This window comes from Gallinula chloropus (assembly GCF_964237585.1).
Source record: "Gallinula chloropus genome assembly, chromosome: 1".
In the NCBI taxonomy this organism is placed as follows: Eukaryota; Metazoa; Chordata; class Aves; order Gruiformes; family Rallidae; genus Gallinula; species Gallinula chloropus.
The window spans coordinates 90,956,459-91,021,441 of NC_140085.1; the positions used below are offsets into that span (position 1 = coordinate 90,956,459).

Here is a 64,983-nt window from a genome sequence, read left to right on the forward strand (position 1 = left end):
CTTGTTTTGCTCTTGCCAGAAGGAAACGTAGTGTTTCAATGTAAGTCCCTGTGTCTCTAATGCCCTTAAAAATAAAAGGAGACGTGGAAGATTTGCTTACACAGCTGATGTTATCCGCAGTCCCAGGTTCCTGATGTGACAGTAGCTGATTCCCGGGTGGTCAGTGACCAGGGGGTACCCCAATACCTGTACCCCAGAGCAGCTCTGAAGCCTGCATGGCAGGTAAGCAGTATGTTCTCTTGAAAAGCATGGGTGTGCCAGCTAGTAAAAGTCAGACACCTGTGCTGGCCTTGCAAGGGAGTAACTTGGCTTACCTTTGAGTGCGCCCCAGAAGCATCCCCAGTGCTGTGAGGCAGGAACATAAGGGATAAAACCACGAGCTGGCTATATAAGCCGAGAACACACACACACACATGTAAAAGGATGGAGCCCTCCCCTGGGCCAGGATCTGCTTTTCCTTGTGGTAGGAAGCAGAATGCCTCTGAGCACAAATAAGGAATAAGGAGGCATCCTCCTTCTTTGATGTCCCCACTCCTGCAGGTCTAGGAAAATAAAGTGGGTCCTCTACTACCAGACTAGCGTGCCTGCAGTCTTCAAAGTTCAGTGCATCTTCTTACAGAGGTGGATTTATTTATTATTAAAAAAAAAAAAAGAGTCCAACAGAAGTCCCAACCTATGTTCTAGATGTGCAAACGTGTGGGAGCTGAAGGTTAGGAAGTGTGAAGGAATGAAAAGAGCCATTTGGTGAAGGGCAACGTGTTCTCACTGCACTTGCGGCCCAAACCCTCCATTTCTGCAAAGGCTGTGATCAGACCAGGGCCTGATCCTTACTTCAGCATATACTTTGCCCTGTTGCTCCTCCCTGTAAACCCTGGCCTGATAGAAATTCTCTCACACCATAGTTAGCTCTGGTAAAAGAGGTAAAATTTTATTCCAGCACCATCAGATTCAGAGCGTTAGAAGAAAAGCCCCCCTCCCCCCCACACCCCAAAAGACTATTCTGCCCCCCCATATCTGAAATGGCAGGTGGGATGAGTCTGTCCACATAAAAAGTCTGGCCAGAGGATGAAGTGTGGGTTGTACGGGGCTGCTCCCCAGCACCTGGCTGCTTCTTGGTCACACAGACACACCATCTTTTCACATCGGTCCGTCAGGTTATCTGCAAAAGGAAAGGTGAGCGGAAGATGAGAGACTCTGTGTCAGGCAACAGGCAAGAACCAGTTGGAAAAGGAATAACACCCTGATAAAGCATTTCTGAGGGAACAGAGGCTGCGGGAGTGGGAAGAGAGAAGAGCCAACCTGAGTTGTTGTGTGTGGAGCTGCCCTTCCCCTGTTCTTTGTCTGTCAACAGGCCTGACCTGTGACCAAAAGCATCATTTTTCACCATGAGGGTGACAGAGCCCTGGGACAGGCGACCCAGGGGGGCTGTGGAGTCTCCTTCTCTGGAGATATTCAAGACCCGTCTGGATGCCTGTGTAACCTGTCCTAGGGAACCTGCTTTGGCAGGGGGGTTGGACCCAATGATCTCTGGAGGTCCCTTCCAACCCCTGTGATTCTGTGAAAGTCACAGAGCGCACCCCGCTTCAGCCACTGAACTAACCCGGGGTTGGTTCAGTGGCTGAAGCTAAAAATGAAAATTATTTTAGCTTAGCCTGAGACAAAAATACTCCATCATTCCTCAGTCAGTCAACTTCCCTTGTAACTCCTCCCTCTGCAGATCAGGCTGATTTTAAAATTAAAAAATAATAATAGAATTTGGCTTTGAAATCAGGAGTCTCCCAGAGGGACCTTTGGAAACCTGAGGGGATAGAAGCACCCACTGGGCATCCTTCATTCACGCTCCACAAGCTGCTCTTACATATCTCTGATCACAGCAGAGGAGACAAGAGGCCCCACAGCAGGGTCACCTACCTGATTTTTATGAGCCAGCAGCTAACAAAGCTGATCAAAATCATACATATGGAACTATTTGTAATGCAATTATCCGACTACATGACTAGGTAAGGACAATAAGGTACATCAAAGCAACTAGCTCAGGTAGCTACATCAGTGGATAGGCACTGGAAGAGGTTGCCCAGGGTGGAGCTGACCCTCGGGGTGTTTAAGGAAAGGTTGGAGGGGTACTTAAGGACATGGTTTAGTAAGTAATCTAGGTGGTTGGGGGACAGTTGGACTAGATAATCTTGGAGGTCTTTTCCAACCTTAATGATTCTGTGATTGCAAATGACTGATTTGCAGTACTGGAGGTACAGCCTCACCAGTGCTGAGTACCGGGGAAGGATCGCTTCCCTACTCCTGCTGGCCACGCTGGTCTCTCTCCTCCAGACAGCTCTTGAGCCACTCCTCTCCAAGCCTGTAGTGTTGCACAGGGTTGTTGTGACCCAAGTGCAGGATGCAGCACTCGACCTCAGCCCATCCAGCCAGCCTGTCCAGGTCCCTCTGTAGAGCCTGTCTACCCTCTAGCAGATCAACACTCCCACTAAACTTGGTATCATCCACAAATTTACTGAGGACACACTTGGCTCCCTCGTCCATGTCATTGATAAAGACATTAAACAGAGCTGGCGCCAGGACTGAGCCCTGGGCAGCACCACTGGTGACAGGCCTCCAACTGGATTTAACTCTGTTTACCACAACCCTTTGTGCCTGACTGTCCAGCCAGTGTTTCACACAGTGAAGCACGTGCTCATCCAATCCATAAGCCACCAGCTTCTCTAGGAGAATGCTGTGGGAAACAGTGTCAAAGGCCTTACTGGGGTCCAAGTAGACAATGTCCACAGCCTTTCCCTCATCCACTAGGTGGGTCACCTGATCTTAGAAGGACATCAGGTTTGTTAAGCAGGACCTGCCCTTCCTGAAACCCCTGCTGACTGGGCATCTTCATGGCCCTCATCTGGACTGAGAAATTACTGATAGCATTAAAATGTATTCAGCTCTGTGTATTTGGATGCAAGCCTGTGAGAACTCTACTCCTGGCAAACGAAAGCTGTGTTCCAGGGGACGTATGCTTCCTGTTTCCTGATATTGCTCCTGTCTTTATGCACTGACAGAAGTAATCTACACACAATAGATTGTCACATATTTCGTGAACCATCTCTGCCTTTCTGAGTGTGCAGCCCACTGTGCCCGAGTATGGGGAGGCTCTGGGAAAGGCACCTGTGGTGAGGAAAGATTTCCAGGGTAAAATGAACTTCCCTGAAAAGAAATCTGTGTTTGTGCTTGGTGCCAGGCAGCAGGCATTTATCTCCTCTTGCACAGAAAGGGAAAACACTTCTGCTTCTAATTTTTTGGGACATCACTACCCTAGGCCCAGCAAACACGCCTGGAAATTTAATGCTTCCCCCCTTTTGTTTGAATGGGACCAGACATTGTACCTTCACACCTCAGTAGGACCTGCTGTGCCGTAGCCCTGGGGTAGGAAATTTGCCTTCAGAAAGCATTTCTGCTGTTCCTCCCCATGGGGGATGTCAAGGGAAGTAAAGCCTGCTGAGGGCTTGTGGAGAACAGTTGGTGGATGCTTCTCAGGCCTTACCTGGACACAAGGTAAGGATTTAATGGCAGTTATTTAACTAATATTTGTTAGCTAGGCTGGAGCAGCTGCAGCCCAGCATGCTGTTACAGGACACACTCTGCACAGTGAGGATTCTTCCTTCACAGCAAAAAGAAAATGGGATGTTCCCCCCCCCCCCTTATTAAAATACCTGTCGGAAAGTACCGGCCAGCAGTGGAAATGCAGGTAGGTGGGAGGCAGAGCCATTGTATGTGAAATCAGTTCATTCCTTAGCCCGAGCTCTGTATGTCACAGGTTTTCTGGCACTTGGAAGAGAGCAACTGCAGATGCGCTGTGCCATGTCCTGTATCTGCTGGCAGATTCTCAGCCTCTGGAGAAGCTGAAGGTTGCACCAGTTGAATATGGTCTTCTGACAAGATAGCAACTACCTTTTAATGTTCAGGCAAGTAGCTTTGCTGGGATGGGGACAAGTTTGATTCTCACACGTTTCTTTTCAAACTTTCAAAGTGTTCTACGGTGGATTTTACCATCAGGGACTTTTGGGAGACTTAGAAATAGAAGCGACAAATTCTGAGACTCCAGTCATCTGGCGTATGTCAAAACAAACTGGTGCCAGGCACTGACGGGCTGTGACTGTGCAAATCCAAGACCTTCCTGACTGGGTACCAGCTGTAGAGCTGAGCACAGCCTACGCTCCCCGTACGCCTTCGGCACTCGGGAGCATGTGACTCTGCAGGCTTCAGAATCCCTGCTGAAGCCTTGAAGCTTTGGGCTGCTGCCCCACACGTGCAGAGATGCAGGACGGCTCCCTGTCTGACCTTTCCTGCAGCCATGCACAATGAGGTGGCTCTTCTCTAGCAGCACCTGCCGGTAAGTAAAAGGGTGAACAGTCCCGCTGGAGGGATGGTGGCAGCTGCCATGGGAAGACCACCCCTGCAGACCCTTGTGCAGCCATGGGAAGGCGACAGTGAGGAGCAGGCAATGCAGACGGACAAAGAGCCTCCAGAGAGACACCTGCATCCCTGCTGTACTGAGACGGCTTGTGGGCTCCATGGACCCCACTCTCACTCTTCAGCCTGGGGAGGACTCAGGTTACCCGGTGGTGCCGGAGCTCCAGCCTTCCTCCCAGTTCCAGCTGGGGACTCTTGGAAAGCCTTGTGATCCAGGCAAGGGGCGGGAAGAGAGCTCAGAAGAGGACAGACATTGCCCGAAGCAGCTTTAAAGCCATCTCAGTATACACAGACCTACTTCTGGGGCCTACAACACATTTAGGTCAGCCTATGCCCCTGCAGAGGAGGGGAGAAGATGAACCCAAAGCAAGTGGGCATTTTCTTACCGCACCGCACGGCGTTCTGCTCACATGCCCACTGGTACCGCTGTGCCTTGGGGCTGCAGCCCTCCTTCTCTGCCTTGTCATAGCAGCAGTCGTGCCTGTGGCAGCACCTGGGAGAGAATAAAACACAAGAGTTTGGTCTCAGGCATCCTGTGTGTTTTGCTCAGGGGTGTCTGTACGTACTCCAGGAGTGCTCCATTCGCACACTGCTTATGACAGCAGTGTCTGCCCAGCCAGCCAATAAACCATTTGCTGATGAAACCAGCATCCTGGCATCTCTTTAAAAGCTCTCCCAGGAGCTCATTACTGCCATATTTTCTCCCATGACCATTGTGCTGCTTCCTCCTCCAAGCTTGTGCCCTCAGAAAGACAGGTGTGGTCAATACATGGTTACCCTGCTCACTGAAACAGAGCTGAAGAGTTACTATGAGGTGCATGACCGTGGCTCAACGGTTTGGGCTTAGACCCATCTCATAATTTGGAGTCAAGATAGTTTTTGGCTTCCTCAGCATCACCATCTCTCCAGTTCACTTGGACCTGCCATGTGCCCTTTGACCCATCCAGTTTCTGAGAGGTGGCTACAACCCCATTAGCCTTAGTGGTGGAAATCATATCAGTTAACTTCAGATCCCTCAATGCAAACGTCTCCATATAAGGCATTGAACCAAGCTGCCTTTATGCATGTCTGGGACACAGTTAATTTTGTCACACTACAGAGATCTAAAATAGGTGAAAAACTGCATTTGAAAGTGCAATTGCTTTTCATTGTCTATAGAGGGGGCTGAGGGCGACTAGTTCAGCTGATATCTGTCCTAACAGACTAGTTGATGAGATAATTCCCACTATCGATTATTTCAGAATTTATAGAAAACTTGACCCCACTTGAATTTTATTCTGCTTGTTTAGTGGCTCAAAATGCACCTAGAAAACATTCAGCACTCAGAGAGGTTCTCTGCCAAATAACAAAGGTTGTTTAGGCAAGGATGCTTAGGCCAGAGAGGAGTGAGCTCCTGCATGTCCAGAAGCTGTCTCTGCAGGATTGTTGGGACTCTACAGAGAAACCACTCTACTAATTGGAAAGCATCGAGGCAGGCTGATCTTAGGGGTAAATGAAGAGCAGACAGCTTTTAGAGAAGTTCTTGAGTCCTACTACACATGAATGTCTTCAAGACTTGGATGAGCTGGCCAAAATGGAGCATGGCTGCACTGGTTGCCCAAATCCAGATGAAACCTTGACCATTACCTTCAAGGCCTGAGGGCAGGTTACCTGAAAAATCAATGAATGTCCGTGACTCATTCCGGGAACCACTGTTACATCCCTCTGGAAAAGTGGGAAAACCCTGCAAGAAGGATAAAGGTCCCTTGTGTAGGAAGTGGGGTGTCTCTGGAGACCCGCTGGGAGCTGCCAGTACCTTACCCAGGAGCTCAGGAACATCATGAACTTTGTCACCCTCTGCTGCAGGAGGATTTTGCTCTTCTGGAAACTGTTTTGTGGGTGTGTTGGGCTGTGTGAGATGATAAAGCCCAGGGACAATGAAAACAACCAGGTTTCTGACCAAATGACTGGAACTAGATCGGGTGAATCGTGTTAAAGAGGCAACAGCATCAGGTCACTCAGGCCAAATTCAGCCTTCACGTAATGCCTGTGCTTACACACAGGCTGAATTTAGCCCAGTGGGCTCTCCCTACTGACTGAATTCCTGGTTTAGTAATTCAAGTAGCAATTTCATTCCACAGATGAGTCTGCAAACTACATGCTTTTATTTCCCCCCCTCCCCATCTTGCAGAGATGAAACCTGTGTGATGATTACGACCGGACTACTGACTGCGTTGTGAAACCTAGAAATGCAAGTCAGAGGTAGCAGACTAGTATCTCCCTCCATGCCAGCTCCTCAGAGGACTTCAGCATGGGAATAAGCCCTGTGGGATATACATATGTGGAGTTTACATATGTAGAAGTTTTCCCATGAGGAGTCACAGCAAGTGCTGTAATTGAGAAGACCTTAGTCAGCTCATGGAACCTGTTCTGTTGGAGGTGACAGCAATAACAGGCTGTGGGTCAGATCTTCCTTGGTCCAGTAACACCTCAAAGAGGTTAGAAGTGAAAGGCCAAAGGAGGGAGGAATCCACAGACCTGTGGAAAGTGTGAAAGTCTCAGCTCTCTCCAATCTATGGTATGACTATGACACTGAGCAACAACAGTGGCACGTGTCACCTGGAGGAAGTCCTGTAGCCCAGGCCACCCTGGCTAACATAACTGAAGCTGAAGAACAGCCTCATCCATCCTCAAGGAGGTAGATGGCAGAGTGAGCACACCATGGGTGTCTCCTGTATAGGACACAGAGCACAAGAGGCCACGGTGGAGAGCCGGGAATCAGGCTGAGCTGAGTCAGAGTGCCAGCTGTAGAGAGCACAGGGTTTGTGAGGTCTGAAGAGTGAATCAGGAGTCAAATTGGTAATGTTGGTGTCAGTGACAGAGGACTGTGGGGAGGAGGAACACCACAAAGGTAGATGGGCAAAGGGAGGAGTTAGGAACTGTGGCAGTGAAATAGATCTTTGTGGAGAGCTGGATGAACTGAGAAAGAGGTAGGAGAATAGTGAGAGAGTATCTTGGAAGGGGCAAAAGTTAGCCTGTGAATTAGGCAAGAACAAACAAAAGCACAAGAGGGGTACGTTAGCTGGCTGTGGGAACTTGCTGCTCCTTAACTGGCTTGGCAACATCCGGGGGGATTGTGTAAATTCTGCAGGACCACAGGATTTGAGGCACAATTCTGCTTCCACTCACACCATCTCCTCCTGATGATACCCATTGTTGCAGCAGGGTGACATGTAGCTTCCACCAACACAGAGTAAGAAGACTTTGGCTCTTATTTTGCAATCAGCTCTTTCAGATGCTCTAAAAGAAGTGCCAGGGAATGAAGAGTGAGGAAACACATCCTTACCCTTTGCCACCTTCAGTGGTCACATCCTGTCTGGAAACTCTGCTTCCTGCACTTTGGGTCAGAGCATGGTGTTAGGCTTGTAAGAACCTGCTAACACCAGCTTAGACCAACACAGAGTCAGACAGCACTGTAGTCAACAGGTGTGGAAAACAAATACAACCATGTCATCCAGGTAGTAAGTTACCTATTCCTCACATCTGGGCTGCCAGATAGTCCTGATGGCGACAGACAGCTCTGGCTGGCCCCAGGGATCATCTGGCCAGACCCCCACTGATGAGCAAATGCCATTAAGGCAAGAATTTGTCACATTGAGTTTGTCACCCTAACAGCACAGCCACCACCCTGTGTCCTTTTGTTTTGCTTTAGCTCAGCAACTGAGGGGGAATCTTACTCTGCCAGGATTTAGGTGAGCCTTTTGTAGGCCACCCTGCCTTTCATGGCATCCTGTGTTTTCAGGGAGAAACTGAGGACCTTCAGGTTCCTGCTTTACAAAAATGGGTGCCACAGCAATCTGGGGGGGGGAAGGAGAAACAAGTATATTTAACTTTATGTGGAAGAGATGCTGTTATGTCTTGGGAGTGATGGGACTGTGAGAGTGGAAGAGAAGGGACAAGGTAATTGCTGACAATACCACATCAAAGTCAGTGTGTGAAATAAACCTTATAAAAGGATTACCCACTCCACTCCACAGCTCTATTTTTTCCTTTTCCCACAAAAGAGAGGTGCTTAGAAGCACTCTAGCCCTGTCTAGACAGATTGGTTGGATTACTCACGAGAAAATTACTCCTTTTGTAGGGGTCTCAGTGACAAACCTAGAAGTGGGGGGGCAGGGGGAGGTGTGTGAGTCATTTCAGACAGTGTTTGTCCCTGTCGTTTTGCTGCTCCACTTCTTTCTGGTTTTAGAATGGCAAATGTGGAAACTAATGTGATCTCTGTGACGGGCACGGGGCACTCGACCCCGCTGAATTTTGCAGTCATTCTCCATAAACAGCTATCAGAAGATTCCTCTAGTTAACACAAAATGGAAAATCATAGGGTTGAATCTAGCAGGGGCTTTACCAATCCCCCCACCCCCAGAGAAGAAACTACCTAAATGCTGCTTTTATTTGTGTGGGGTTCATTTTGTTGGGGTGGGGTTTTTCCCAGCCAAGCATTGCAGCTAAGAAGTAATAAACTCGAGCTTCCTTTTTACAAACTATCTGGTATTTTGAGGCATTTCCAGTTGCACAGTCTCATTTTCTGTTGTTGGGATAAAATCCACATCCCATGGGGCTTGTTCAGCCTGGGGAAGAGAAGGCTGCGGGGGGACCTCACTGCAGCCTTCCAGTACCTGAAGGGAGCAGAGAAACAGGAGGGGATTCAACTTTTTAAAATGGTAGGCACTTGCAGGACAAGGGGGAATGGATTAAAACTAAAGGAAGGAAGGTTTAGATTAGATATTAGGGGGAAGTTTTTTTACAGAGAGAGTGGTGAGGTGCTGGAACAGGCTGCCCAGAGAGGTGGTGGATGCCCCATCCCTGGAGGTGTTCAGGGCCAGGCTGGATGGGTCCCTGGGCAACCTTGTATAGATCCAGGCTGGAGGTTGGTGGCCCTGCCTGTGGCAGGGGAGTTGGAGCTCTATGATTCTTGGGGTCCCTTCCAACCCAGACCATTCTAGGATTCTATGATTCTATGAAAGCAAACAGCAGCAGGAACACCAGCTGACAGGCACACAGCCATATTGTACTCTCTGTTTTTCGTGAGTGCTCACCTCATGCATCTCCCAGAGTCACCTAAACACAGGGGTCACCCACATTTTCCAGCCTGTGGAAAACAGCTTTGAGGTGATCCCTTTGGTAAAAGAAGTGTTCCAAACCAGTGAAGTCACGTTTTCCTCTCAAGACCTGATTCTGAGAGCTGGTAAAGGGCAGACCAAAACAATGAACATGTTTACAGACACGGCTGTAGGTGGTGACAAGCAGGTCAGGAGATACCACTGAGAATTTTAACAGGAATCTCAGAGACCTGAAAGCTGTGACTCTTTGTAGGTGGTTATTGGTTATTTGTAAGTCCTGTACTGACCCCTTCACAGGTGGAATGTTTCCTAGGTACAAACCAGGGACACAAAGAGAAAGGCTTTGAGAATGAAACGTCCCACACCATTAATGAAGACTTCTGCACCAGTTTTAGGGGACACTTGCTCTTTCATGCCCATGGAGGAGTTGGCCTTTAACCTTGGCATCTTTTCTTCCCTATTACCCTTCTTTTGCTCGGCTGATTCAGCCAGAGTTTGGTTTTGTAGCAATGCAAAGCATCTTGGGTGTCTCTGTTTCCTTCCCAGTGAGCTGCACCCTGCCTTCACTCCCACTAAAAGCCTGCTTATTGGTAGTGCCTGGCCTGTTGACTGTAGATAAACAGGCTTGTGTGCTCTGTCTTTGAGGTTTAAAACCAGAGAAGACTGCAAATAAAAGGCTCAGCACACAAGAGTCCCTCACGCCCAAGATCTGCATGTATGCTAATTGCAAAGTAGAAGAAAGAAACCTTTGATTGCAAACCCTCACAGGCTAATTGCTTTTGGCCTGGGGAATAACAATCCCAGCGTCTTCCCCACTAACAAAGAAAAAGGGGAAATAACACCATGCTCTCTCCTATTGTTTTTCTTCCTTGATCCAGAGTGAACTAATAGGCAACAAAGACAACAGGTTTAATTACTCCTTGCAATGATCTGGATTTTCTCCAGAGCATAAATAGTGATATTCCCATTGCTACCATGTTCAGGACCTGGGTGAAACAGCTCTCCAAATACCTTGGTCACTCCCCTTTTTTCCTGGCAGGTCTCGCTCTCTATGAACAAACAGGCAGCTGTTTCATGAAACCATGCCCAGGTCCCTCCTTTGCCCTCCACCACACGTAGTACTAGGTCCCAAGAGCTCTACTTCCATCATGAAGGTGGTTAAACCCTCACTCAAACCCCAAGTGACAGACGGCTCCTCACTTCAGAGTTCCCCCAGTGCTGGTCATAAATACCAAGTTCCCCCTCCGCGAGGCAGTAATGAGTCCATGGAGTCACAAGAGTATGAACAGGGAAAGAGTGGGGAGATCTGCACCACTTCTGGACACATAATTGAAGTTCTTCTTACCAGTCCGTTTTATCTTTAGGCCAGCCTTGTCCTCCAAGTCCACAGTAGCATCCATAGCCAATATATGCCAAGGGAGACCGTCCAGTGCCACAGGATATAGCTCCTGCCAATTCGACGATTCCTCGGGTGTGCAGTGAGTGGGATTTGCCCAGAGCACCTTTCCAAACTGCAAAGACAGGACACAGGCTTCACACAGGGATTAAACACTCCTGGCACTGATTTTCTTAAAGTCCTTAAGGGGAGGATTTTTTTGTTTTCATTTTGACTGGTCCCTTAGGTGCAGCCTGAGTGATCTAATTAACCATGACATTTACTCTGCAGAGGGGGCTTCAAAGGCACCTTACCTGTGGGCTGGGCTACCCAGGAACCCCCCAGCCTGAGTATTTCTGTGGAGGGAGCTCAGTTCAAGCGAAGCTTACCAGCTCTGGCGTGCCAGTATGTCACTGCAGCTGTGTTGTACCTGGGAGCAGCGTGCCTGGTTTTGCACATCACACTGTTAAGCTTAGCAGAGCCTGTGCCGGCACCATGCAGAGCCAGCTGGGCTTCACTACACCCCAGAGCTCCCAAACCTGGGAAAGCTTACGGGCAACGCCGTGGCCCCAAGTAGGATGGAAAAGCACCTGAGGACAAGCACACAACCAGACCTAACTGGGACCCTACAGAAAAAAACGAAGTTTCTAAGTTGCTCAGGATGTCTTAACCTTATCCAAGTTTCCCCTCACTGGTTGGGACATTTGAACCTATTCTCTAGAGGGCAACAAGCTGACAGCCCTATTAATTTAGGGACTATTAATTTGCATACAGGGGTAGCTACAAGTCCCCAAGCCCTCAAGGTACACTTTGTGGTCAAGGATAAAGTGCCTACATTAGCCAAGATGTAGGTGTATCGGCTTTCTCTTGAGAGTTGGGAAGCACTGGCAACCCTTAATCCACTTCCATCATCACGTTCCATTTAAGTCATAGCATCAGGTCGGCTGCATGAGTTTGGAAAGATAGACAAAGGAGCTCTGTGCCAGCTGAAGTGTGCAGAGGGCCACCCAAACTACTCCGGAGCGGTTTGAGTTACAAGTCTTTCAAACAGTGTTGTGATTTCCCAGCTTAATGTGCAACCCTGTTAGCAGCCACAGCCTCTACCTTGCAGTTCCTGCTACAGGAGCCAGGAGCACCCTGCCCGCAGTACTCAAACCACGGAGGTGCTCAGCTGCGACCTCTGATGCTCATCACGCTAACGATACCCACAGATGGGGGTGGTATTTATTGCCTGGGTGAAGGGCCGGGGGTGCTTTGCAAAGCTACCCACTGGTAGCATCAAACCTCTCGGACTCACCGAGACCCATCCGCTTGTCCCACCTGTGCGCAGCCGCTCTGAAAAGCACAGCCTGCCTACACAGGGGCACGTAGTGGAGGGAGAGAATCACAGAATCATAGGGGTTGGGAGGGACCTCCAGAGATCACTGGGACCAACCCCCCTGCCAAAGCAGCTCCCTAGGACAGGTCACACAGGGAGGCATCCAGACGGGTCTTGAATATCTCCAGAGATGGAGACTCCACACCCCCCTGGGCAGCCTGTCCCAGGGCTCTGGCACCCTCACTGTGGAAAAGTTCTTCATCATGTTGGTATAGAACTTCCTGTGCTTCAACTTGCAGCCATTGCCCCTTGTCCTGTCCCCACAGACCACTGAAAAAGGGCTGGGCATTTCCCCCTGCATCCCATAGGATGGGAGAGGTGGTGCCTGGGAGCTGGGATCCCACCACCAAGGTGGCTTTGACACCTGCCCCTGGCTCTTGCAGCACACTTGACCTCTTCAAACTGCCGTACAAACATGGACTAACTAATCCCCTAAACCACTCGGGGACTCAATACTATTATTAAAACAGTTGCTTTCCTTTTAAAACCTTGCCTCTAATCCCTTTGCTTGGGCCTCTCCACACACCTCCTGGGCTGGCTCGCCCTCCCAGCCTGATCCAAACCCCGGTGAGGGCAAAGAGGGTCTCTTGCCGTGGAGGACGAGGCAGAGGTTTGCTCCCTCTCCACAGCCTGAGCCTCCAGCAGGAACAAGCTATCCCCTCCACCGATCTCCCCGCAGGCAATGGGTGCCTCCAGCAGTCCCAGCTCAGGGTTTTGCACAGACTCCTTATGCTTTCCGGGGCATTCCTTGAGGATTAAATGCACATTCCTGAAAAAGTAACCGTGCTGCTCCCCTAAACACTGCTCCAAGTGTTCGGTTTTCCTGCTAAAAACGCATCAGACGGGCTGTTAACTCGAGACTGAAGAGGTGACCTATTTCCCTTGTCTAAACAGCAGGGGCTCTGGGGTTGAAAGCAGGCTCAGCTCCTGGGCACCACAGGGGAAATGACAAGCAGTGACCTGAATCTGGATTTTAGGTTAAAAACCATGGTTTTTCAACCTGTGGCAGTTTGCAGACTCCAAAAACGTTCAAATAGATACAAAAACTTCTTTGTAGGCATTCAGGCTTCCTGATGAGCAGCTTGCATTTTTTTTTTAGCTGGCTTTTGCTGACCTCTTAAGTCTGGTCTGCTGGACTTGGTCTGTTGAATGCTGGCCACAAACAGATGAAGCTGGTGCAAGGTAACTCCACCTCGCTCCGAAGAAGAAAGGCCATTCTTCTTCTGGGGATATCTTTGAGGATCAAGGAACTGTAATTACAGTGCAGAGCTGCTCATGAAAGCAGAGAGAAAGCTCCAAAGGGAATTGAGTCCAAAAGATGGTGCTCCGGGGCTGCACCCTCTGTGAGAGCCTGAAATACCACCGGCATCCAGGCAGCCTCTGATGTTCCCCTTTTGTTCTTTGAAAGCTGGGCAGGTTTTGAGCTGAACGCAGGTTGCTGCAGCTGAGAGGTCAGCCCCAGCAACGTATGTGTCAGTGTTCAGCTATACTGCTTGCTAATAACTTGACCAAGAACTGAAATGACTCTTTCTGTGCTGGGCAGCCAAGCCAGCGCAGCCGGGAAAGCCTGGGAAGAGTCTGCAGAGCAGCAGCCTGAATTTAGCCACATGCCCCGTTAGGAGCACGTCCAGTCATTAGTCACACCACTAACACTAACGGCAGGGTAGCTGAGAAAATACCTGCAGGGAGGTGAGAGGAGCTGGATCTGACAACTTACCATTTCCTGCTTCAACAGGCAGCCTGGGCTGTAGATTACAGCAAGGTTGGTTTTTTTTGGGGGGGAGAGGGGGGGAGCAGGGCAAGGTTGTTGTTTTAAACCTACTGCAAGTATAACCTCAGACCTGCCAGTTTAGTGTCTGACTGTCTCTGTGGGCTTTATGTTAGCAGATATTTATGGCTTTTTAAGAAATATTTTAAATTCAGATGAGTTGAAAACCGCTTCCTCCACAGTCACTGATAAAGGAAGAGGGTATTTCCATGAAGGAACTCAGATGCCAACGATTTCGTAGCAGAAAACCATCTGAAAAGCAAATGTCCCATATTTATAGAGCCCCAGCTATGTAAACAACAAGGGAAGAGAGGTGGGCAGGCAGCTCACATACACAGCCCCACGCTATAATGCTGAAAAAATGCAAGCAGCAGGTTTTTTGTGTGTTTTTCCCCCTCACTTGGCCAAAAGACACCGAGGTGCCTGCTGTGAAGCAGGCAAAGCTGACGACTGTTCCAGGACTGGGGGCGGGGAGGGGTGGTTGAGGGGGGGAAGGCATGGGAGAGGGACCCAGAGGTGGTACTCACCTGCCTGAAGCAGCACCAGCAGCATCAGCATCATCAGCAGGCGGGAGCCCATGGGCAGATCCCTCCCGCACTCCTGTACACCGGGATTTGGCTGCTGGGACTCCCGGCAGCACCTCCTCTCGCTGCCAAGTGAGCTGAGGTGTGGGTGTGCTTAACGATCCTCCCAGGCCGACGCTCCAGGTTTTATATCCACGTGGCTCAGCGCCCGTCCCAAATGTAAACACCCTCTTCTGCGATGTCCCTCAGCCCCAGCCCCGGTCCAGTTGGTCCCCGCAGCCGGCTCCTTGCTGGGCAAGGGTTGGCTCTGTTTGCCCAGCATGGCCTTTGGGAGGGAGGGAGGGGCCGCTGGAAGGGCATTAGGCTGGCAGTCCCAGGGGCAGCCCCAGACACCCAGGCACTAAGCCGGGCTCCTTCTTTAAGCTGTTTGCTTACAGACCCTGGTTAACCTCTGAGTAGCTGCGGAAAAGGGAAGCCAGCAACCGGGCTTCCTGCGGCTTGGGCTCGCCGCTGCGGCGTCCCCCTGGCACAGGGTTTCTCTTTTTATAGATCACTCTTTCCAGGGTGTGTGGGGTTGTTTTTTTTTTTAAAAAAATTATTTTAAGACTGATTATTTTTCATGTTTAAAACAGAAGAGATGAAACTATAAACATTCAACAGAAAGAATACTGTTAGGTGCACGCGCCTAATTATACACTGACCGACAGAGCTAATTCTGCTCCAGTCCTGAGGGAGAAACACCTCTCGGCCTGGGGCTGCACCTGACTGAGACCAACTGGTTTTCTGAAGACTGGTCAGATTCTTCCCCTGCTGCAGCGTGGGGTCCTACCCATGGGAGACAGTCCTCCACAAACTTCTCTACCAACATGAGTCCTTTCTCACGGGGCTTCAGCTCTTCACCAGCTGCCCCAGCGTGGGTCACTTCTGTGGAGTGCAGTCATAAATCACAGAATGTCTCTCAGGCCCAGACTACTCCAGCCTGGCTCCCCATGGAGCCACAAGCCTCCCACTCCCCACCCCCACTCACAAACCTGCTCCGACATAGGTCTCTCTCTCCACAGGCTGTAGGTCCTGACAGGAGCTTGCTCCAACACGGGCCACAGCATCTTCCATATGTATTCACCTGCTCCAGCATGGGGTCTCTCCACAGGCTGCAGGTGGGGTCTCAGCTCCCCATCATCTTCCATGGGCTGCAGGGGGACACCCATTCCAACATGGGTTTCTCCATGAGCTGCAGCAGAATCTCTCCTTCAGCACGTGGGGCGCCTCCTCCCCTCTCTTCACTGGCCTTGATGCCTGCAGAGTTTCGTACATCTTCTCACTCCCTTCTCTGGTGGCCAAAGCGGCTGCTCGCAGTTTCTTTCTCCTAAATGTGATTCACAGAGGCGCTGTGACCGTAGCTCATTGGCTCGACCCTGGTCAGCAGCAGGTCTGGCCTTGAGGCCAGCTGGTATTGGCTCTGTCAGACCTGGGGGAAGCTTCTAGCAGCTTCTTGCAGAAGACACCCCTGCAGTTCCCCCCTCCTCCACCAAAAACCTTGCCACGCAAACCCACAACAGGGTCTCAGCCACAGCAACAGACCAGATGATAGGGGCAATCCATCAGGGCCAGCCAAACTCTGCTGACACTAGTCAGCTGGATCAGCAAGGTGGCCTCCTGGTCACACGGCCTCCCGCTGTGTGGGGCAACAGGCCTCATGAGCGACAGGGTGGCCAAAGGCAGTTTTGCCTTTGGGGTTGAAACAGCTTCACCCAGCCTCCCAGGGCTTTAAAACTCCTGCCGTGCTTGGTGCAGCAGCCATCTGCCTTGTCAGGGTCTAAGCATCTGCCCCATCCCCAGTGTGGGCATGATGGGCAGGGCTGGCTGCTCTGCTGGGAGAGGGAGAGGAGGAGATGAAGGCTGCTTTCCCCTTTCCCTGCAAAGTCCTGGCCCTTCTCAGCAGCACCCCTTGCTTAAGTTTCTCATGGTAAAGCTGTGTCTCCGTTCTTAATGGCGTGGCTTTAAATATTTGCTCGCTAAATATTGGTGCTCCAATCAAAGGTCAGGAGCAAGTCATTTATGGGGCTGCTTTCTGCTGGGACCAGCCCCGCCGCAGGAGCTGGCGCTCTTTGCCGAGCAAGTCTGTGAGACAGAGTATATACTGGGCACCTTCGACACGGGGCAGATGAGATGGCAGAACCAGGTAAATGTCATGCCAACCGTGAGCCCAAAATCCCGTGTCTGCCACCGCCCCCTTGATGGGCCGTGTGCTGGCAGCAGGTGAGGGAGGAGGGTGAGGCAAGCACACTACTGCCATGTGCTCCTGCCGGCTGTTCTATGCCCCAGCTCCTCTTGCAACGTCACAGCGGCCCAGGAGGAGCTGTGCAGCTTAGACCTCCTCCCTCGGAAACTCCCTTCAGTTTACTCAACTAATAATGCCCAATCCTAAGCATGTGAGCTGCTGCTGGCTAATATTCAACCTGAAGAATGTCAGAGTATCAGTTTGCGGAAGGAGGATGCTAGAGGATGGGTGTATTTGAAGGGTCTGTGAATGCAGGTCCTCAGAATGGGAAGCACAAAGGAACTGGCAGGTTTGGAACATAGCATGGGGCCTGGCTGAACACGACATCCTTGAGACATACCTGTTGGGGACCAAGGGCGGGTTGTGAGGAAGCTCTGCCAATGCTTTCCGGGATCCCCGGGGTCCTAGGGAAGCACCTTCAAGTGCCCAGAGTGTCTGCTTGGATTTACTTGGATTTATCAGTCTCATTTGGGTTTGACAACCTACTTTTAACTTTGCCCTTCCAAAGCTTTCCTGAATTAGAAACCTGATCAAAAAAGGCACCAAAAATTGTCAGACCAGAGTTTGATTCTATTGTTCCCGTTGTCACAGCCCCCTGCACCCCACATAATAGGTGAGGTTTCTGTCCCTGGTTCAGCAAAAAATACCAAATTACCAAATAAATACCAAAAGACATTCAGGCTCCTTTGGCAGCCAAGTGCATCTGCAACATTGGAAGAAGATTTTGGCGGGGTATTAGGGAGGGATGCCCAAATTCAGGCGTAAAAAGGAAAGCTGAATCAATGCATTGTTTCCCTGGGGTGGGCTCATGCTGCGGACTGGCCAAATCTGCTGCTTATCCGCGCAGTTACCGATGACCGCGGCCGAAGTGAATCAGCGTATTTATTAAACAGTATTAAGTGCTAATCGTGCCCTTATGAGGTTATGGCAGGTGCACTGGGGTCAGGAAGGCGCTTCTATCACCGCTCCAGGGAAACCACGTTAGCTCCCTGGTGTCACCCCTTCACGGGCACTTGGAATGCTGCCTGCTTGAGCCCCGCTCCTCTCTAGCGGCAGGCGGCAGCGCGAGGGCGTTGGATATCACCCCGGCACACGGCGCTGCGCGGGCTGCTGGCTCTCCAAATAAACCTGCTTTGAGCCGCAGGTCGCTTGCGTGGGGCAATCAAGCCGTACTGCTGGAGGGCTGTTTCTTCGGATGAACTAGCTCTGTTGCTGAGTTCCCTTGGTTTACACCCCCAAAGCAGCTGTCCCGCAGGGATGATACGACCTCACGCTCTTGGACTTCTTGTTATTGAAAGACACCATTAGGGAAAAGCCCTCAGCTGAAGGGGAGAAGAATTATATGACCTGCAGAGTTTTTAATGGCTGGGATTGAAGTGCCCCCTCAGCAAGTTTGCAGATGACACCAAGCCTGGCGGTGCAGTTGACACGCTGGAGGGAAGGGATGCCATCCAGAGGGACATTGACAGGCTTGAGAGATGATGGGTGAAACGCATGAAGTTAAAGAAAGCCAAGTGCAAGGTCCTGGATATGGGTCAAGGAAATCCCAAGCCCAACTACAGGCTGGATGGAGAATGGATTGAGAGCAGCCCTGAGGAGAAGGACTTGGGGGTGTTGGTGGATGAAAAGCTCAACGTGAGCTGGCAATGCGCGTATGCAGCCCAGAAAGCCGGCTGTGTCTTGGGCTGCATCAAAAGCAGCACAACCAACATGTCAAGGGAGGTGCCTCTGCCCCTCTGCTCTGGTGAGACCCCACCTGGAGTGCTGCATCCAGCTCTGGGGTTCCCAGTACAAGGACATGTCACTGTTGGAGCGAGTTCAGAGGAGGCCACAAATATGATCAGAGGGCTGGAGCAAGTCTCCTGTGAAGACAGGCTGAGAGAGTTGGGCTTGCTCAGCCTGGAGAAAGCTCTGGGGAGACCTTACTGAAGCTTTCCAGTACCCAAAGCTTTCCATACAGGAAAGCTGGAGAGGGGCTGTTTATCAGGGAGTGAAGTGATAGGACAAGGGGTAATGGGTTTAAGCTAAATGAGGGAAGATTTAGATACGAGGGTGGTAAGGCTCTGGCACAGGCTGCCCAGAGAAGCTGTGGCTGACCCTGGTCCCTGGCAGTGGATGGGGCTTTGGGCAACCTGAGCTAGTGAGGGTGTCACTGGCCATAGCAGGGGGTTGGAAATAGATGGGCTTTGAGGTCCCTTCCAGTCCAAACCATTCTGTGACTCTGTGGCATTTACTCAATAAGGTTCAAGATGTCAGATATTGTAGAAGCTGGTCTGTCCTTCAACTCATAGAGGCTGTTCTTCCTCAAATGAAATAACCAGCCATCTTTGTGGATGTCACCACCAACTGCAAAAAGAGGTCTCTGGTCAGTACCAGCAGGTTCAATGATCCATTTGCTGCCAAGGGCTTTTTTCATGGGGGGCAGAGGAAGCTTTCCTGCCATATGATGGTCATTAGAGGCCCCCAAAAGGAACTGAACCCCAAGACTGATTAATAGGAGGATGACTAAAGAGTCTAAGGATACAGAATGAGAGTTTGGATAGTGGCACTTATGATAGAAAAGAAATTTTACAGGGAAACAAATTCCACACTACCTGTTCAGAGGAAAAAAAACCCATCCATATCTAAGCCTGCCACATGATTTGTGGTGACATAACCAGTTACACCAGCAATAGAACTATTATAACAACATACTAAGTAAACAGTCTTACTGAATATCATCTTGCAGAGGTCTGTCCGTGTTTCAGTGATGATACAGCCTAGTCAAACTTTGATGAGGAAAGACATTATTATTATTACTGCTGCTACTACCACTATTATTATTTCTGTTTTATAACTCAGCTCCAAGAGAAACATGGTATTTTTAAGTGGCTCCTGGTTTGAGGGTGTCCTGTATGTCTCTCCTTGAGCTCCACTGCTGCTGTGCTCCCCATCTCATCCTGACAGTGGCATTTCTGAATATGTATGTGTGTGTCAAACTGGCACACACACACATGTATGTGCAGTAGTATCATCTTCCTAGTCCGGTCTGCCTGTAACTCCCCTGTTGCTGCAGAGCAGGCAGTTCTGCAGCCCGGCTTGGGGACAGAGAGGCGCTCGTGTCCTCCAGAAACCACCAGGCTTTGGCGAACATCACATAACCCTCTCAGGCAATGGGGCCGTGACCACACAAAGGTTTTCAAGGCTGCAGCGTCCCTTGGCCACGGGTGGCCAGGGCACCAGAAGCTCTGAATGCGGTGGCAACGCGGAGCGTTGCTGATGTCACCACCGGGGGGCATTGCTGTCAGTGCAAACCGGGGAGAAGGGCATCTCCTTGGAGCCGCAGCAGGTAGCGATCCAAAGGGATGGGTGAAAACGGGTGTAACTTAGCAGCTGAGCACCCTTGGACAGTTGGGTCTCGTTTTAGAGCCCTGGTGACATTTCCCACTTAAAAGAGAGGATATGTTACCAGAGTTAAAGCACCTAAAAGCAGGAGCAGGCTGAGTGAAGGTGTTTTACTTAAGTGCCAATAGCAGCTCAGGCTGCTGAAGTCTACGGGAGTTACCAAGAGGTTGCCCTGCTTCATCTGACAGGGAGCACACGCACACACAGGGGTGAATGTACACTCTGATTCCAAGACAAGTTCCTGAAATGCCTCTAAGTTCTCTGAAAAGGAACAGCTGACACAAACGCCTTGCGCCCGTTTAACAGGAACCTCTGTCAGAGACGAAGCTAGAAGACCCATGATAACAGTTCACACCAATGACACCAAGATTCCTGATACTCATCCAGACTGTGAAGCCTGTTAAGATATTTGTTTTGATGTGTCAGTGCTTTGCAGTCTGTTTTTTTAAATTCATGGGCAGTCCTCAACAGAGCAAAATCACATTTTTCCTTTTCTGGTTGTAAAGATAATGCAAACAGAGGTGTGTTCGTGGCTCCTCCTGGGAGATAGAGGAAGGGATGGCCTGGGTGGGGAGGGCATAACACAGATCAGGAGCACGTAATATTCTATTTCCACTTTTGCAGGTGTATTTCAACCCCGACAAGTCTAGAACACCATCCCCACTCTGCCCTGCATATTCCAGTGCTGCCTGTCTATGTAGTCTACTGTGCACCATCAACTCCTCCAAATGCTGCCTGCTTTAGCTTCTCATTTCCCCTTTGTTCAGGCTTCATCTTCCTTTTTTTTTTTTTGATTGCTAGAAGTTTTCCTTCTTCTGAACTTGCCACCTCACACCTCTCTCCTTCTGCCTGTTGTTCCAACCGACCGTTTTCACCTACAACATCATAAATAGCTTGAAGACTCATGCTGGAACTGTCTCAAGCCTCAGGTACTAACAGAGACAGGACGGACAATTAGAGACTTCCAGAAGAAAAGGGGATGCACGTTACACTACCTTTGCTCCATTATCCAGATTGCCTTATTAAGATGTGTTCTGTGTACAGCAAGAAAGCAAATAAGGGGCTGAATTTCAGGTGGTGATGCTGCTACTCCTACAGGAAACGTGCAAACAAGCACTCCCTGAAAGGTGCTACTACGGCGATTCACATTCCGCTTTCCTGTAGAGCTTCTGGAGGTTGGCCATGAGCTCAGGATTACTGCTGGAGATTTCCTAGGAGAGGCCCTGACCAACAAGGGCCGCTTTCTTTTCAGGCCATCCACTGGCACTGCACATGGCAAGTTTGTAACCATTCCTAGATTCCTCCTGCTGTTAGTCAGGCCCGTGTTTTGTTAACCCCACCCTAGAAAGTTAGGATTAAGTTCGTATTTCTTAAAATACTACACTGGGAAACTGTTGCAGGTCATTGGCCTGGGAAGGCCAGTGGTATCCTGGGCTCCATCAGAAGAGGGGTGGCCAGCAGAGACAGGGAGGTGATTGTCCCTCTCTACTCTGCCCTCATGAGGCCCCATCTGGAGTACTGTGTCCAGGTCTGGGGCCCCCAATACAAGAAAGATGTAGATATAACTGTTGGAGAGGGTTCAGAGAAGCCATGAAGATGATTAGAGGGCTGGAGCACCTCCCCTACGATGAGAAGCTGAGGGAGCTGGGCTTGTTCAGCCTGGAGAAGAGAAGGCTGCAGGGGGACCTCACTGCAGCCTTCCAGTACCTGAAGGGAGCATACAAACAGGAGGGAAATCAACTTTTTAAAAGAGTAGACAATGGCAGGACAAGGGGGAATGGATTAAAGCTAAAGGAGGGAAGGTTTAGATTAGGTATCAGGGGGAAGTTCTTTACAGAGAGAGTGGTGAGGTGCTGGAACAGGCTGTCCAGAGAGGTGGTGGATGTCCCGTCCCTGGAGGTGTTCAAGGCCAGGTTGGATGGGGCCCTGGGTAACCTTGTGTAGATCCAGGCCTGGAGGTTGGTGGCCCTGCCTGTGGCAGGGGGGTTGGAACTCTGTGATCCTTGGGGTCCCTTCCAACCCAGACCAATCTATGATTCTGATTTCCCTGATCACAATTTGAATTAGGGAGCCCAAGCTTGAATACTGCAAACCAGCCAGCCGGTAGCGTTCCTCAGGGCTTTCGAAGCTTGTGCAGACATACACCCCTGAGCCAACACGTGTCTTTGCCATTGCTGTATTGTTGCTGTTACTGAGACATCCCTCCTGTGGAAATTGTCGTTCTCTCGGTTTCACATGGTTTATAAAAAGGTTTAGGGGAAAAAAAGGGGAAAAAATTGAAAAACCATAAGGAGTGTAAAAAAGAGCTCTGCCTTTCAAGAGGAAGAGAGGGTATGGCTCTGCAACTTGTTCTGCTGCGAACACAACGCTCTGAGCTAGTCACTGTGGTCATCTAGGTGGTTTGTATTCCTTTCTCCTGAGCAGCCCCCAGCTGAGGGCATGCCGTGTGTATTACATCTCACCTTCAGGCTTGTAGTGGGCAACCGACTGCATCTGCAGCCCCAGGGCCAGTCCTCCCTTACATGGCAAGGATTCATCTCCTCAAAACCTGTGCCTTTGTGCCCAAGGACAGGTTAGGTGAGGGCTGGATGCTGCTGTGCTCTGAAAGCTGGAAATTTTGAAGTCCTAATTTATTATTAGAATGTTGTTGGTTGTGACATGGTGGAATGAGATAGCAGGCTGTGCCCAGGGAGATGCCTTATCGCTTCATGGATGCCAGTCATTGCTTGGGAGTTCAGGAATTCACCCTGTTCCCATCACACCAAGAAACTGCCCATGACAAGAACACTTGCATAGCTCACAGGGAAAAAAAGATCTGCAGTGATAAAAGAGCAGGTAAACTCATGCACGGCATTTGGCCTGGCAGGCTGGGCAGCAAAGAGCAGTTCCCCCCTCTATAGTCCTAGTTAAAATGGCTACAAGCAATTTCAGTGCATTTCCCCCCCCTAGTTGAGCCACTTGTCCTTCCCACTTTGCTCCACTGTATGTCTGGAAGTTGTGCATTTGCACTGTCTCTTTTTGGCTCTTATCCCTGTGCACGTATCCCTCTGGACACCAAGTCCCTGATCTCTATCACAGTCCTGTTTGCCCAGCAAGCAGCACCTGTGTCTGCCTGGAGACATTCTTCTTGTTCCGAACAGCTCTGGTAAGTGTTGCAATCCGCTCCTGAACTCTCTGGCAGGAGATTTATTGAATGTTTCTGTACCTTCCTAAGCAATGCTCCAATAGGCACTCGATCCACACTGATACTTTGGGACAGGTGAGAAGATGATGATGCTTCTCTTTTCTCCAGTCAGAAGAAACAAGTGGGAACACACTGGGGAAGGTCATGCCATTTCTTTGCCTACTCACAGCTGCTGCCTGTAAACTTGCTCAAGAGGTGGCTTGGTTGGTATTTGTTCCTACTTCAGTTGGATCAAGGACATAGATTGGGTTGGCTCTCAAATTCTCCTGTTGGGCAGGCAGCATACTAGAATGTGACAAGACACAAGGGCTTTTTGTGGTGATTTTTCCAGACTTGTGTCGTACACCCCGGTGATGAGCAGGTCTGCCACGTGTGGTATTGCACTTACTCCTCAAACACTTTAGTTTTGCTTTGTTGGCTCCTTCTAGGAGACACCTCAATCATTCAACCAGTTGTCCTCATAGTCACACAATCTGACATCGCAGATGACATTCTAATGTAACAGTGAGGGTTTGCATATTCCCAAATCAGGTCCCCAGGGGCACTCTAAACCCCTCTGACCTGTTTAGTCTTCTTAACACAGCAGGGGAGCACTCTATCCAAACTACTGATACTCATTTTTGACACCAAGTCATAAGAATACTGTGGCTCGTCCCTGAATCAGATCGTGTGTCTTTCATTGTGTGCATCTGACAGTCAGCATTTCAGGGAGTTTAAATTGTTTGGGCCCAGGCAAACATGCATTTTGGCTGGGTTTCCTAGGGCTACTAGAGCTGCTCACCTGGCTTCATGTACTTCAGGATGAGGATTCTGCCTATTTACTTAATTTCTTCCATTAATTTAGAAAGACAGATTTTTTGCTTTTTTTTTTTCCCCCTTCACTAAGTACTCCACAAAGCTCGGGTGGAATCTAGCAGTCTACTGCTTGGAGCAACTTGTCCAGAAGATGTTACTTGTTTTCTTTCTAAACCATTACATTTTTGCACAGCTCTGCTACAGAAAAGCCAAAATCCCAAGCCTGCTCTTCCACCAGCACTTGGTTTGTTTGTAGATCTACCAAGAGCATGATTTCTCACTGGCTCTGTAAGCTTAACTGTAAGCTTAACTATGTTTTTAACCTATCAATCAAAGCATAGTGCTCCGTAATCTCTGCATTTCAGGGTATTTTAACCTTTTGCTTCCCCTTGGTATGGCAGTTTGGCTTTCCCTGGCGGCGCAATGGTTAGGCCGCTGTCTAGTTTAAATTCAGCTTGGCAAGTTTGCTACCCTCTCTTGCACAGTGCTGGGCACAGAATCATCACAGACTGGTTTGGGTTGGAAGGGACCTCAGAGACCATCTAGTCTCAAGCCCCCTGCCATGGGCAGGGACACCCTTCACTAGCCCAGGTTGCCCAAAGCCCCATCCAGCCTGGCCTTGAGCACTGCCAGGGAGGGGGCAGCCACAGCTCCTCGGGGCAGCCTGTGCCAGGGCCTCACCAGCCTATGACTTACGGTGTCTGAATATGAATTAAGAAAAGCAGTCTTCTACTCAAATGAAACTATCAGTTACAACAAATGTGCTCCCCTGTACTTAAATCTTAAAACACCCCAAAGCATGTTGGCCAAAATGACTATATAACTATACTCAGGGATGAGAATGTTTAAGATGGTTTATAACACTCTGCATCTAATTTGGTAGAAAAAAAGAAAAGGAAAATTCTCAAGGACCTGCTTCAAGTGAATAGGTTACAGACACAAAACCACCAAATCAAAGAGAAGGCATAATTAGCTCTACTTGGCTCATTAAAATTTGTACCTAATAAGATAAAATAAAAATTCATTGACAAAGCCTCATTGGTTCTATATTTACATCAGATGTTTTCACCCATTCAAGCACTGCCAAATGGCATGTGTTGTGCTTCACTTCCTGTTTGTATAGGGAGCATTTTTTTTTCTGAGACTACTCCCAAATTAATTTTTGCTTATCTGAATTACGCTAATGCCAGATATGATCAAAATCCTGTGTTCTGAGCCACTGCTTACTTTCTTTAAAAAAAAAAATGAAAGAAAAGAAAAAAGAATAAAAAATAAGAAAAAGAAGGAAAAAAGAAAAAAAAGAAAATTCAAAGGAAAAAAGAAAAAAGAAAAAGGAAAAAAGAACAGAAAAAAGAGAAAAAGGGTTTTAATTTTCTTCTCTGCATACCTTTGGCTACAATTACTGTACTGGTAAAAGATCATTTATGAATTTGCATTTCTTAATTCCTACATAGGGGCCTGGGTAGAGTGCACCAAGTCTGAGGTTTTGCTCATCGCTGTAGCCCTGTGCCTCTGCATTTATTTTTCCTTCTACATTCAGGGCTCCCTTGTACTGTTTGCTGAAGCATCCCTGTACCATCGTACCAAGGGCTTTCAACTGGAAGCCTGATATTAACAGGCTAATGGTGTTGTGAAAAAATAAGGACTGAAAGCATTCAACCGGCTGATACTTCCCCATCACCAATAATTTCTGAAGTCTTCATAGGATAAAGCCTCAGACAAGGCAGCTGTCAGACTCAACACACCATGACAATGTACAAAGCAGTGCACTACAGATGAAACTTGTTTGTGCAGCGATCTCCAGGGAGACCTTTCTCTGAACACCCACTACGATATTCTTTGCCTCAAAACCAAACAAAAACTCAAAACAAAACAAACCCCACAAGCTGAAAAACCACAACACCGTTTCAAAAACCAAACCCTGTACCACTGGCTCAAGGTAAGAAAAGTCCCAAAGTTTCTCAATATTTTTCTACAAGACCTAGGGAAAGGTTTTGAAGCAAAATTAACACCTAACACTAAAATCTTAAATTCGAAGCCCTTAAATGCGTGACTCAGTCACACCCGAGTTGAGGTCCGAGCATTTCCTTGCAACTTCTGAACCTGAGAGCTACATCATCAGCTTCATGTACCCACAAAGCACATAAAAGTGCCTGCCACCATTGCATTGAGGCACCAGAAATTCTCTTCACATTTTATTATTTCTAGTTGGCTCTTCTCTCTGGCCTTAACTGCTCATGATGTGTAAGTACTTACCTCTTCATTACTCTTTCTCTTCTTTTTTGTTAAATTTTGCCACTGTGGGAAGATCTTTGCTCAATTACACGAGCTGGAAAGAACTCAGCTGAGAGAAGCCATTAGTAGGTTAGAAAGAGCTTTACTTAAAAAAAAAAACAACCCAGACATGGAGAACAAAGGGTAGCTCAGGAACGGAGCACCTCTGATAAAACACAATGAATTCAGATAGGGCGGAATCCATTGTTAGAACAACACTACGACAAGTAACAAATATTGCCTATTTGAAAAATAATTCTGTCTTAAAAATCAGTAGCAAGGAAGAAATCTTGCTTCACTAACCTCATTTTCTGAGGCAAATGTCAAAGAGGTTTTGGGGGACGCAGCTGATGAGTACTCCTGTGTGAACAAGCTCAAGACCACTATTTCTGAACAGACATTCTTGTATTACTAGCATGAAACTAATTTATTTCCTGCAAGGTCAGTAGGAACGTCAGCTTCATTATTTGCAGTTCAGCCTTAATTTCTAAACCTTGCTTTTGCCAAGTTCTCTGTCATCTCTTTTTTCTGATGCTTTCCCCTGATTGCTTTCATCTCAGCCTGACTCAGCATAACAAACATCAAACAGAAATCTCATTGCATATCAGACATCTGCACTTATTCTCTGATTTATGACAGTTTTTAACATCACTCTGTATGAATTCATTTATCAAGGCCTAAAAGAGAGCAGCTCTGGGCTGGAAACAATAGGTACGTGTGGTCTCATTTCACCCCTATGGGAAACGCCACAAGTGGGAGAGGAACCTAACCTGGGATGTATTACAGAGAGTGAATCAGTGTGTGGTGGCTTCTTGGTCACACCAAGTGACTGGTGACCTAAGATGCTGCACCAAGGTTCAAAACAGTTTTATATAAAGGGGAGTGAATTTTACAGATCAGATCTGCGAGGCAGGATTTCAAAGCCAATCTTTTGTTCTAAAACCAGGAGGAGCATGTCCCAATGCACTTTATTCATCCCCTGCAAAACCACCCAAAACATAATTACCCCTTGTTCATTGTATAACAGTGATACCAGTCATTATTTAAAAAAAAAAAACAAAGGGGGGGGGAAAGAGTAAGATTATAATGAATTGTAAATGAGACAAAGGACTGTTGTGTTTAGCAAGCACTTGGATGCAATGCTTCCTTCACAGGAGGCACTAACAGTCCCTGACCTCTCTGAGGCCTGGAAACTCATAAGAATCAGTATTTCAGCAACCCTGGCTTGAACTGGCCAATAGATTCTTAAGTTATAAAGGGGAAGGAAGGAAAGAAGGAAGGAAGGAAGGACAATAATCATATATACGTAGGCATCATGGTTTCCTCAGGCTTTTCTCACTGAGAAACTAGCTTAAATAAGCCCCAAACTAAATAAAGCCTCAAAGAGATAATAAACAAAAATTTTAGGGAAGTCTATGCAAGTGACTTTTTGGAACATATCCTGAGCCAGAGTCTTGGGATATGTTCCCGAGTAACTGGATCTTCACCAAATTTCACAACGCTCGTTTGAGGGCCCCTGCTCACTTTCTTTTTTTGTATTTGTATTTCATTAATAATTCTGTGACAGAATAAGGCCAAAAAGCCCCACAGAAATGGTGTCTCGTGGTAACGCGCAGTGGGAGAGCCCTTGGATATGGAGAATTTTTTTCTGAAGATGGCTTGGATAAGGAGTGCAAGAGTAGGGCTGAAGGGACAAATGATCACCTAGCTCAGGGTCATACATGCCTAGACCAAGATTTTTTTTTGCTTTCCATGAGCTTAGCTCTCCCTTACTGCAAACTAAGCTGGTTTACCTCTAGTCCTGTCACCAGAGGATGTGGAGAACTACTAGCCATTGTCTGTATCAATTCTTTTTGTGAAAAATACTACTCACCCCACTCAAAGAGACAGATCCCCTGCTCCCTTATCTGGTAGGTGATGGTTTCTAAACCTGCCAGAGGTGCTGTTCATTCCTCTCGGGATACCCTCAACTATCGCCAACTTCAACAAGGACACACACCACCAGCTAAGGCTGAACAAGGTCAAGTGAAGAATAACAATTATTTCCTGCATCTTTTATGCACCTTACAGGTTGCTACGTCCCAGAACGTGAAATCAACAGAAAACATTACCTTTGCTGAAATTAATCATCTTCTTGAATCTTCATTATCAGTGACTTTGTTCCATTTATTTCTCACTGCTTCAAATAACCCTCAGGATTTTCTGCTGGGTCAGGGAGCTTGAAAACAGTGACACCTTTGTTAAAACTTTGCCTTTTCAGTGAGAAGACAAAGGTAACTCTCATAATTTTTAGAAACCCTTGCTGTTAATCTAAAATTACTAGCAATAAAGGAAAAACCTGAGCTGAATGTATGATACAGCCCCTGAAAAATAGGGGGAACAAATCCCCACAAACTGTCTTTACCTATAGAGTGGAATCTTTTACCGGTCCATCAGTCGATCCCTGTTTCCTTGCGAGCTTGTTGAACACAAACAATGCCCAAATATCAAGAAGCTGTCGGCTCCCTGCGGGCATCTCCTGGGGTGAAGATGACCCAGGATAGAAAGCGTAACAGAAGCCGACAGCTGGCAGGAACAAGAGCGCCTGTAGCCCAGACTGTACTACATAAATCTTTTACTGCTAATTAAGGTCTGATTTCTCATTCTGTAAACACTGTGTACAGAGAATTTCAGCCATAAGCTGAGCACCCAGCAGAGCAGAGCCAGCAGCATCCAGGCCATGTCAGAAAGGGTGCTGGTGCTTTAAAGGCACTCAGGGCCGTAGGTGCATGTCCTAACAAAGGTCCCTGTGCCTGGCATTTCCAATTAGCTGGCTGCAGGCTTCCAGACCCACCCAGCTGGGGGTGTAACCGGGATGTGGACAGACTTCAGGCCCTCCAAGTACAGCCCGATTTGCCTCTGAAGCGAGCTGCTAGGTTATTTATTGTGGCAAAAGAAGCTGTGACAAAAAAGGGAGAAGGCAGAAGTGGTAATCAGTGATGGACCTGGGAGAAGGACGTGAGGAGACACAGGAGAATAACAAGCCTGTCGCCTGGATGATGACACTTCTGCCAGCTCACAAGGGTGACTGGAGGTAAAACACACCTGTCTGCTCCAGAACAGGTTTGGCATCCTCTCCCCATAACGCTACACGCTTCCTTCTGCTCCCTGCCAAGGACAGACCTGCCTAGGACAGCCCATGCTGTCCCTCACATGGTTGATACAGTTGTCTGAGTGCTGTATCTGGACATGTCTGCAGTGGCTCAAGAAGAACACTGAAGCTGCTCCAGAACTTGTGACCCACTCTTAGGGACTGCTCATTTCCCACCACAGCCAGTGCCCCACTGACCATCTCCTCCTGCCAGTTCAGCCCACGGAGACAGGGGCAACTCCACCAGCGGCATCCTGCTACTGACACCATTCATGATGTTCTCATCATTTGTGGACAGCAGTTCATGGCTTCCCAGAACTCTACGACCTTTAGAGACCCCAAGCAGCTCTAGCACTGTGCAGATGCTGCGGTTTTACACTGCTGCTGCTGTTGTTTTGTGTGGAAGTAAACATCAAATTGCAAATTTAAACTAGCTCATTAAATGGGTTGCTTGAGCTCAAGACAAAAGGGGAGTTGTTTGCAAAAGAAACTACTGTAACAGCCCCAGAAAGCCTCAGAAAGCAGAGCTGATTTCTGGTGAAAATGAACCCCACCCTTTTCTCAACCAAAGCAATTTAGAGAGGGTTGAAGGGATCACACTATCACCCACACAAAGTACTTTTTTTCAAATTAGGGAATCAGCAGTGGTAAGGGAGCACCATATGGCGCAGAGCTGAGACCTGTGAAGGATTTGGAGAGGCAGTGGAACCAGTTCTCCAGCATCTGCTATCAGTATCTCCAGGAGGCAGGAAGGCTCTGGCAGAACCAAGGCATCACAGAACTTTTGGCACATGCTCTGCACCACTACTCCAGCACTCTCCTGGTCTGAGCCAGCCAGTGCTCCACACGAAGTTTGGAGAGTAAATGGTGGATTCAATGAATGATTAAGTCGACATTGGTGATGGTCATGATGTACACATGATGGTCAGCTTTGCTGCTCTTTACATGTGCTTGTCCAGGCGAATCCTCTGATAACAAGTAATCTTTTTCGGTGAATTTAAACAGAAACCATTTAATGTAAAAAAGATACTGCCACAGTCATTTAGTCACCAGGGTCAGCTACCAGGCTCTGGAGGGTAATCTCCCAAAGAACTGAATGGGCCAAAGGTACAAGCTGTACTTGGCCTCAGAGGAAGGAAAAATCCCATGGCTCAGTGCAGAACAGATTCGGTACCTTAGCCCAAGGCTTACCTGTGGCACATCACAGCTGAACGCTGCTGAGAGAAGCTTTAATCACACTCACCACACACAGTGCAAAAGACACCTGATACTGCCATGTAGAGCTAACATAAGTGTCCAACACTGAGCTTATGGGTATGGAAATATGACGGGGTGCTGGTGAAGAGCTACACTCCCTCAACTGGGAAGGGTCTGTCCTGGTTCCTCCAGGCAGAGCGCCGAACCTTCCACAAAACAGACCGTGTGCTGCTGCCTCACGGGGCTCTTCCATCGTCTAACAACAGGGGTGTTGTAGCACAACCCTCGCATCAGGAGGATGACAACAGCTCAAGTTACAGTCAGGGAATGGTTCTCAACCACAGCTCAAGCAAGGTAACGTGTGGCAAAGTACACTCATGTGCATCCAGCTGCGGAAGCTGAACGGAGAAAGGACCAACTAGGAGGGTGCAGGCACTTGCTAGGTGGTAACATGGTGTAGAGGGAGTGCTTGCTAACAAAGTGCTCTGGAAGCACTCCCTCATTAAGTACTTTTTTGAAAGGCTCTTCAGGATGTTTCAATCAGTCTTATCTTTAATAGGCACTCCAAATTTAAAAAAAAAATAATTACGCACTTCTGCTATTGAGAACCAGCCCAAATTACAGATATAAGGGGCAGGTCCATTAAAAAGTTTGTAAGGGTTTCCTCTTCAGATAACAATATAAAATACAGCAGTAGATTATCTTTGCAAACATCAATCTAAAAGAGATAATAATCTAAAACCATGGAAGTATAAGAGACTTTCAAAGCAGCAGATGAAAGACTTGAGAAAGGCAGACAAAAAGCTATTAAAAAAAAATCAATGACTTTTTTTTCCCCGTTTAGGAGGGTTCTGATTAAGTAGTAATTAATTTTCATTAAACAAAAGGTTGTAGTTTTCTTGAAAATGTTCAATCTTCAGCTCAGAAAGCCCAAGGCTACATAGATGCTTGGATCCTCTGCTAAATGTCCATTGTCATCTCCTTCACCCTTTGACTGTACACAGAAAACAGGGAGCAGAGAGACATCTGACACTCCTTGCTTTAACCTGATCAATAAATAAAACTATCCTCATGGTTATTTTTAAAAGTAGTAATTTTAGAAGGGAAGAGGAAAGAGGGGAGTGGAAGAATACATTATTGCTGTCGGATTTTTTTCAGCGGTCATAGTTTGTATAAAGGTTTGTCATGCATCAGGAGGCAGAGAGGTGCTTTTTAAGCAGAATTTTGCATATGGCTGTTATTGCCATATCCAGATTTCTACTCAGTCTTCTAGTCACAAGGTACACGTTCTATCTGAACCACATCTTGAACAAAGGCTTCACTATACCTTGTAGTTTGAAAATAAGGGCAGGAATAACATTCTAAAGTAAAGTTACTGGTAAGCATGCAAACTTTTCATCCTTTCCTGTTAGAAACCAGGTTATAGAGCAGCTCTGTAGCACCAAACCATAGCTATTCAGGGCATGGTGGGCAGAAAGCAGCTTCAAGATGTTACGCTCTCTCTGCTGAGATACACGATCTACTCGAGCAGGAAATAACACACAGACAGAGGTGGACAATCAGCCTGAGATTCGGTGCTGACAAGCTGCTGACATTTCAGATTTTCTCTTTGAACAGCAGGTGCTGGCTGAGCACACACAGTGCTAGTGAAGGGGAAAGAGCTTTCCAGAAGTCCTTGCCCTGAACGACAGAACTGCAACAGCACTGCAAAGGAGACTGTGGGCTGCTGCCTACACTTGGTGCCAACCGTGACAAAGAACAGAAAACAGTTAAACCCACCCAGCCCAAACACCTTTCTCAAAACACACATCAGAGCATTTTAGATGAGGGGAGAGGAGGCATTATTGGTGTAGCAAAAAAGACTGCAACAGACCCTGCATCAGGAAAGGACCGCCCAGCCAGCACAATACAGGTGGAAAACAAGACCACCATACAGTTTCTAGCACAACAACAGATTACAAGGGCCTCTCTAGTCATCTGAGACTCCACTATCACTTGTACAACGTATTATTCCTTTCCTAGGCTGTGAACTGTCCTCATTACACAGCAAGGCAATTTTGCGTGTCTGCAATACATTGTTTTTTTATTAAATTAAGGCAATGGGATTGACTGTTCTCAGCAAGTATTGAGAATACCAGTGGGAGCTGCCCTTACAGCCACAATAATAAAACCCATCCTCACAGCTTCATTGACTAGCCCCTTCGCAGAGCTGTTTGGAGCAGTGGGAGAGGACAGGGAAAACATCACTTTGAGAAAAAAATAAGCAGCAGCTGCAACTTAAGACTAAACTCTTTACTGCTCTGAGCAGCTTCCTGCTAACCCTGCTTTCCTAGTGGTTTCACAGCATTGGCAGGAAAATAAGCTCAAGCCTGTGCAGAAGAAACATTGTCAGGGGCAGGGCTGGAGAACAAAAGCAGTTTTCCCACCTTGGTTTGAAGGGACAGAACCTTTATGAGCTTCTCATAAGCACAGGAAGAGGCTTCGCCCACTTGCTTACATCACCACTGTGAAGATGCTGGGGGTGGGCAGGAAGGTGGAGGTGGTGGAGGAGCAGCAGCTGGTCTTCGCTGCGCACCCCAGGAGCTCATGCTGGCGTCCCAGGAGCTTGCTCCCACACAGCGTCAGGCATCCTCAGTTCTCATGCTCAGTCTGTTGGGATTCCTTCTCCTCCTCTTTCTTTTCTCCCTTTCCTGTGATACCCCTTCTCCCCACTTTCACAGGCGCTTAAGAGTAGTGTGAGAGATGAGCGCCGTTGCCCCTGCGCACACACAGAGACATCCCTTTTTTTCATCTCTTATCTCCCTGTATCTGCCTCATCCCTATCTCCAACACCAAACTAGTATCAGGAAACATCTGCCAATGTCAGACCACAAAATACAGAGGAACAGAAATCAGCCTCTGATCTCATCACTTTCTTACAGGGTCAGAACACTTCGCCTTTTTGAGGGAGGGCACTTGCTTACAAAGCGACACTTACGTACAAAGCGACCACAAGCGCACACACAAGCCTCAAGCTGCTCCAGAATGCAGCCAACCTCTGAAATGTGGCAATGGGGCAGTGTCAGTGTGAAGGGCCTGTGCCCACACTCTCTGGGTCAAGACCTGTCTCGTTATCATGATCACCTCTTTCACAGAATTACTCCATCCTCAGCACACACTCCTGTTTTTCTGTCCTCTGATGCCATTTGGTGGAGAGAAGCCACCAGACCAAGATCAGTCCCTCTTCTTGCTCCCTTTGCAAGTTACAACGCAAAGCAGCCACAGACAGATCCATCACCCAAGGCAGGGGAGAGGGCTAGCTAGCCCATTCTCAGTAGGAAATCCACCTCCCACTGAAACCCATCCCAATGAAGAAATCTTTACACAAGAGTGAAGAAAAAAACCAACCCAACCCAACCCGCTCCCCCTCCCCAAAAGGTGACCTTGATTTTAGTTAAAAGGTGTAAATCAAGAACCAAATAAAGCCTGTTGTTTTCTTCACACCATGGCAGAGAAAATCAGCAGCATTTCTCCAAGACAGACAAGAAGACTGTTCTGCCAGCTCCTGAAACAAAGATGACCCAGCAGCTCCTGAAACAAAGACGACCCAGCCCAAACCATACTAGATAAAGCAGCCAGCAACACTGCCTCTCAAAGCACAGAATAGCCCCTGCCAGGCCCCTCGATCCCAGCTGAGGGTTGCATGCTCTGGTACTTCTGACAAAGGAGGAATCAGACCAGCTGAGCAGTTGGGCCTCACCTACCCAAGTCAGAGATAACTAATGACTGGGGGAAAGCACCACAGCAGCAGCACAGATTCTCATTTACCTTCAGTCACTGCACAAAGACACCACGTCCCCTCTGAGGGGGTTAGAATTGGCCTGGCCACTGTAGGGAGGGAAAAACAATGTTTTAGGAGAAAAGATGAAAAATTACTCGACCATAGGAGGAAGAGGATGGTCTTCAAGGGCCCATCACTGCTTTTCATCAGCATCCTTGTTTTGCTCTGTAAAGATTTCAGTGATGATTATAAAAGGGGAAGTAGGTTGATTCCTATCATACACACAATAAAAAAAAAAGTTAGCAGATATCCCAGATTTTCAGAGAACTCGTGAGCAGGGCCATTTGCTGACCCAGCAAATGCAGCCTTGGTAGAAGCACCTACTGAAAGAAGAAAAGCACCACACAAAGAGAAAAAAATAAAATGTGACCGTGAGAGAAAAATACCTATTTCACTGTCATTCTTCAACAGTATCACACAGAACCCTTGCCAACACAGATGTATCCATTTTATCAGGATTTACTTATTCTGAGATGTATTTCTTATATATTATCGTGGTGGTTTGTCCCTGGCTGGAGGCTAGGTGCCCACCAAAGCTGCTCTGTCACTCCCTTCCTCAGCTGGGCAGGGGAGAAAAAAATTAAATGCAAGGCTTGTGGGCTGGCAGGAGGACAGGGGGAAGTCATTCAGCCTTCACCGTCACAGGCAGAACAGACTCAACTCAGGAAAATGTGTTAATTTATTACCAATCAAATCAGGGTAAGGTAATGAGAAATAAAACCAAAATCTTAAAGCACACCTTCCCCTCCCCCCCTCCCCCCTTCCTCCTGGGCTCAGCTTCACTCCCAATTTCTCTACCTCCACAGCAGCACAGAGGGATGGGTAATGGGAGTTTTGGTCAGTTCACCATGTTGTCTCCGCTGCTCCTTTCTCCTCAGGGGAAGGACTCCTCACACCCTTCCCCTGCTCCAGTGTGGGGTCCCTCCCACAGCTGACAGTCCTCCATGAACTCCTCCAACGTGACTCCTTCCCACAGATCTTCACAAGCTGCCCCAGTGTGGGTCCCTTCCATGGGGCCACTAGTCCTGCCAGCAAATCTGCTCCAACCTGGTCTCCATCCACAGGCTGCAGCTCCTACCAGGGGGACAGCCTGCCTCACCATGGTCTTCACCACAGGCTGCAGGGGGATCTCTGCTCCGGCACCTGGAGCACCTCCTTCCCCTCCTTCTTCACTGACCTGGGTGTCTGCAGAGTTGTTCTTCTCACATATTCCCACTCCTCTCTCCAGCTGCAATTGTGTAGTTTGTTTTGTTCTCCCTTAAATAAATTATCCCTGAGGCACTACCACTGGCAGTGGGTCCGTCTTGGAGCCGCCTGGCTTTGGATCTGTCACGCAGGGGAAGCTTCTAGCAGCTTCCCACAGAAGCCACTCCCATAGCCCCCCCCGCTACTAAAACCTTGTCACAATTAAGCACAGAGTAAAGAAATGAGGAGAGTTGAGGCCTCAGAATGAAACAATTTAGGCTTGAAAGGTTGCTTTTCAGGTAAGACATGCCACCCAGCCTGGTGGAGTTCCAGTGATTTAGAAGAAATATGGGCAGAAGTTGTGAATTTATTAGAAATTATGGGGTGTTGTGTCCTCCCCCACCCTCCCCCAGTGATGAGCACGAGAAAACTTAAAGTTAGCAGGAGTCCAAGAACTTAATAAAAACCCCACCCTAACCAAACATCTTTGTTTCTGGTGACATTTCCCTGAAAACAAAGAACAGCCCAGACACAGGATTCTTTTTCCCCCAGTAAAATTCATTTCAGGCCATTCTCACACACTCATCAGATTCACACAACGCTGAAAATTTCCGAGGGTTTTTTATTATTATTATTATTATTATTATTATTTCATTTAACCAAGGATCGGGGCAAGATGGGAAAAGAGCAGCACCTTTTAAAAAAACCCTGTTGTGTGCTATATAGGATAAATAGGTGAGCTTTAAAAAAAGTTAAGTACATATATGTACATATACACACATACAGTAAACCAAATTAAAACCAAAACACTTGTGAAGGGTCACTGTCAAGACAAGAGAGAGGAAAGCCGTATTTCACAGCAAGCAAAACCATCACAGGTTAAAATTAGAGTGCACAATCAGATGTAGTGCGGATACCAAACCTAGCCTGGGTCCTGGAAGCAGTGTAGCTAGAGCAGCACAAAGCTCCATGTAGGTCAACTTATCCCACTCCTCAGCAAAGGCGAGTGCAGGCTCTGCCTTCAGGCTGGCGTGCTGCACAGCCACTCCCCAGGGGCTGTGTCAGTGTTGGCAGAAACCACAAGTAGCAAACTAGTAAGAATAAGAGACCCAAAGTGGAGCTACTGGACTGATTTAGCTGCAGTATTTCCATAACAGAGGTTTCTGAGATCTGCCGTGTATCCTGGGTGCTCTCTGCAGGTGCTTGGGTCACACAGCAGACAGCTCCCCCTTATTTATTATTTGTGCACTGAGATCCCCACTCTTGCCTACACAGATCTGTTCTTTTCCTATCTCTCTTCCAGCCCACACCACCACTCCCTATTTCCTCCAGGTTGACAGGGTAATAAAATTAGGAAGGGGCATGTACACCTAACCGAGGAGATACTCAACAACCAAATGAAGCTTAAAAAATAGTAATAAATTCTTTAAAAAAAAAAGCAAACCCAACAACAATTTAAAAACCTGATCAAATTCTGCAGACTTCTGGCAGAGTTTGGTCATTTAGCCCAGAGGTCTTTGTCTTCAGGGCCTGCAGGCTAAACTGCCTCAACTGGCAAGAAGCACGCAGCACAAGGGAAAAGTCTGACTAAAAGAAAACCAAACCAGTAAGGGTTGAGGGGAGAGGAGGCTATGACATGGAAACCCACCACTTCAGTACCAGCGCTTACGCCACACGGTACGCTTTCAAGAGCGTGAATTCCTTCCTGTTGGTGCGAGCGGCCCAGATGAAAAGAGCAGCTGCCATGAACTGCAACGGTGCCGAGACACAGGCCAGGCAGAAGGACCAGCCGAATTCACCCCTCACATCGTCGGGCAGAGGCAGCTTCTTATGGAGCAGCTCAATCCCAGCTACATAGCAGCCAACCAGGCCCAGCGTACAAAGCCCTGGGGGAAGGGAACAGTAAAGCACAATGAGCTCCGTGTTGAGGTGCTCGAGCTGCCCCTAGGAGCTTCTGGAGGAGGGAGGGCAAGTGGAGGATGGCAGGAGACCTACCTGCTAGGAAATGTAGGACTCCAGTGGCAATGGCCGGGTAAAGGCTGCGGCAGGCACAAGCACAGAGCCCAATCAGAGCCCCAAAGCACATGAGGCCCAGGCTGACAAAGGGCAGGAGGAACTGCAGTCGCCAGAGATCTGCATGTGAAAGAACACACGAGTTTTTGAAGACATGCTAGAAACCGGTCTTCTCCCACCACTTTACACTTCTTTCTACTCAAGCTGCTTCTGCTTCATCAGGCATTCTACACGCATAGCCAAAAAGGACCAAAGCCTCCACTGAAGTAGGAAGACCTCCATTTGTTAACTCCCAAATTCCTCCCCTGCATTCAGGCAAAACACCTTTACTAACACATTTACGCTTTCCTTTTAAACTTTGACCTACTGCCTGTGCTAATGTAAATAAACAACAAAGAGCAAGATACAGATGCTTTTTCACTACTGAATGTACGTAAGAAGCATCTTTAAAAAAAAAAACAAACTTGTTTAACAGCCAGAAGTGAGACACTTACAAGTCCGATTCAAATCCGTGCCGCTGTTGTGATTTCCAGGCTCTATGTACTTTTCAATAAATTGGTCAGAGAGGGAAAAACTGATGCAGTTTGTAGTCATATCAGTTTCTGAGAGGAAAAAAAAAAAACAACAAAACAACAAATACCATTATGTGTCTTCCTCCCACATGCCCTCCCCTTCCAATTCCTCCTTTCCCAACCATTAAGCAAGAAAACTCCTCGGAGTTCCATTTTAGGGAAAAAAAATTACCTCTCCGAACAGGGTCGTGTGATGCCCTTAGCATAATGTAGTTACTACAGTAAGGACAGCATTCAAACATATAGACTCTTCAAGCTTACCTGAGTTACCCACAGAGAACTGTGCCATGCTTGACACACTGGGAAACAAATCTAACATACGATGCTCAACTGTGTTGTAACATATTCTTCTACTCAGAGTCCCTTAACTAAGTTGTGCTTATCTCCACATGCTGAATGTTGCAACATACTACACACTTCATTCAAAAATGGGAAGAACTCTTTAAGGAAAAGTATTTACTTCTTTACACTAAATTTCTCCCCTATTACACCTAGTAAGATTTCACTTTGAGAACACTCCTGAGCAGAGCTGGTTTAAGCATCTTCCAAAATAACCATCGTGAAAAAGAGTTTCATTCTCTATCTAGCACTGCTGTAGAGAGTCCAAAGCGTGCTGATGCAGCAGTGGGCCATTTTATGACATGCAAGCAAAATTAACGACTGGCTAAAAGGAGAGAGCGCTCCCTTGATAAAGTAGTATCTTTATTCCACTGCAGACCCCAGGACCTCCCTAAAAGGACAGTGACTGGCAAAGCAAGTGTAACTGTCCCCAGATGGGCAGTAGATGCAAAAGAAAATCAAGTCACACTAGACTGAATTTAGATCAAGTAACGTGTCAAATCCAGAGCGTAGCACTGAGAGCTACAGACCATTTTTCCTTTTGCTTCTTTCAAAATTTAGACTTTCTTAAAAAACCCCAACAAACACATAAGCTAAAAATAAGCCTTCTGGAGGAACAAAGTGACATGGCTATGTCGTGAGGAACTTCACACATACCACCCAGGCAAGCTAGGGAAGTGTTAAAGGCTCTGCAGATACCTGGTGGGCTGTACCAGTGAGAGTTTTTGGGTACAGTGATACACCTCCGCCACAGTCCAACCGTGCCGTTGCACCGGAAAAGCGCGTCTGTGTAGGTCTTCTCATCTGCCTCTTCACTGACAAATTCCTCCCAGATGCTCCTACCAGCTTCACTAACGTTCTCAGCCGGGGACAGGGTGTGGTATTCGTACCAGAAGTCAGTGCCAATGGAAGCTGCCATATAGATGGTGGAGATGAGGCTGAGAACACAGGCAATCACTAGCGCCGTAGCAAAACGGTTATCCATCATTGCGCCCCTGCTGCTGTAAGGAAAGAGGGGGCTAAGTGAGTAACTCCTCTGACAGTAAAGGCAAAGTTATCCCGGCAACATTAAACTCATTAGATCATTCCTCTTATGCAGAGTCCCCTCAGTAGTATCTTTATTCCACTGCAGACCCCAGGACCTCCCTAAAAAGGAGGGAGGTCTTCCTTCTCCAACACTTGATGGAGTCGGAGAACAACTGAGCACTAGTCTGCAGTACTAGTCGGCATCTGCTGGATCTCCGAGTTCAAGGCACGGATATCGCCCTTCTCCGAGCCACACTGCACTAGCTGCTCTGAGACAGTGACTGACACAGCAACAGCAACTCTGTCCCCAAAGCAGATGGCACAGCTCACTGCCATTCGCGATCCTGGTTGTAGGGAACCACAGAGAATCCATCCACGGCACCCAGGCAGAAGACTTATCTTTCCTTAAGAGATTACCAAAGAGTGGGAGTTATTTTTAGCCTGCCATCCCAGCTTGTGCTTTCACAGCTTGTGTTTACAGCAAAGATAAGAACCACCAGCACGCCAAAAAATCTCTTCCAGGCTGCTCACAAGGGGCAACTATGCCAAGATGCAGGAATGCCTTTAGGGAAGCACTAGAGGCAGAACACGAGGGAAGTACCGAAAGACAAATTTGGAAATGAGCATAAATGTTGCAGTAATGCCATGATACATAACAGCAGTGCTTCTGAAGAACTACAGCACTGGGGGGTGGGTGCAGACGCTCTGCATTCCATGGGAACAAGATGACAAAAGCTCTCAAAACTGAGAAGCCTTCATGTGCTGGCATGAGGGCTTTGCTCTGGCTCACCCTGTATTAGGGGTCACTTACGCCCTCCCTGACAGCATTGTGCTCACAAACCATGTAAATTCAGGGTCAAAGGAGGCATGGGAAAATACAGATGCCATACATGTGTACGCTTATGACAACACTGCGACTCTAATGAGTAATCGATCACTAATACACGGAAGGATTTGCAGATAGCGCCATGCGTCAGAGGATTCTCAGATGCCTGTTGTGCTCATGTGTTTTCTGTTTGGTTCAAATTGTGGATTCTGATGAATCAGATTTGATGCACTTGCCAAAAAGAAAAAAAAAAAAAGCCAATTGAAGTTAACTCAGCAGCTAGAGCTAGTTTGGTTACATGAGCTACTATCTAATCAGCTCTTGTCTATTGCTTGTTCCAACTCCCTTCTCCCACATACTTTGATCAAAATATTTTGGTCTAGCTTCTTTGCTACTGAATGAACTGCAACTGGAAACAGCAGAGGCCCTAAAATACAACATTCACAGGAAAAACCACAAGTACTCAAGTCAGTCCTGCCAATAAGAATTTCTGAACTATGAAACAAGGTGCAAATTAAAGCAGGAAATATCAACAGCACCAGTATTTGCTGCTAACAACACCATTCTTATTTCTTTTCTCCCCCACCTGCTCCTCTGTTTGGTTGAAAGTGGCTAACAGGGTTGGGGAGGAGAGATACTGTGTACCAGTATCACCCCCTACGCTTAATTCTATATTCAAGGAAGGATATTACAGAGAGCATGTCCCATCTGCATCCTTAGAAACGAGTAAAAATAGAACTGACTTTTGGCAAAATAACAAGCAGCACCCATTTAAAATACTGCAAAGTTTGCATACCACAACTCTGCTTAAATAATAATCCACAGACTATCAACTCTTATAAACTAGGACAAATATAGAGATGGAGAAAACACTGTATCTGGGCTTATGTATCTGGAAGACATAGAATCAAGTCCAGACTTGAAAGCAAATACTCTGCAGACTGTTTAATTCTTGTTTATGTACTTATATTCTCCTTTGATGCCCTAGCATCTAGTTCAAGGTACGAGGGAAATTGGTTGAGTAGAGTAAGGTGAGAGCAAGTTGCTGTAGAGAGCTGACCTCAGCATTCATCCCCACTGAAGCTTGCTGAGGGATCCCTTCTCCTTCACAAACTGGATGGGACAAGTGGCATCTCTACGGGCCACAGCTTGATCGCCCGGCTTCTGCCCAGCCGAGCTCAGAGCTGAGCAGATCCTCCAGGAACCCTCTCTCAGGGCAAGCAGCAGAACAGGCTGCTGAGCAGGCTGGTCTGGATTTTCCACTATATTGCTGTCACATTGGCTGCAAGAGGAACTCTCTGCAACAGGCTCCTCTCTTTAGAAAGTGCTTTCTCTGGAAGGAGAAATTGTGAGAAACTACAAGCTCGGTCCTGGAGAGCAGTGTGCGGCACAAAGAACATCATCAGCAGGACATTACCGGCTGTCAATCTGCTGCTCTGTAACATAAACGCTTACAGTAACAAAGCCCTATCAACTTTCTACCTAACAGACAGCTAGAAAGTGAATGGCTTCAAATCTCCTTACTTTCAGGCACAACACCCCTGCTGCAAAGCGCAGAACTCTGTGAATATTAAAACACAGGCTCAGGCTTCTGACCAGCTGTGCTGGCTGGCACGCAGTGGACTCGGCAGAGGTGATGTCACCTGGCAATCACGAAAGGTTCACAGGCAAAAGGGTTAAAAACCAAGCTGTAAATTAAACCACTGTCCAGTGCTTGTTGCCCACTTGGTAAAAAGCCCATGACTATCTACTGACATTCAACACTTGCAATGCACAGCTCCTGGCATAGGTAGAATGAGCCATGTGGCTACGGTCCCCAAAATCTAGCGAGTGCCTTTGTGTAGCATTTGTCCCAGAAAGAACAGACATGGATTTTCAATACGAACAAGACAGTGCCAAGGCAAGAGCACACACCCAATTTCTTAAAATAAAGGTCCCCTCAAAGCTTCTGCCCAACACCTCAAGTGCTTGCAGAAGAGATGAAGAGCTCTAATTCTAGTTCCAATTTTGAACTAGAATGCTTTCCTGCCACAGCATAGTTGAGTACTCTGTCCGTTCACTGTGTACATGCAACGCATCTTAGTTTACAGTAGACATACCCCCACTTAAATGAGGTGTCCTTTGCTCTGTTAAAGGGAGAACCATCCTTCCAGCCCCAGGCAGAGCTCAATGGGAGTAGTAAACACAGACATCAAGACATAGTTACCAGAGAACACCATAAAGAAAGATGCTGCATGTTTACAAGACTGTGCCACGCTTTGTAAAAGCTAAGTAGGAAGCACTTTAAAATAAGCTTATTTACCAAAAGATAACATTGCTACTACCAAAGATGACATTAATTATAAAGACATAATGACTGTTAATAAATGGAAATACTTCGCTTTTTTAGGCTGTCAGCCTAAAGCCTTCATTGGTTTTACAAAAGGTTTGTTCATAGGACAACACAAGGGAGTAGTAAACAGGCACTCAAGCAGAAGTTCCTCACAGGATATTATACGACTCACTTGAAACATTTCAAAGCACCAACTCATAAAAGAGAAGGCAAAGGCCAAACTAGCAGTGATATTCAAAGCAATGACTAGATGCAGGCACTTTGCAGAAGCGGGGAGCGGGGGGGGAAGGAAATCAGTAGAGTTTAAAAAGCAAAACCACAGAGCAGTGCAAAAGCAAGCATTCTGGGAAAAAAATTAATTAACACTGGAGAGCATATAAGCATTTTAAGAAGTTACTGTACCATGACAGAAGGCAATACAAAAGTACACATACTGTTGTCCTGTTACACCAATCACTCCCTTCAACCAATAGTGTGGACCACCACATTTAAGAGATTCCTTCTACCTGACATCACAGAAGATTAAGGCTGATTAGCTGGCATTTTCTCAGAAAGCATCCTTGCCATCTGACTGCTCTTTGGCCTAAAAGACGATGTGAATGTGGGGAGAGAGCTGGCAGCGCTATAGACCCCTTTTAATACCCATGACACTGGAGGATTTGGAAAGAACACCACCAAATGCTTTTTTACCTTCAGAGGTCCTTACAGTCCTTCGACACACAAAGCTCCAGTGATTCCCGGTCACTTCAGAGACACAGCGTCTCCACAGCAGAGAGCATGAAACGCAAACTTCCTATCTGCCCTAACTGTTCCATTCATTTGCTTATTCAACATCACCAGCTCACGAAAACCCGTCTAGAAGTAGAAAGCAAAATAAAGAGCCGATGAAATCATTTCGCTTTGGAATCACTTCACAGAAATATCCCTGTATCACTCGCCGAGGAAAAAAAAAAAAGCTGCTAAAACCTCAGAGGGTAGCAAGAGCCTTCGGGAGCCCTCAGGCCAACATCACCGTGCCCCGCCAGGCTCCAACCCGCACACGGGCAGGCAGACAGCCGGGCTGAGGGCCGGCAAGCCGAGCCCTCGCCCCGTGCAAACGCGGAGCCCCACGGCCGGCCGGCTAACCCGGGCCGCGCTCCGGCACCGGCGCCTCACGCCCCGCCGCCAGGACGAGGCGAGGCGAGGCACGGCACAGGCCGGGCCGGCCGCCCTCCCCCGCGCTCCGGCCTCTCGGGAGACAACCCCGCGACGGGAAAACAACCCCCCGCGGGGGCCCGTCGGGGCACCGGGCGCCGCCGGCGGGGCCGCTGGCGGGCAGCAAACCCGAAAAGAAAGCCTTAACCCCCTCAGCCCTCCGCCCCCTCCCACACCCAGCAACCGCCCCCTTCAACCGGCGCGCCGCACCTCGCCCACCACCCACCGCCACCTCGCACCCCCTGCCCGTCCCCGCCGCGCCGCTTCCGCCCCGCGATGCCCAGGGCCAGGGCAGCGCTCCGCTCCTCGCCGCCGCGCAGGGCACCCTGGGGGGTGTAGTTCTCCCGCCGCCTTCCGGGGCAGCCCCGGCAGCACCCTGGGAGCCGTCCTTCTCCAAGTCGCCTCGCCCCGCCCCTGCCGCGACGCCGGCCGGGAGTCGTAGTCTCCCGCCAGCTCCAGGACGGCCTCCCCTGGCCTTTCGACGTCCGCCGGCTTTCCCAGCGCCCGCCCCGCCGGGCAGCCGTCCTCGCCTCCACCCGTCAGCCACCGGTGTGGCCACAGGGCGCCCGCTGCCTGCCACCCTGCTGACGTTAGAGGCGCCTCGCTGCTGACACAGGCCTGACTCATCCCAAGCCCTCAGGACGGCGCCTGGCGCTGCCCTCACCAGGCGCAGGGCTGAGGGGTGCCGAAATGGCACGTCTGCAAGACACGGGGCGCTTGGGAACCCGGAGCCGCAGCTCCCAACACGGCCCCAAGAGCCAGGAGATGTTACAGGAGCTCAGGAAGCCCCCTCCTTTCTGAACTCTTGTTTCTGCCATTTCTCTTACACAGTCTCCCCCTGGGGCAATGAGCTCACCTTTCTTCCTCTGTAGCTTGGTCACTTGTAAAACACGGTGACCCGGGGAAGCACCAAGTAAGGAATAATACTACTTAGTAACACTTGCAAAACTTGCCAACACCAGCTCTATGCCCCAAATCGGACATTTCCCCCCCCGTCCCAGCTGCACACACCCACGCAAACTACAAGAGGGCTCCTAAAAATGTGTCAGCACCGCACCACACCCAGTTTTGATTTTACCAAACTTCAAGCTAGCAAACACATGCTTAGAAAATATCAGAATTGTGTCTGAGGTTTTCACATCTCTCGGGGCTTCTGGGAAATGACCCCATCCAACTTCCCTCCCAGGGCAGCCAGGAAGCGTTTCTCCAGCAAGGTAACAAGCTGGGATGACGAAGGCAGCGTGTAAGAAACGTCTCTGACTTGGTGCAACAAAATAAAGTACTTTAAAAAAATTACCAGAAACAATTATTAAGAAACCTCTGCCTAAATGCCTCCCCTCTCCTGACCATGGAACCATCCCACCAGCACCTCATAATGTAACTCTCTGCAAGGACATACGTTTGGGTCTATCTGGGATTTATGCTAGACTCTTACATTATTTAACGTCTTTATTGATGGCCTGGAAGAAAGCAGAGTATCGCCAATAAAGTTCACAGATGACACGAGGCCTGAGGGAAGGGTAAATAATGACATGGAGAGGGCACTGGTACAGGGTGACCTGATAATTTAGCAGCCAGGGGCAAGCAAACATGCATTTCAATAAGGTCACTGATGAGCTCAATCATTTTAGAGTAGAGTGGAGGCTATACTTACCTGACATAAGATTTTATCCTGCACAGCACAAAACGAAAAGAACAAACAGGTCACGGCGAATTACCAACTGCTAAGCTAGTGCCGTGGACAAAAACCAGCACCCCAACTTCCTTCAAATGTATAAACAGCAAAATCATGAGGAGGAAGTTGTACGTCATCATTGCTGTGGGCTGCAAAGGAGCCTTGACAAGTCTAGTGTCAACAGACTGACAGAAACCTGAAAAGGGACATGAAAATCACTGAGCAATTCGAAAACCTCTCTCAGTGAAACACATCACAGGATGCCAGGCCATTCAATTTAACGAAGAATGCAAGACCACAAAATGCATGTAATGGCAGCAGTGAACAAAAAAACCCCAAGCAGCAGCAGTTTTTTCAGGATGCCCATCAAAACTATCCAGAGGTGAAGCTAGAAAGTTTTGAAAGGAAAAAACCACAACAAACCAACATGAAACACAACCACCCACCCTCCTGTATTCTAAGCCACAGGGTAAGGAGAATCAGAACCGTTTACTGTAAATGGTGGTGAATTAGATAACAGGGTTTTCACCTAGAAGATCTGATCTTGTGAAAATAAGAACTGATTCTGCAAAATTCTGCAGCCATTGCGACTTCCGTTACTGAATTAGAGCACAGTGGCCGCTGCTTCTTCATAACCAGCCCTGATCAATATGATCAGTGCAGCTCCTCAAGAGCAGCCAGAGGGAGGGGGAGATGTGTTTTCATACTCTCTACAGATTTCACTTGGTTTGTATTTAAAAAAAAAACAAACTCCTCCAAGTAAGAGTAACCAAAAAAAAAAAAGTTGCAAACGAATGTGGTCGGTAATTGTTAACACCCCACTTACCTTTTTTTCATTTTTCTCTTCCTTTCCCACCTTCACAGTGTGCCTCAACAGAACCACTGGTTGACCAGTGTAGCTGCTGATCATTTGGCAAGGTTTTCAAAGAACAAGTTTGGTTTAGAAACGGTATGGGAGTTTGCACCTGAAAGCACGAAGGCATCAGTACTGATGGCTATAGCTTAAAAGCCTGCTTTTTAGGAGAGTGAAGCCTGATAGACAGCAGGCCTGGATCATCTGCAAGTACTTCTAACTGAAATTTCCAGGTGCTGCAACAAAAAAAAACCAAACCAAAAAACCAACCCACAGAATCACAGAACCACTAGGCTGGAAAACACTAAGATCATTGAATCCAACCGTCCCTGTCCTCTACTAAATCATATCCCTAAGTACCTCATCTACCCGTCCTTCAAATACATGCTGGGTCGGTGACTCAACCGCCTCCCTGGGCAGCCTGTTCCAATGCCTAATAACCCTTTCAGTAAGGAACTTTTTCCTAACATCTAATCTAAAGCTGCCCTGGCACAGCTTTGTGACATCTCCCCTTGTCCTATCCCCTGTCACCTGGCTGAAGAGATCACGGCCCACCTCTCTACAACCTCCTTTCAGGTGATAAAGTCTCCCCTCAGCCTCCTCTTCTCCAGGCTAAACAACCCCAGCTCCCCCAGCCACTCCTTGTAAGGTTTGCTCTCCAGCCCCTTCACCAGCCTGGCTGCCCTTCTCTTGGACCTCGCAAGCTACCAAAACCCTCCTACATTGCAAAAGGAAATCATCAAAAACTTGTGCCATTTTAGCTCTCGTTAAAGGAAATCTGTAAGCATTTGTAGGAGACGGTACTATTTGTACTAAAGGAAGTTGATAGAGGATGAGAAGTACAAAAACCTTTATCTGTCACATTTGCTTCATCAATTATTGATTCAGATCTGAAAAAGGTGCTCAAAATTCTGCACTTTTTTTCCAATACGACTTCCTAATTTACTACAAGATACCACCTCTCCCAACAAATACTATATTTGCAATAATAAAAAGGGCAGTTTCAGGCTTTATGGTTTACACACCACCAACGAGCACTTCACAGAATGCAGCGGAAAATCCTGTGGATTGCCTTCAGATCTCACTGCTTTTATTTCTGCCCCCTCGTATTTTTCCGTCTGTGGCACAGAACACCATAGGCTAAGAAAACCCTCCAGCAATTGTAATTAGAGACACTGTAAAAAGAGACAAGGCCTTTCTAGATGTGTTTCTGTCGGACGCGATGGAGGGCACGGGTTTGCTTTAACGATACCCGTGTGTCCACAAAGTCAGTTGTGTCCAAACCTCTTTACCGTGCACCCCATTAGTAAAAACTTTTTGAGTATGTACCCCTACTATATGGGTTTTTTTTAAAAATAAAACATACATGTACTACTGTACTAATGTACATTATAAAGCAAATGCAAAAATACAACTTAAAAATGGATGAGATAAAGACGAAATAAACACTATTTTAAAGAAATGGCATCAAATGCACAAAAAATATTCTCTTTCTGCATTGCACTTTGTAGACCACTGCTCTTGGTATGAACCTATGTCAGCCTCTCCTGATGCATTTTACCTGAATTTTACCCACAATTTTATCTGAATCAGTTCTACCCTTTCCTCTTTGTGGGGTGAACCTTCTGTTGGTTAGCATTCACCTGGTTATATCTGAGCCTGCCTTCACATAGGTTATAGCATAGCAGGGCAGTTTCGGCCATTTTTGTGGGAGATTGGTTGTTTTTTTCTTTGTTTTTTAATTATGCCTCCAAATCTCTATTCTTTACAGAAAGTTTTTGAAGCACAATCATTCAGAAACTACTACACTTTCTTTTACAGCCAAATGAACCTCTGTTCCTTCTCAGAATTTATCATAATTAATAAATTGCAGATACATAGCTTATTTTATCTAGATGCATGTGCATAAAAGCACATGCACAAGCTGGAATAAAACCACATTTCCACTATCAGTAAAATAGAGCACGTAAAAAATTTAAAAACCCATACAAAAAACCAACCCACAGCTCACTGCCAGAAACGCTTCAATTGCAGAAATCTCTAAGGGGGAGGGGAGGGGGTGTGGGGGGAGGCCCGAGCATGTGTGTGCCTATGTAACAAACTAAATAAACAACCCTGCACACTTCCTGTGCAGATAGTGCTGCTGTGTGCGAGACTCTTACTGATTTTGCCACCTTTTCCACCTGCGACACCTTTTCCCTTGCCGCCTCTGGAAACACCTCAGCACTTCCTAAGACTTAGGGAGCGGTGCACTGCCACGACAAGCTTCACGAGTGCACCTGAGGAAGGCAGGGCCAGCAGAGAGACACACACTCCAACGCGGATGGGCAGCCGTGAGCACAGGCTCTGCCATGAGCATGCGGTTGCAAAAGCTTGAAGGTTCACTCTCAGGTTTAAAGCTGATCAGCACCCATCAGCTGCATCTTTTCAGAGCTGCTTACAGGGGATGCACAGCTTGAGTACCCTGAGTGGAAGAGCATGCATCCAAGCCAGCAGCTGTTGCTTCAGGAGAAAATTTTCTCTGGGGAAAAGGTTTACATGTATCTGCTGAGGTCCTGGGAGGAGGAAAAAGTGCGGTAGAAATCTAGGAGTTGGGGAGGGAATGCGGAGGGCTGTCCTCCTGGTGACCAAACATTTCACAGCATCTCTTAGATCTTAGTATATCACGTGCTGAGCGTTCTGGAATATCTGCACAGAAGTGTTAGGAGGGGAAGTGCTGTGTGCTGAGCACTTTTGGGAGCTTGGCTCTACCCCGGGGAAATGAGCTCTGGGGAAGAGTAAGACCCGACATGACGCTCGTCATGTGAATCGGTACCACAAGAAACCCACAAAGCTTACAGACAAACTCTTAGCCCTGCTCCGGCTTCACATGGGTAATTACAGATAGCTTCCTTATTCTCAACTATGTTTTATATATCTTTGCAAATCTTCTGTCCAAATAAGGAAGTGTCACATCTGTAATATGGCAACAAGCAGCGACATTCATGAGTCTATTTAGAACATTCAAAAAATCCAGAGCAAATTGAAAAACAGAGCTGATCCTGAAGTAGGTAAACCTTTTGTAATCTTCATATGGTGAGATGATTTCCAGCCTGTGCTTCCTTGCGAGTTCACACTTAGGTTTGCAACTGGCTGCAAACCGATAATCTCGGCCAGGGTGGTTTTACACACCTTGATTTTTTTTTTTTCAGAGTTTGTGATGGCTGAATTACACTCCCAGAGACAATTAAATCCTTACACATTCCATAAAAATTAGTCAGCTAGAGTCCACTAATACCCTACTGATAGGAAAGCAGCCGTATGTAACCAGCTCCTTATCAGCATACCTACACAAGGTATCCCTTCATCCAGCAGCCAGTTGTTTAATAACAGCTGGCTGCTCTTCCAGGTGCCTGGAAGTCAACCAGGTAGGTACCTTCCGCCCAGGAGCACAGAAACTGAGTGCTGGCAGTGTGAATCTGAGGGAATCCAGCACACACTAGATGGACTTCTTTCCTGTCCTTGCAATCTGGAGTTGCTCTTTGTCTATGGAGACACACATAGGTGGGATCTATCTGCCCAGGGCTCAAGCATGCACCGGTAAGCAGTTTGCTCAAGGCTTTGAGAATACTGAAGATGTGCCAGGTCTATGAGCTCGCAGCTGGGAGGGAGGGGAAGGAGAAAATTACTTTATCTACAGCAGAGAGGAAAGATGATGAAGACCAGTAGTAGAAGTTTCAAAGTAGCATGCAGACAAAGTTGTAATGATTCAGTAGCTAAAAAAGTGAGAAATTTTATTCAATTTATGCAACGCTGAAAGGACCACCTGTAAGGTAAGCCACAGCTGGAGCGATATTGACATTGCCAATGAAAAGATAGAAGAAATCAAAGCTCTTTAAAATAAGCAAGCTCTGTATATAACAAAACCTCAAAAGTCAAGCAGGCTGTGCAGCCAGAAGGAGGAGCAAAACCACTGCTCTGGAGACCCGGACTGTGGCTGGTAAGGAAGCCCCTGCAGGGATAGGAACATCAAGTCAACTTTCAAATTGCAGAATACATGACACGCAGGAAAACTGTCGTCTAAGTTTCTAATACAGTCATAAGGCTGGGTGTGGGGAGCCCAGGGCTAGGGGAACATGAGGGGCTGAAGGGCAGATGGGGGGGCAGTGGCAGAAGCAGTGGAGAGCCTGGGACTGATGAAGAACAGCTAAGTATGGGGCAGAATGGAGACAGTAGTTTTAAATGTTGTTCCCTAAATATTTTCATATGAGAGGATTACTTCCAACAGAAAACAACAATCATAAACGGGCAAAGAAAGTAAGAACTCCAAGACTCAGAAGAGTTGAACTTGTCCCCAGAAGCAATTTATACAAAACATTTTCAGTAAAGATAAAGAATGTGGGACCTGAATTCACTATTCTCTGATTTCTTCTCAGCTGGTACAATCTCATACCTTTGCAAATTGGCAATACCCTGTCCTAAAAATAGAAAAAGTTCAGAATCTTGGAAACTACCTTCCCTCCCTGCAAAACAAAAGCAAGCCCCAAACCTGGTTCACTTACAGGCAAATAAAAAATGAAGATAAAATGAGTCAAACTAAACCTGGTTTAAAAACAAGAAAAAAGTGTTTATTCTGAAGACGGGGTTTTGACTAATCAGAGACACCCATTGCTCTCTGTTGCCTACGTGATATCCTAAAGTATGCAAATTACCCCCACAAACCACTTTCCTCCTCCTCCCTCCCTCCTGCTCCTCCCCCCTTACTTGCTAAGAAGGTTTTATAAACGACCTTGAGGAGAAGGGTAGGGGGGAGAGCTCATAGCCTTCTTCAGAGTCACGATGAAGACAGCCTGGCCAGAAATGGAACTCACCCAGCTTTCCACTGTGACTGCAGTCACTTTCAACTATGACTACTACTATGACAACAGCTGCGAGTATCAGCACCTGCAATATATGTCTGTTTTCCTCCCTATCCTGTATGCCACTATGTTCCTGGTGGGCATTATCGGCAACTCCATCCTGATAGCAGCCTTGGTCTTCAAGCAAGGGGTCCAGAGGCTGATTGACGTCTTCATCATTAACCTCGCTGCATCTGACTTCATCTTCCTCATCACGTTGCCGTTCTGGGTGTACAGTGAAGCACTGGATGGGAGCTGGATGTTAGGATCTTTCCTTTGTAAAGCTAGTTCCTACATCATCTCAGTGAACATGTACTGCAGCATCCTCCTTCTCACTTGTATGAGTGCCGACCGGTACCTTGCTATCATACACCCCTCTTTCGCTAGACGGGTCAGAACAAGATCCTGTTACAAGGGAATCTGCATCAGCATCTGGTTATTATCCGTCTGCTTAGGGATACCAACCCTTTTGTACAGAGAGCTGAAGGATGAATATGGAAAGACTTACTGCACAGACAAAGCGGTGACAGAAGTTGAACAGATCACATCACTGATGCTTTTAATACTGGCCTTCTTCTTTCCACTGTGGAGTATCTTAACCTTTTACTGCACCATCACCAAGAGACTCTGTATGCATTATCAAAGAGCTGGGAAACATGATAAGAAACTGAGAAAATCAATCAAGATCCTCTTCATCGTGGTGGCAGCTTTTGTTTTTGCCTGGGTTCCCTTTAATCTTTTCAAGCTTATGGCCATCTCTCTGCGACTCCTGAAGCAGTCCGACTGTTTTCTCAACACGGTTGCCCAGGTGGGCATGAAGGTGAGCGGCCCTTTAGCTTTTGCCAACAGCTGTGCCAACCCTTTAATTTACTATTGTTTTGACAAGTACATCCGCAGAGCCATGCTCCGGTGCCTGTGCCCATGGGTGAAAACCAGCCGCAGCGGCGGCAGCAGCTCCGACAGCGTGGACACTCGCCTGAGCCACTCCTTATCCAACTTCATCTCCGGGGAGTATGCTGCTAGGAAGAGGAAGCACTCTGTGTCCCTCTGACTGGGAGCCGAGACCGCTGAGGAAGAACTTCTCTCTCCAAAGATGGTGGGAAAAAAATAAATCAAGAGAAACTGGAAAAAAAAAAACCCAAAGCCAACCCCAGAAACAAGCAACAGAGACTGCAGTGCCAGTGTAACGCAGCCGGCATGTCAGGTGGGAGGAACGCTGCTTCCCTTTATCGCGGATAGATAGAATAGGAAACCTTGATCGCAGAATTACACGCCGTAACGATCGCTGTGTCACTGCACGGTGTAAACCTGAAACTACTGTACTGAGGTATTTCTCATATCCACAGATGCTCAAGTACAAGTGCTACCAGATGCCAGAAGAGAATCATGTGACTCAGTCAAAGCAGATTTGAGGCAGGCTCTGAACACGGGTTTCTGTTCTGTGCAGAGCAAGCAAAATTACTCAAGTGTTGTCTTCTCTTTGCTTACTAGCTTATCCACGAATATGTCACTCAGACCAACTGATCAATTCTGGGTTCTTGGAAGTTTTCTGAATTTAGAAATCCAGCGTTTTAGTGAATTTGTGTGTCACTTTTTCTTTCAAGTCTCAGCTTCTTATTATGGCATTAAATCTTAGTTTTAATCACAAAAAATTGAAGTAAGTTTCTAGACCCTGTGATTTCAGGAAAAAGAGAGAACTCGGAAGGCAGAGAAGCCAGAAGGCAGAAGAAATCCTGCATTTAATAATTTTCTTGAAGGAAAAAAAAAACCAGAAAAAAACACTCATGCTTTTAAGACTTTTTTTTAGGATCTGACGCAATTTCTGACTGCTTTGGCTGTGGTATAATGAGATGACATTATGCGCTGTTCTAAGTCCAGGTCCGCTTTCTATAATTGCAGCCGGTGTATGTGAAGACATAGGCAGCAGAGCTGCGGTCTCCTGCTGGAGCCAAACTCAAACGTGCCTGCATTTCACAAACATTTGAGTCATTCTCCCTAAGACAGAGAAACACAGAGAATGCTGAGGAAACTCGGGAGCAGGGATGCTCACAGAAGAGAAATTCAGAAGGACCAATGCTTTAGCTGATTTACAGAGCCGGACTCTATAAATAAAGCAGCTCGTTCCTATCCAACAATCTTTGGGAAACGCAGAAGTCTTGCATTTAATACCTTGTGGGGAGCATATACATGGAGTGTATCAGTTGCCCAACTGGTGTCAAGGCTGACAGCCAATACTGTGGGGAAACAGAAAAAAACCTCCAGATTTTTAGCAGCTGTAATACCATCTGGATTTACCAGCTTAATGAATGCAGAGCAAAGCATTCAGCAGCTCATCAGAAAACTGGTACTGGACTTTTATGAAACTGACTGCATCTACTTTATTAAATATTTAATATTCTTCTAAATGCTGGCAATTGATAGAAATGTTTCTTTAAAACAAGAAACCCAAGTACAGTATTTTACAGTGCACAATTAAAAACTTATTAAGCTTTCAACAGCACTGCGATACCTTGGCTGTGTTGCAGCATCTCATATTCTGTTTTCTTTCTTCTTAAATATTTAGCTTAATATAATACTGCTTGCCATAAACATAATAAATTAGTATTATAAAGCATCCAATACGCGTGACTAAGTCAAAAGACTGTTACTAACTTTCCTTTTATATTTCCTGATTTTGAATGATTTTTATCTCTCTTCTGCACTTAGCCTTTGAAGCTTTTGAACTACCTTTCATGAAACCCACAAAGGTGTTAACTAGAAGCAGAACTTATCACTAAGTAATAAAACAAAATACATGGAAACAAATCTTGCATCGCAATAAGATTTTTAATAGCACCTACAGCGCTGTAAGATAAAGCAAATTCAACTCTACCAACAACTCTCAGCAAATACTTATCCAAGTCTACTTTTTAAGAAGCGAAATAAACTGGTAACAACTTGCATACAATCTATTATTTTATTGGGTGTTGTGTTTTGTGTGGCGGGGTTGTGGTGCAGGAGTGGGGGCTGCAGGGGTGGCTTCTGCAAGAAGCAGCCAGAAGCTCTCTGCAGTCCTGACAGAGCGGCTCAAGGCTGGGCCTGCTGCTGACAGAGGCCGAGCCAATCAGCGACGGTCACAGGGCCCGCAAAAAACCGCAAGCAGCTGCTTTTTGCCCCCAAAGAAGGGAGGGAGATGATGTAAGGAACTGTGCAGGCACCAAGGCCAGGGAAGAGCAGGGAGAGGAGGTGCCCCAGGTGCCTGGGGGAAAGATTCCTCCGTAGCCTGTGGAGAAGACAGTGGGGGGAGTAGGTTGTCCTCCTGCAGCACATGGAAGATGATGGGGAGCAGAGATCCCACCTGCACCCCGTGGAAAGACCCCATGCTGAGTGGGTGAGGACACATGGAAGATGCTGTGACCCACAGTGGAGCAAGCCCCCAGCAGGACCTGCAGCCTGTGCAGAGAGACCCACACTGGAGCAGGTTTGCTGGGGGGTGACAAGGCTGAAGCAAGTCTGGGCCTGAAGGCTAGCACTCCATGGAAGGGATCCAGGCTGGGGCAGTTAGTGAGGACCTGAAGCCTCATGGGAAAGGACTCACATTGGAGAAGTTCATGGAGGACTGTCTCCTATGGGTGGGACCCCATGCTGGAGCAGGGGAAGAGTGTGAGGAATGTCATGTGTCATGCTGTCATGTGTTGTCATCGTGTGTCATCCCACCTCCCCCACACACACCCCCCCCCTCCCCAGCTAAGAAGGAAAACAACTCATGAGCAACTGACCAAAACCCCCATTCTACCCACTCCCCCCCACCACCACCACCCTGGGGGGAGGAAGGGAGAGAAAATCATGAATAAAGTCTGTGAAGAATGGAGGGGTAGGGGCCGATTGCGGAACAATCTCTCCCTGTCCTTATCTCCACTCCTGAGCCTCTCCCCTGTCCAGCTGAAAAGGAGAGTGATAGAGCAGCTTTGATGGGTCTCTGGCCTCCAGCCAGGGTCAAACCACCACACTGGGCAGCAGTGTTTCCTTCTCCCCGCTTTGCTAGGGCAGGAATAAGCTGACACACAAATCCATACTCTTAACTGACCAGAGACACTCATAAACAAAAAGACTTGCAGCAGTAGTTCCTGAAGCACTCTGACCACTCTAGAAGACACATTCACATGGCACTGAAGACAAGAATGGTCTTCTAAGCCATCAGATGCTGGAGGTTACTTCTAGAAGAACAATGTGGCATTTCACAAATCTGTAGAAAGGTACTTTTAGTCGAAGTAGGGAGTGGTCTAACCACAAACAGTAACGGCCTCAAACTTCAGGTGAGGAGGCAGTAAATTCTAGGGTGAAGGGTTACACACCCATGCAGACCTGCTAAAAAGTTTCAAAGCTCTACCAGCTAGCATAACTTGCACAGAGCGGAGAGGAATGGGTAAAGCAGGGGGAATAGCAGGGGGAAGAAACTCTGTGAACTAAAGGAGGGAAGGGGTCTCCCTCTGATGTAACTGCTACAGGAGTACACTCATTATAGCTTTACCTTTCTTATGTCTCTATTTTCTAAACATCTGTAAACTGGGATTACTATCTTGGGTCTTGCAAATATGTCCTGGAAAAAAAAACTTGCAGCCTCACTGTTTGGTGTAGCAGAGAAACTGAAACATAGCTCACCCAAGGGCAGTGCCCAGGCACGGATGTCTTGTCCAACTCCCCATCCCCTTCCCTACTGTATCCACGGGCTCACACACTCCCCCTCACTGGAGCAGGTGGAGGCAAAACTGGCTTTCAGCAGTGGCTGGTGACACTGCATGCTCTCAGGTACACAGCAAGATACTGGCAACATGGCTGTGCCAGAAGTGGGGCATGACAGACACACCCACAGTAGCTTTTTGCTCTCCCCTCCCTTCACTGCATGCGTTTTTTTACTCGCCCACTACCTCTTCCAAAAGATTTTTTTTCCTTCCTCCCCATGACAGAGTTTTCTCCCTACACCTAAGAGCCAAACTCCTTTTTCAGGCTGGTAAATGCCTGAAGAACACCAACTGTGTTTTCAGACCTTCCAGTCTCTTAAAATCAGACCAGTGTCAGTTCAAATCTTCATCTTAGATGTAGTGACCCCCAAGAACTACTGTCTCTATAGTCTCAATCTCTTATCTGCCCTCTACCTTTACTGTACATAACAAAAGACTTATTTTTTAAATTACATAAACCCAAAAATGGCATTTCAACTAACCTATGATTTTTATTACAGAAAAAATTCACAACTTCATAAGTCAGACTCATTCATTATTTCCTCAATCCCCACCCAAAGCCAAACAGTATCTTTGGAATATCATTAAATAATTTTAAGTAAGAGCTGCCACTTTTTTTTTTTTCCTTTTAAATACTTCAAAATACCAAATTGGAACAATGACTAAGTAAATCTAGCAAGATACCTTTCCATTGACTAAAATTTTATTTAGCACTGTCATCTAGAACAAAACCAAACAAACTTGCTAAATAATGCCAGGCTTGGAGAAAAACATCTAAGTGTCACATCTAAGCTCCATATAAGCAAAAATACCCCAACCAACCAATCAACCAACCCCAAAACATAACACAAGAGGCAACTAATTCAACAAAGCAAACCCTCTGAATTGTTTCAGGTTTTCATTGTAAACACCTATGCACCTAAACATCCTCAGCACCCTATGAAGGTGCTTAATTTACTCGTGTAAACCACAGATCTATTTCACATTTTCATAACAGTGTAAATATTATTTTCAATCATTTCTTTCAAAGAAAAGGCAACCTATGCTTGAACAAAGTTAATTCTGGAATTCTGACTATTCCATGTTAATATCCATTATTTATCAGCATTAATGCATCTTAGGATGATACCAAAACTATTATGATTTTAAGTATTTAACCTGAGAGACTGGAGTAACAGGATACCCATTTCATTCACATTAAAAGAACTTGAAGTGGTTTGCCATGTGAAATGGAAATGGTGCAATTCTGATATGACACCTGCCAAAGATCTTTGTAAGTAATTTGCACTGGGTTTCTTTCCCCACTTTACAATAAATCTGATACGATGGCAAATAAGAAATAGGGTGGAGTATTTGTCAGCAGATCTGGAAGGGAGAACTCTTTGCACATTCCACAAAGCTTTTCACGATTTCAGAAATGCTTTTGTACTGCTTTGGAACAACAAAAAAAAAGGCCTTTTGGAGTTTCTTCATGAAAACAACTACACCACCAGCACCACCCACAACAATGCAGAAGTTGGGGCACTTCCCTGAGATGTGCACAATCAAGACTGCATTGCCTCTGCTTCTTGATATAAAACAGGACCTGTCTGGATGCCTCTCTTGGTCTCCATTTTGGCTTCAGTGAATCAGCATTTTTCAGAAACAGTGTTTCATTTCACGAAGACAATTTGTGCCCAGATCCCCCACTGACGTCAATGAATTGAAAAAAGTTTTTGCAACCTTAATTTCATCACTAGATGTGTTAACACTGACAATTTTACCACCACTAAATGGTACCTGCTGTTGCAGAGGACTGAGGAGAGCAAAAGTCACAGAGCGAATGGCTTCAGATTCAAAATGAGCAGGGCCAACTTACTGCCCTCAGACAAGAAAGACAAGCAGTGTAGTCACTGCACTGGACTGACCCTGCACAAGCACTGCAGTAAAGGCTGGCTCTTGGAAGCTAAGAGGAGAACTTCCACTGACTAAGGTGCATCACAGTTTCACCTGCAGCTTCTTGTCCTAGGTCTGTCAGAGTAGTGGGACCACAAGCCCCTCACTGCTGTTTGTGCTTCAGGGTTCAAATGGGCTGAATTACAATAAAAACATTTCCTGACTCCGAAAAGATGTTGCTACAATACAGTTTGTTGACTGCAGCACAGGAACAGTAAGGTTTTTTTCAGGCGCTTGTTAAGCCATACAGCACAAAGAGGTATCAGCTCATGGGTGGGACACTTCAGTGCCCTTTTAGCAGTTACACACTAGGAGAATAGAAATTTATGAACCCTGTATGATGACTTACATTAATGTGGTCAACAGGGACTTGTGAGTAGATTTGCAATCTGTGAACATAAATCATTAGATGTCCCAAAATTTCTAACTGAAAACCAGTTGCAGTTCTTCTCTTGCTTCAAAGGCTTCACCCATTTAAGGAGCATGTTTCATGGCAAGCGAGGCACAGGAAGCAGTGCCTAGAAATAGCCTAAGGACTATCCTGCAATGAGAAATTCATCCGCTCAGGCTACAGACCAAATATGGCTACAGCCTTGAGAAGAGAAGACTAAGGGGGGACCTAATTAAAGTTTATAATTATGTGAAGGAGGGGATACAGGGGGAATCAGCCAGCCCCTTTTCGGTGATCTGTGGAGACAGGACAAGAGGCAATGGCTGCAAGTTGTAGCACAGGAAGTTCCACACCAACATGCAGAAGAACTTTTTCACAGTGAGGGTGACAGAGCCCTGGGACAGGCTGCCCAGGGGGTTGTGGAGTCTCCTTCTCTGGAGATATTCAAGACCTGCTTGGACACCTATCTGAGTGATATGTCCTAGGGAGCTGCTTTGGCAGGGGGGGGTGGACCCGATGATCTCTCAAGGTCCCTTCCAACCCCTACAATTCTATGATTCTATGATTCTACGTCAGCGTTCTGCATGTGCGGATGCTTCCCAATGTCACACCCAGAGGTGGCTGGGTAGCCCTAGAAAACCAGAAAAAGGCTGTATTATCTCATTTAACACTTCGGTGCTATACCACAAAGCCTGCAATTAGTGCACTCTAGGTTTCAGTAATAACCAGAACACCTGCTCAGCATGCACCCGTGGGTGTTCAGCATCCTGCTCGAGTTTTGCTGAAAGTGGATGCTGAAAGGGCTTTGGAAGTAGCTCACTCTCAGTAAAAGCCAGAGGGTGTCTGGCCCCAAACATCTAGGCAGCTAAGACTGGAGTTCATGATAAAGTAAAAGAATGCAAAACACGGGAGGTGAGAAAGCAAGTGCCTTGGAAACCAACTGCCTGCAATACAGAAGGCAGCCTTCCATATGTGACTCCGTAAAAAAGCCCTGCAAAAGGCCAGGCTGCTTGGCTTGATACTTAATTTTTAAGTATTAATCAAATTGTAGATTTAACTTTCCCAATTCACCTCTCCAGTGTTTTTGGAACAGACTGCATTTCCTCTGTTTGGAAATAGAGGCCGCATGTTGCGGTTTGAGAGCATCAACATGATTGGTATCAATCCTCTCAATAATGCATTGTGACCAAGATAGGTATTTTCAAGCTTCAAAATAGTTTCCTTATTAGTAAAGGAGCATATTTTTTCATCAGAAGCTCTCATTAATTCTAGTTAGTGAACATACTTCCTCTACTGTTTACTTTCCACTCGTGGGATTGTACAAGAGGCATCACAACAACAGACCTCAGAAAAAGAAGATACACATGTTTCTCTTGAAATTTGGACTGCATTTCTGGGGGGAGCTAGAGTCGGGCACAGGGGGGAATAAGGTAAGAATCTGTGCTTCCCACAAAGCGCCTACTAAATTTGGGGGATTTCATTTGTAAATGCCTAGCTTCAGGTCCTTCCAAAACCACTAATTTCCAGAAAGGGATGAGTACTCACTTTCTAAACAGAAGTTCCTTAAAACAAATAAATTACATAGTATCAGGAAATAAGTGGATGCATCCACTACTCAATTCTGAAAAAAACCCCCAACCAACCAATCCACACACCTCTGTCTTTGTGCAACTGAGATTCCAGAATCTGATGTTCTTTCTTTTTAAACTGATATAAATAATTAATATCAACGTAAAGGAACATCTGTTCCTCAAAGGTTGCCCTTTCTTTTATCATAAATTTGAAGTAAAAAAAAACAGGCTGCAAAACAGTGTGGCACCCTGCTCAGTTAGAGAATGAAACTTGATCAGTGGCTTTTAAATTAACCCAAGTTTTCCCACCATGTATAAATAAACACCTAGCAAATACTTGCTGTATATAGCACCGTGCACCTGACTTGTCCACTCACTTCACTTCCCTCTGTGCACTGACTAAACACTTGCATGAGCACACCATCCATTTCCCCTGTCGCCCACTCCTCACCCTCCCTCCTCCTCTGGGATGCACAGAAACATCTACCCACACCCTGTACACAGCAAACCATTCAAACCATTACAAAAGGATTTAAAAAAAAAAAAAAGAAGAAGAAGAAAAAGAAGAAAGGTGCACATTTGGGTTTTGCATAGCTTTGAACCCATGGGAGTTATATGGGTACAATCATGCCACCAGGGCTTGTTCAGCCTGGAGAATAGAAGGCTCTGGGGGCACCTTATAGCGGCCTTCCAGTCCCTGAAAGGTGCCTATAAGAAAGCTGGGGAAGAGCTGTTCACCAGGGCATGGAGAGATAAGATGAGGGGTGACGGTTTTAAGCTAGAAAAGGGAAGATTTAGGTTGGATACTAGGAAAAATTCTTCAATGTGAGGGTGCTGGATCACTGGAACTGGTTGCTCAGAACGGTAGTAGAGGCCCCATCCCTGGAGATACTCAAGGTCAGGCTCGATGGAGCTCTGAGCAACCTGATCTAGTGAAGATGTCCCTGCTCACTGCAGGGCATTCAACTAGATGGCCTTTAAAGGTCCCTTCCAACTTTACACATTCTATGATTCTATACCTAAGGAAATATTGCAGGTAAGAGTAGAAGCTTGACAGCTTTCAAGAAATACAGGTACGGATACAAGCTTCTTCTCCCTTCATACACAAACTTCTGCTCTCCTCATGACCAAGCAGGGCATTACGGATGGAGGGGTGCTAAGAAGCAAAGAGAAGGCTGATGCATGCACTGAAAAGTGCAATGGTGCGCCCGAAATCTTACGGATACCCAGCTGTAGGTAAGTTGCCAGATACTCTGATTTCTGAGAACATGGGACTGCAGACCACATAGGAACACTCAAGTAATTGAAAAGGCCTTGCGGGTATTTGGCCAGGAGAGAGAAACAAGCCTGGGGAAAAATTAAGAAAATAAAGGTGAGGAGAGACCTGGAAAGCCCCCTTTAGTTTTTTTCCCCCTCGCCCCAGCAAGAGTAGACAGAGCATATGGTGGACATGAAGTGTGCTAAAACAAGGTACCCATGGGAAACCAAGCTAAAACTTGAGAGAGTATTTTGGAGCAGTGCTGCTGCACAGGAAAAGGACTAGACCCAGCTACAGAAAAGGAGAGAATAAACCTTAACAACCTTCATAATCCAGTAGCTTCTAAGTAATATTCTGGCAGCAAGAACAGACAGTGCTGTGACACACTCATATTTACACAGCTACTTTAGAAGCTGCAGCTATCCTGAGGCTACTAAAAACGCTTGAGATTCCTGCCAATTCATGAAAAGATGTAACCCTCCTACTATTCTAAGTTTTAAGAACTTGTGCAACTTGACTAATGATGCTTCTACGTCACAGAATCACAGAATTACAAGGTTGGAAAAGACCTTTAAGATCATCAAGTCCAACCATTCCCATCCTATGCTAAACCATATCCGTAAGTATCTCATCTACCATTTTTTTAAACACATCCAGGGATGGTGACTCAACCCCCTCCCTGGGCAGCCTGTTCCAGGCCCCAACAACTCTTGTAGCGAAAAATTTTTTTCCTAACATCTGATCTGACCCTGCCCTTTCCCCTTGTCCTATCTCCTGTCACCTGGCTGAAGAGACCATTGCCCACCTCTCTACAACCTCCTTTCAGGTAACTGTAGGTGGTGATAGGGTCTCCCCTCAGCCTCCTCTTCTCCAGACTAAACATCCCCAGCTCCCCCAGCCGCTCAGATTTTCTGTCGGATAAAATGTGGACACTTCCATGCAAAAGCTGCATTCATTGTAAGATCAACTGATAATCAGGGGTTTTTTGTTGTTGCTGTTGCTTCAGCTACTTACAAATACTGAAAATTTATACTTCGGTCCTTTTTCACTATGTGCAGTGTTTCAGAGATCCTGTTTTTATTGTAATCTTACTTAATTTTTCTTTTTCACTTCCTCTGTAGGCAGTGATAAGGTCTCCCCTCAGCCTCCTCTTCTCCAGGCTAAACATCCCCAGCTCCCTCAGCCACTTCTCATGTGATTTGCCTTCCAGCCCCTTCACCAGTCTGACTGCCCTTCTTTGGATGCACTCAAGGACCTCAATGTCCTTCTTATGGTGAGGAGCCCAGAACTGGACACAGTACCCCAGGTGTGGCCTCACCAATGCTGAGTACAAGTCCTTATCTCTGCTGTTGCCCAAATAAATACCAATTAACGCCGGTGCGGAAACTACTGTTTTCATTAAAAACATTTCAAATGGAGTTTTGTATGATCAACTTCAAGAAAACTGGGGTTTGGCTGAATGTGAAGACTGAAAGCCTAACCCACAAACTATTTACCCAGTAGTGAACCCTACTGGACTAGTGTGCCCTCTTTCAGAGTTCACACTAATGATTCATCTCCAGAAGATCTGAAGGCCCACAAGACTCCTATAGTTACATAGCCTCACTCATCCATATAGAGAGGAGCCATCTGAATAGATGCTCCTGGTTGTGCTGCTGGACTAGGTTTGCCAATACTATTAGCTGCACCTTCCTTAAATTGCCCTTAAGCAACTCGGACAAAGGGTAGGGCAAGATCATGCCAATTTAGGGACCTGTGTTCTCTGCTACAGCCCGTGTACTCTTCTCACGTGGTTTCAAGAAGGTGAGAGCCAGCACTGTGAGGGAGCAATGCCAGGCACAGGACCTCCCCATGTCAAGCAGTTTGTCCCTCTGCTGTTTGTGCCTTGTTTAGCCTTCATCTGCACTTCAACTTCATTAGACTTCAACTGGCAACTGCAACACTGGAAGCAGTGAGCCTGCTCAACCAAATGCAGCGATCACAGGCAAGGGCAGCAAAGATTCAGGGATGGGAACATCACTATAAGGTGAACAAACCTCAGCATACTGGGACTGTATGAGCAAGCTGACACTGACGTGCATGCTGACATGTAGATCCAGGCCTGGAGGTTGGTGGCCCTGCCTGTGGCAGGGGGGTTGGAACTCTATGATCCTTGGGGTCCCTTCCAACCCAGACCATTCTATGATTCTATGTCTTCACCCACACCAAACCTGTGACCCAGTCAAATGAAAACACCGCGCACATCCTAACCCACATGGTTACCATAGCTCTGGCTGGCCTGCAGGCCAGCACACTGCCCAGTGAAATGTGAGGAGTTTGTGTGTTTGAAGGTTGAGTTCCTTCTCTGTTCGGTAACAGGCAAAGTTAGCGCCTTCGTCCAGTGCCTGGTAGCTGGACAGAACCATCACTGGGGAACGTCCCTAGAAGATCAGGAAAAAGCAAGCCTGGCACCCTCAAGCTTCTGATTCAGGAAGTAGCCCTCCCACAGCAGTCAACCACCAGCCCGGCTCTTCAGACCTCTGCCAAAGGCAAAACAGGCAGCAGGGCTACAGCTAATGTGCTGCTTTACCCCTGCATGCCCCCTCCTAGGCAGTGTACCGAGGCAATGCCCACTTCAGCCATACATGAAGGTCAGATGTGGAGAGTGAGGCTAAGTGGCTCAAAAAAGTAAAAGAAAAAAAAAATTAAAATTTTTTAAAAAATCAAACCTTGTGAAAAGGTCTAGAGGAAGCAACAAAGGAAGATAAAGGAGGATTACAGTAAAAACAGGATTTTCAAAACACTGCACATAGTGAAAAAGGACCAAAGTATAATTTTTCAGTCCTTATAACTAGCTAAAGCAACAACAACAAAAAAACCCTGATTATCAGTTGATCTTATTCTGAATGCAGCTTTTGCATGGAAGTGTCCACATTTTATCAGACAGAAAATCTAAGCGGCTGAGGGAGCTGGGGATGTTTAGTCTGGAGAAGAGGAGGCTGAGGGGAGACCCTATCACCACCTACAACTACCTGAAGGGAGGTTGCAGAGAGGTGGGCGATGGTCTCTTCAGCCAGGTGACAGGAGATAGGACAAGGGGAAATGGCACAAAGCTGGGCCAGGGCAGGGTCAGATCAGATGTTAGAAAAAAAATTTATTACTGAAAGTTGTCAGGGCCTGGAACAGGCTGCCCAGGGAGGGGGTTGAGTCATCATCTCTGGATGTGTTTAAAAAAAGGGTAGATGAGGTACTTAGGGATATGGTTTAGCATAGGACAGGAACAGTTCGAGTTGATGATCTTAAAGGTCTTTTCCAACCTAGTCATTCTGTGATTCTGTGAAAAAAAAACCAAAGGCTCTCTCCACATAATGGCCGTGATTTGTTTAGTGAGTGAAACACATATAGAACGAAGGTCACAAACAGTAGTAGAAACACAGAGGCTGAGGTGCCTTTTAACAGCTGAATAATGCTACTCCTTGTTGACAGAGAGTGCCTCAAGTACACAGAAAGGACAAACAGTGACATGCAACCTTCATCCTTTTTATCTTCAGAAAGAAGATGTGCAT

At 47.1% G+C, this 64,983-nt stretch overlaps 3 protein-coding genes across 3 annotated transcripts; 1 reads left to right on the forward strand and 2 right to left on the reverse strand.

Annotated features, from left to right (window-relative positions):
• Positions 1 to 995: 995 nt before the first annotated feature.
• On the reverse strand, positions 996 to 14,660 carry LOC311205101 (phospholipase A2-like; the record flags this gene model as incomplete). Its single annotated transcript, XM_084279393.1, has 4 exons — positions 996 to 1,159; positions 4,848 to 4,954; positions 10,906 to 11,071; positions 14,609 to 14,660. 4 exons carry the CDS (start codon positions 14,658 to 14,660, stop codon positions 996 to 998), a joined length of 489 nt encoding a protein of 162 aa, XP_084135519.1.
• Positions 14,661 to 36,425: 21,765 nt separating this feature from the next.
• On the reverse strand, positions 36,426 to 43,957 carry CLDND1 (claudin domain containing 1). The gene is made up of 5 exons (XM_084272446.1): positions 43,654 to 43,957; positions 39,479 to 39,780; positions 38,363 to 38,470; positions 37,851 to 37,988; positions 36,426 to 37,741 (listed from the first exon to the last, which is right to left on the reverse strand). Exons 2-5 carry the CDS (start codon positions 39,765 to 39,767, stop codon positions 37,521 to 37,523), a joined length of 756 nt encoding a protein of 251 aa, XP_084128572.1. The 5' UTR covers positions 39,768 to 39,780; positions 43,654 to 43,957; the 3' UTR covers positions 36,426 to 37,520.
• Positions 43,958 to 51,503: 7,546 nt separating this feature from the next.
• GPR15 (G protein-coupled receptor 15) lies at positions 51,504 to 52,613 on the forward strand (the record flags this gene model as incomplete). The annotated part of the gene is made up of 1 exon (XM_084277711.1): positions 51,504 to 52,613. One exon carries the CDS (start codon positions 51,504 to 51,506, stop codon positions 52,611 to 52,613), a length of 1,110 nt encoding a protein of 369 aa, XP_084133837.1.
• Between the last annotated feature and the right edge of the window lie 12,370 nt (positions 52,614 to 64,983).

Bases quoted from the DNA above. Each gene is read 5' to 3' on its own strand.
- CLDND1 (XM_084272446.1), bottom strand. From the start codon at position 39,767: ATGATGGATAACCGTTTTGCTACGGCGCTAGTGATTGCCTGTGTTCTC. The intron at 37,989-38,362 runs GTAAGTGTCTCA...TTTCACATGCAG, and splicing joins CACGGATTTGAATCGGACTT to ATCTCTGGCGACTGCAGTTC. The intron at 37,742-37,850 runs GTAGGTCTCCTG...CCCTTCCCCCAG, and splicing joins AGTCCTACATTTCCTAGCAG to GGCTTTGTACGCTGGGCCTG.